Source organism: Sphaeramia orbicularis, chromosome 3, assembly GCF_902148855.1.
Source record: "Sphaeramia orbicularis chromosome 3, fSphaOr1.1, whole genome shotgun sequence".
Taxonomy (NCBI): Eukaryota; Metazoa; Chordata; class Actinopteri; order Kurtiformes; family Apogonidae; genus Sphaeramia; species Sphaeramia orbicularis.
Window position 1 is genome coordinate 32,283,398 of NC_043959.1, and position 72,089 is coordinate 32,355,486.

At 36.4% G+C, this 72,089-nt stretch overlaps 1 long non-coding RNA gene across 1 annotated transcript; it reads left to right on the forward strand.

Annotated features, from left to right (window-relative positions):
* Nucleotides 1-33,204: 33,204 nt before the first annotated feature.
* Nucleotides 33,205-59,082, forward strand: LOC115416255 (uncharacterized). The gene is made up of 2 exons (XR_003934935.1): nt 33,205-33,236; nt 59,007-59,082. It is a non-coding gene; the product is annotated as an uncharacterized LOC115416255 (long non-coding RNA).
* Nucleotides 59,083-72,089: the final 13,007 nt, after the last annotated feature.

Genomic DNA, 72,089 nt, shown 5'->3' on the forward strand with positions numbered 1-72,089 from the left:
TAAATAATAAAAAAAAAATGTAAAAAAAAAAAAAAAAAAAAATGCATCTAAAAATAAAAAAAAGTAATAATAATAAAAATTCTCATGAACCTATTTTTCATGAAGTTGCAAAAATGTCCACTCAGCTGGACATAATGAGTTTAATTTTTGAAGCAAAGAAACATGTATTTATTGATAAATTGCGTGAAAACTATAACTATTACGCTCAGGGGAGATCTACACAATGTTACCAATTCATGTCAAAAAAGATATGTAATGTGTTAAAACTTTAATAAAGATATGTGCAAAACAAACAAAACAACAAAATCCATGAATATACAAGAGAACAGCTGTGGAATAGCTGTCCACTGTAGTGAGCAGTATACATGAAAGGGTTAAACAACTGAAGGAAACACAACAAAGAAGGATTAATTTGCAGGGTTTTTATTCAAACAAAATACCATAACAGCAACACACATACATGTAAGCAGTACATGGGTAATTTTAGACAGTTAGGCAAGAACAGAGGTAGAAAAATGAGTGAAGGGAATAGGACGTTTAAATGGTGTTAAACTAACTTGGACTGGATCTCTATTTAGTTTTGGATTTGTCTTTTTCACAAGAGGTTCTCATCATGAGAGGTGACAGAAGAAGGCCTTCACCAAAGAAGAGGCCAAAAGGTTGAGAATAAACAGGATCTCCACAGTAGAATGAGCAAAGCCACATTAGTCACTTTTCCATCGGGCATCTGCGCAAAAGTTTACTGATGTTAATTAAATGTCGAAAAACAAAGTTGTGTTTTGTCGGTTTTTCCATTAAATCACAAATGCGATAATTTATTTATTATGACAAGATGACACGAGAAGTAATTCCATAAATGTGGCGACGAATATAAATATTATGTTGTTTTATAGATGTATTCATTCTTATTATTATATATTACCCCTCTATCCGGTACTAAATTAAAAAATGATTTAGTTTCCTGGTGTGTCCACACAAACCGCTCCATGTTTCTTTTAAAACTGTTCTTCTTCACTTATTGTAAAGCCCATCAACATCCGTTTTTTTTTTTTTTAGTCACGTCACTCAAGTTGGGGAAAAAGGTCTTTACATTGCAGTTTTGCATGATATACCAATTGTGCTATGGCCAAAAAACACCCCTTGCCAGTGCAAAAACTATCGAAAACGAGATTTATGGTGAAATTGTTGTTTTCCATTAGGTAATTTTTTTTATATTCGCGCAATTTGAGGGTCAATGGAAAAGCGACTATTGACTCATGGTGTTTCAAAATGGCCACTCCCAGAACAGGTGTTCTGGCTGATTCCACCTTCAACCACATTGATGGTAGCGCTTAAGCACACCTGTGGAACCTGATCACTCTGTGAAACTTATAAGGAACCTTGACATGGAATCAGCCGTTCAAACCAGTGTGTTCGTGCACGTTACAGCATCACTGTAGCTAGGGGCGCTGCTGGCTGTTGTGGGCCAATGAAAGGGGAACATTGTGGACCCCCCATAAATTCATAACCAACGAAAGTTACGCTGGTGTGAAATGAAACTGAAACGTAACATGCTTTCAACATCCGACTCCCAACTTCTCTGCCTCTCTTAAGGCGGCCATAAACTCTGCGATTTTAGAGACGATTTATCACTCGTGCGACTCTTTCTGGGATCGGGCCAGATGTGCCTCTAATCGTGTGTCGTGCTTGGTGCAGTGTACATAGGGTAAGGAGAAGCCATTAACACTTCACGACCACCTCACGACCAGCAATTGTCTGTTCGCAAGGAAAACGGAGCTGTTTGAAATCCTGCTCACTCCTCGTGAGGGTATCGCACTGTCAAAGCAGTGACACGAGCCGACGTGCCTCAAATTCTCACACTGTTCATGCGCGAACACAGAAGCGTACAGTAGCGTACAAGCTAACAGTAGCTGGCTATTGGCCTAGTGCAGTTTAGCTTTTGCAGCTTACCTCTAGTTCCCTTTGCTGTAGGACTGACAGCCCATACTGTCCACGTCTGGACAACCAATTCCTGCACCAAACATGTCGTCGTCTTTTCTTCTTTTTTGATTCCCCGCAGATAATGGCACATATTGCCAAAGCAGCTCATTGGTTTTTGTTTAGCACTGCGATTTCGTGACTCATGCCAATACACAATCGTCTATGCACCTTTACGGATTCCTTGGTATTTTAACGTTGTATTTCCGGATACAACACTCGAACGTGTGGTGCGTCCTCTGGTGTATGGTCCTACAGTGTGAGCAGTCAGGTCGCATACGAGTATCGGTCCATACAGAGTGAGAACATAAATCGTGAGCCTGACTTTACGATTGATTCGCACAGTTTGAGATGGAGCTGCGTGCAGCGATCGAAATAATCGTACAATGTATGGCCACATTTATACAGCAGATCTTACATGAAATTATCACAACTTCTAACCCGTATCCGCTCGACCCTCTCCAATGCTCTATGGCCCCCCCACAAATGCTGGGCCCCGTGAATTTCTCATGTTTACCCCCCCGCCCCAGACTGTAGCTTGTGTTTGTTTACTTCTGGGGTTTCTGAGAATCCAAATGCTTCTTTCCGTCTAAAATACCTTCCACGTTGCCTCAGAAAACTTCAGCAGTCCTCTCCTGCTCATCAACAGTCCCTTACTAACTAAGCGCCTCATGTCTTCTTCTTCTGTGGCATTTTTGATGGTTGGCAAACCTCCTTAAAGGTGCTTAAAGAAGTAAATTAACCCCACCAACTGGAACTGGACTGGAGTGTGACTCCAGAGGATGTTCAGTACATGAACATAAAGTTTTAAGTCCAGTTTTCTCAGATGAACTTAGTTTTAAACTTCTTTAGGAGAAAATGAGTAAATACTCAAAGTACATGAGATATATTATCAAGATAGTGAGAAATAAGTAAAGTATGCTAATATGATTTAAGTAACTGACCTTTTAGAGTGTAACCATTGAGACAAACTTGAAAGGAAATCTAATTATGATAAGAATTATAATTTAAAGGAAATGGAAGACGTTTAGTTTTTGAATGAAAGCCTCTTTTTATTGATGTATGATGGTACCTGGACAAGAAAAGAGCTGGTGAATGTCAGGTCTGTTTTATTTAAGAGCATTTTGCAATATAAGAGCAGTAGGGTCATTCTTTGTTTTCTTAGCAGAGTTATGATGGTAAACAAATTCAACAAATGGGAATTGAGCAGAATAATGAGGAGTGAGGAGGAGATGTACATGTTTCATCAATACGTGATATAAATTAACAATGTGATTTGATACCAGTTTCAGAAAATCTATTTTAACACAAATAAAATTAAATTCCATTTTACAGTGTGGATGTTTAGTTTTGTTTTCCAGCTTCTAGCTTTGTTAAGCCTTAAAACTCTAAGGCAAAAGTGGTCTGTATGGGCTTTTTTTTTGTTGTTATTTTGACTATAAAAAGGTTAGAAAATATGCTGTGAATGAGTACTTTTGACCATCTTTCCAGAGCACTTTCAATTTTAAAATCTAGCAGTCATTTACAATTTACTGCATGTTATAATACTTATTTAAAAAATATGTATTTATTGAGATTTTTTTCTTTTAACCAATACAAAGTTACAAACAAATAAGGCACATAGAGTGTATATGTGTAAATAAAAATACAAAATACACACACAAGAAAGAAACTAATAATAATATGATAAATATAATTTAAAAAAACTATCAAATAAATAAAAATATATATAAATTTATGTTGTCCATCCAGCCATCAACAGGTATGTTATTATTTCCAAAAAAAATTTTAGAAAAGGGTCCATATTTCCAAAAACTTGTCAAGTCTATTCTTATTTGCGTAACTTTTCTTTTCCAGAGCAAGATAAAAAATCATTCCCTGCATGTTATAATTCTGCTAAAACAGCTTCTTCTCCAGCTTCTTCTACAGATGTGACCAAAATTATGGTAATGGCCCAATAAATCCTATAAAGTGCAACATCTCAGGTTTCATAAACAGTGGGAATTTTTCCAATTGCACAAACAGTGAAAGAGTGACAGCCATCCAAAATACATATGCCGAGAGTGTATCAGCGATGACACGTCAGGTTTTAAAGAGTTAAAGCCGTAACACATAACACAAGATTAGAAAAATATTCATATAAATATTTTTGTTTTACAATACTATGGTGGGGAAATTTTATAAGTATACTGTCCATATAACATAACCTTATGCAGTCAATATTAGTGCAATCACGATGCGTTCAATGACTCTGATGAGCAGTAGGTATTGAAATCTGATACTGATCACCTGTATTGGACTTTGCAGAAAATGTCAAATATAATCACTACCGTTCAGCCCTTAGTAGTTGTGGCTCTCTAGTAATATTTTTTCTGTTGATAAAAAGCACTGCTTGCCTGATGTCCAACTGTGTGACATGGTATTTTCTTAACATTCAACATGCAAATAACAAAAGTGACCTAGAAAACAAGGTGCAAAGCGTCGGTGTCACTGCTGAGGTACTAAAAGTGTAGGCCAATGAACAATCTAGTACAAGATGTGAGAAAGGTAGCATATAAAACAGTCCTAAAATGGGCTTATATAACTTGTGTGAAAAATAATAGAAATGCATACCAAACAGAGGTGTAATTTTGTCACTCTCTTGAGGTTTAATGAAGATACAGTGTGCCTCAGGTTAGGATGGGGACTGTTACCATGCATGGTCACTCAAGAGTCTGGGGAGAAAGCCCTGTCCTACTAAAGTTTGGGAAAAAAAAGGCCTGAGAGTTGTATCTATTTCACTTTTATGTTTCTTTAACAGTTTCACACTGCCTTCCGGTGCGATGTAAATAGTATTCCCTACGTCTTCTATTAGGTCCTGCCAATGTGTGCAAAAGAAATTACCCACAAGAAATAGCGCCGGAAATCTATAAAGAAGTGACTCTTTGAACTGACACGAACATAACAAGTACAACACATACAGAGTCTACAACAAATAAATATGTGCTGTGATGAGGATCTGAAATACAAGCTGCTATCTTGACAAAAACATTTTTTTTAAAACGCACTTTCTGTTTATTAGCTGCAAATATAAAGTCAGTGGATGTACATCAGTAGGAGTAGGAGGAGAAGATCAGTAAGGTTGCACATCATTACCACATTATGTTAGCATTTCAGATGGTCAGTTGCCAACTTTGGTTTGTCTCCATTTCCACCTCCTGTCACTGTCAGTGGGTGTACAAGTATGACACATTCAAGTATTTGTGATAATTGCACTGTCAGTTGAGGAGAAGCTGCCACAGACCTTTTGAATGTACAGAGAATATAGTCAGAAATAAAACAGCAAAGAAGGAAAGACAACTGATGATATTATTTAACCACGACTTCACGCATTATTAGGACAAAGATAAAGTGGATTTTAACAACTTTAGCCCTCAAAGACCCCAACGTCCACCTTTAATCCTCAAAGACCCCAATGTCCACCTTTAGCCCTCAAAGACCCCAACGTCCACCTTTAACCCTCAGACTCAAACGCCCAGCTTTACCCTTCAAAGACCCAAACGTCCACCTTTAATCCTCAAAGACCCCAACATCCACCTTTAGCCCTCAAAGACCCAAACATCCATCTTTAACCCTTTAACCCTCAGACCCAAACGTCCACCTTTAGCCCTCAAAGACCCCAACGTCCACCTTTATCCCTAAAAGACCCAAACGTCCACCTTTATCCCTGAAAGACCCAAACGTCCACCTTTAGCCCTCAAAGACCCCAACGTTCACCTTTAGCCCTCAAAGACCCAGACGTCCACCTTTATCCCTGAAGGACCCAAATGTCCACCTTTAGCCCTCAAAGACCCAAACATCCACCTTTAGCCCTGTTGAGCCACATTATGTAATAAATTCCCATTATGTAATAAAAGTTCAAAATGTAATAAGAATGTCACGTCATCTTGTAATAAAGCCGCATTATGTAATAAACTGATGCATTTTGCAATAAACTACCTCAATGGATTATGTAGTAAATTTTTTCGCATTATGTAGAAAGTTATTACAATTTGAGACATTTATTACAAAATGCACTTCACACATTTTTATTTAAAAAAAATGTAATGACATGGTTCATTATGTAATAACAATCCAAATTAATATAATTTCAGAGTAATTTTGAAGAAATTAGTCACAGAGTTACAGGTAATGGAATCAGAACTTTAACCACACAGTTTAAAGACTGATGAAGCACATTACATTTTCCTGAAAATGAAAATGTGTCAAGTGCATTTTGTAATAAATTTCTCAAATTGTAATAACGTACTACTAGGGCTGGGCAAGTTAACGCAATATTACAGCATTAACGCATTCATTAAATAATGCCAATAATTTTTTTAAACTCACGTTACTATATACAGGGTGGGGAAGCAAAATTTACAATAAACATTTAGTTGGTGAAAAAGAAAGGGAAAAAAGGGGCTATTGTAAAGTGATTAAATAATTTAATAGTAATTACTGCTACTAAGGTTTAATGCCAATTAGCAGCATTTTACAGGAATAAAAGCGGTTGAGTAATGATCAAAGTACCTTAAGGCAGTGAACATAGCTCTAAAGAGGGCAAATGATCTCTGCCTGTATTCCAGTTAGTATCTGTGAGAGCCCATATTTTCTCCTGCCATGATGGATAATGTTATATGAGGAGGTCCTGACATTTAAGAAGATATTTGTGATCTAGTCAGTGTGGCTTTAAGCGATGAAAACTCAAAAACCACCTACATGCCTCAGTGAAATGAGCATTTATTTTTGACCTCAACTGCATTATTTCATTTCATGCTGTTTACATCTTTGAACAGCTACGCACCTGGGGTGGAAGCAAAATTTACAATGAACATTTAGTTGTATTTTCTCAGCAGGCACTACGTCAATTGTTTTGAAACCAAACATATATTGATGTCATAATCATACCTAACACTATTATCCATACCTTTTCAGAAACTTTTGCCCATATGAGTAATCAGGAAAGCAAACGTCAAAGAGTGTGTGATTTGCTGAATGCACTCGTCACACCAAAGGAGATTTCAAAAATAGTTGGAGTGTCCATAAAGACTGTTTATAATGGAAAGAAGAGAATGACTATGAGCAAAACTATTACGAGAAAGTGTGGAAGTGGAGGAAGCAACAAAAAACGTACCAAAGCTTTTATTAAAGCTCTCAAATCCAAAATCCTAAAGAATCCAACCACATCCATGAGAAAAATGGCAACTGAACTTGAGGTAGACAACAAGACCGTTAGAAATGCAGTAAAATATGATTTGAAGTTAAAATCTTACACAAGAACACCAAAACACTTGTTAACAACGGCAACAAATCCAACTTTAGCAATTTTTGGGAATCATGTTCATGGCCGCCTTCTAGCCCAGATCTAAACCCTCTGGATTATGCTACTTGGGGCGTTTTAGAACATGCTACCAATAGAACATCACACAGCAATGTCAACTTTCTTAAAGATACTATTAAAGAAGAATGGGAGAAGTTGTCACTCAAATATTTGAGGAACACTTGCGCAAGTTTCAGGAAGCGTGTGAAGGCAGTTATTGAGAAAGAAGGAGGACACATAGAATAAAACCATTTTCTATTATGTAATTTTCTTGTGGCAAATAAATTCTCATGACTTTAAATAAACTAATTGGTCATACACTATATATATATATATATATATATATATATATATATGAATGTGATTAATATGATGGATGTGATGACTGTGATGAAAGTGATGAGTTTGATGAATGTGATGAAAGTGATGAGTGTGATGAATATGATGAGTTCAATGAGTGTGATGAATATGATGTGTTTGATGAATGTGATGAGTGCGATGAGTATGATGAATGTGATGAGTATGATGAGTGTGATGAATATGATGAGTGTGATGAGTATGATGAATGTGATGAGTTTGATGAATTTGATGAATGTGATGAATATGATGAGTGTGATGAATGTGATGAATATGATGAATGTGATGAATATGAGTTTGATGAATGTGATGAATATGATGAGTATGATGAGTGTGATGAATGTGATGAATATGATGAATGTGTTGAGTATGATGAATGTGATGAATGTGATGAATATGATGAATGTAATAAGTATGATGAATGTGATGAATATGATGAGTTTGATGAATGTCATGAATACGATGAGTTTGATGAATGTGATCAATATGATGAGTGTGATAAGTATGATGAATGTGATGAGTATGATGAATTTGATGAATGTGATGAGTATGATGAATTTGATGAATGTGATGAGTATGATGAATTTGATGAATGTGATGAGTATGATGAATGTGATGAAAGTGATGAGTTTGATGAATGTGATGAATATGATGAGTTTGATGAGTATGATGAATGTGATGAGTATGATGAGTGTGTTGAATGTGATGAATATGATGAATGTGATGAATATGAGTTTGATGAATTTGATGAATGTGATGAGTATGATGAATTTGATGAGTGTGATGAGTATGATGAATGTGATGAAAGTGATGAGTTTGATTAATGTGATGAATATGATGAGTGTGATGAGTATGATGAATGTGATGAGTATGATGAGTGTGATGAATGTGATGAATATGATGAATATGATGGATTTGATGAACGGGATGAATGCAATGAATATGATGAGTTTGATGAATATGATGAGTATGATGAATGTGATGAATATGATGAATGTGATGAATATGATGAATGTGATGAATTTGATGAATGTGATGAGTATGATGAATGAGATGAATATGAGTGTGATGAATGTGGTGAATATGAAGAATGTGACGTATATGATGAATGTGATGAATGTGATGAGTATGATGAATGTGATGAATATGAGTTTGATGAATGTGATGGATGTCATGAATATGATGAGTTTGATGAATGTGATGAATATGATGAATGTGATGAGTATGATGAGTATGATGAATGTGATGAATATGAGTTTGATGAATGTGATGGATGTCATGAATATGATGAGTATGATGAATGTGATGAGTATGATGAATGCGATGAAAGTGATGAGGTTGATGAATATGATGACTTTGATGAGTATGATGAATGTGATGAATATGATGAGTTTAATGAACGTGATGAATATGATGAATGTGATGAGTATGATGAATATGAGTGTGATGAATGTGATGAATATGATGGATTTGATGAATGTGATGAGTGTGATGAATATAATGAGTATGATGAATGTGGTGAGTATGATGAATATAATGAAAATGATGAATGTCATGAATATGATGAGTTTGATGAATGTGATGAATATGATGAATGTGATGAGTATGATGAATTTGATGAATGTGATGAGTATGATGAATGAGATGAATATGAGTGTGATGAATGTGGTGAATATGAAGAATGTGACGTATATGATGAATGTGATGAGAATGATGAGTATGATGAATGTGAAGAATATGATGAATGTGATGAATGGGATTGTTCAGCTGCATTATGTAATAAATTCCCATTATGTCATGAAAGTTCAAAATGTAATAAGAATGTCACATCATCTTGTAATAAACCCGCATTATGTAATAAACTGACACATTTTGTAATAAACTACCTCAGTGCATTATGTAGTAAATTTTTGGAAGGCACATAGAGACGGGGAAGAGCGTTCACATATGGACTGGAGCTTATCTCTGTGACATAAATGGATAAAACACACAAGAAATATTTGCTGTTTAATCTGAGGGTGTGAAGGAACATTTTTCCAAGATCATAAGATACTGTATCAGACACAACTGACACGGCAATAGAATAACAATGTGCTAAATTAATCTTTCAACTGTGTGGTTAAAGTTCTGATTCCATTACCTGTAGCTCCTGTGACTAATTTCTTCTAAATTGCTCTGAAATTATATTAATTTGGCTTGTTATTACATAATGAACCATGTTATTACAATTTTTTTAAATTAAAATTTGTCAAGTTCATTTTATAATAAATTTCTCAAATTGTAATAACTTACTACATGATGTGAAAAATTTACTATATTATGCATTGACATAGTTTATTACAAAATGCATCAGTTTATTACATACATTTTATTTATTACAAGATGACGTGACGTTATTATTACATTTTGAACTTTTACTACATAATAGGAATTTATTACATAATGTGGCTCAACAAGGCCCTCAAAGACCCAAACATCCACCTTTAACCCTCAAAGACCCAAACGTCCACCTTTAGCCCTCAAAGACCCAAACGTCCACCTTTAACCCTCAAAGACACAAACATCCACCTTTAACCCTCAAAGACACAAACATCCACCTTTAACCCTCAAAGACACAAACATCCACCTTTAACCCTCAAAGACCCACACGTCCACCTTTAACCCTCAAAGACACAAACGTCCACCTTTAGCCCTCAAAGACACAAACGTCCACCTTTAACCCTCAAAGACACAAACGTCCACCTTTAGCCCTCAAAGACACAAACGTCCACCTTTAACCCTCAAAGACACAAACGTCCACCTTTAACCCTCAAAGACACAAACGTCCACCTTTAACCCTCAAAGACACAAACATCCACCTTTAACCCTCAAAGACACAAACATCCACCTTTAACCCTCAAAGACACAAACATCCACCTTTAACCCTCAAATGCTGTGTTTCCACTACGTGGAACCAGCTTGACTCGACTCGGTATTCCTGGAGACTGTTTCCATTACAGGATACTACTGACTTTACAGTACCTGGACGTCATAGCGATGTGGCGCGTTATGTCCGTGTCATCTGTTCAGAGAGCTGCTGAAAACTCGCTGGTTGCGTGTTGTCTCGTCTGAATTTTTACGTCGGCCACCAAAGACTGAATCTCCTCAACTGACCATGGTGTAGTTCTGGGCTGTCATCATGTGGATTAACCTACCGCTATATTTACTGTCAACTTCCGCATCTGTTTTTTGTAAAACGGCGGGTCACAGAGAAAACTGTCTGACTAGTCAGTGGTCTGCAGTGTTATACGTCATGGTTAGGTATCGCTTAGAACCTCGGCGGAGGTGATACCAAAAAACTAGTACAAGGTACCAGATTCCAGGTCCTTTTTCATCATGGAAATGCAAGAAGGCCGAGTCGAGTCGAGTCGAGCCGGTACCACGCAGTGGACGCGCGGCAAAAGACCCAAACGTCCGCCTTTAACCCTCAAAGACCCAAATGTCCACCTTTAACCCATAAAGACCCAAACAGCCACTGTCGACCAACAGCATCCACTGATCTAAACTGTTTAATACCTGTTGATCCACTAATCCTATCAATACATGTAAATAATTGGTGTAAAATACAGTTTATCATCTTTTCATGGTCATCAGATATGACCCATTTGGACATTCAGAGGCTCCGTGGTGAACATGGAAACACTGTCATCTTCTACAACATTGATTCACCAGTAAAGCCCATGACTTTGGATCAATGACAACGACTGGGTTTATGTTCAGTTAATAATAGATGTTGCTGACAAAGTCATTTTTCTTCATTTTCTGTTTTGATCTAATAACCTATGAATTTACTCTGAGTTTTCATGGGGATCTAAATTAAGTATAGGGATTTAAATGTCGGAAAATACATGATTTACAGTGAAAAGTGAAAATATAGGATAATATTATAATAAATGGTGATAAATCACTTAAGAAAGGTTAAATAGAGAGAAACATTTGGGAACGGCCACAAAACTAGAACTGGGGCTTTATATATTAAACAGTGGTCCACATGTTTGCAACGGTGATTTTTTTTACTTTCCTTTTGCTACATTTTCTCAGTAGCAGCACTGGAAAAAATGCGATCCCCATCACTGATGTTAAGAAAAGTGTTTAGCCCACACAGTGCATGTCAGATGGCTATCTCTAAAAAGGGCTGCTGTGTTTGTGGATCACAAACAGTGACCTTATAGCTGTTTGTGAGTTGAACTTAGATATGGCTAGGACTAAAAATGCACTGAAAATAGTACTGTTTTCCAGGCTTAATGGTATTATACATGAAATACACAAAATAGTTTTACCTCCTCTCATGAAATGATTATGGTGATGTAATTTATTCTTGGTAGATAAAGTGGAACTAGGACTCAGTATGTAATCACTGCAAAAGGTCAAAAGTAATTACTGATAGAAATAAGGATAAACAGAGGAATGTGTGTGTGTGTGTGTGTACGACAGTGTATATATGTATTATAGGCTTACAGTTTTTTCCACCAATATGGGGATGGCTAGTCGCTACATCATCATAGTCTAAAACTTTACTTCTGTGTCCAGTCGCGGAACATTCAGAACATTGTAAAATGGTGGAGTGCTGTGTCCTGTGTCGTAACAGAAATGATGTAAAAAAAAAAAAATCTCTTAACACCACTTTCCCCCGATGAAAAGGAGAAGAGTAGGTGGCTGAAGTTGATACAGTTGACTGACTGACTTACTTCATTTATCCCAAACTGGGAAATTGCAGTTGTTAAGTCGGTAAGTTGGATCTCAAATGATGAACAATACAGCTTAGTGTGTGCTAAACATTAGCTTATACGACGTTACCTTGTTGAGACGCATTATGTAATAAATTCCCATTATGTAATAAAAGTTCAAAATGCAATAAGAATGTCACGTCATCTTGTAATAAAGCCGCATTATGTAATAAACTGACGCATTTTGTAATAAATTACCTCAATGCATTATGTAGTAAATTTTTTTGCATTATGTAGTAAGTTATTACAATTTGAGAAATTTATTACAAAATGCACTTGACACATTCGAGGAAGGCGCAGAGAGACGGGGAAGACCGTTCACATATGGACTGGAGCTGATCTCTGTGATATAAATTGATAAAACACAAAATAAATGTTTGCTCTTCAATCTGAGGGTGTCAAGGAACATTTTTCCAAGATCATAAGATACTGTATCAGACACAACTGACACGGCAATAGAATAACAATGTGCTAAATTAATCTTTCAACTGTGTGGTTAAAGTTCTGATTCCATTACCTGTAGCTCCTGTGACTAATTTCTTCTAAATTGCTCTGAAATTATATTAATTTGGTTTGTTATTACATAATGAACCATGTTATTACATTTTTTAAAATAAAAATGTGTCAAGTGCATATTGTAATAAATTTCTCAAATTGTAATAACTTACTGCATAATGTGAAAAAATTTACTATATAATGCGTTGACATAGTTTGTTATAAAATGCGTCAGTTTATTACATAATGCAGCTTTATTACAAGATGATGTGACATTCTTATTACATTTTGAACTTTTATTACATAATGGGAATTTATTACATAATGCAGCTCAACACACCTGTCTAACTTTAAAGTAAAATGACGTGTGTGTTGTCAGTTACATTGTCAATTAACCATATGGTACTTATTCTAACATAGCTAATTAAACGCTAACGTTACCTGGGTACAGTAACGTTAGCTTTATTGCTAAAACCCTTATGTTCGCTCTCACCTCAACCTCGTAGCTCCTCCTTTCTCTGTCAGATTTTCACCTGGCATTAAACTAACTCCTATAAGTCTTTTAACCGACTTTGGGAAATAGGATGTCACTAGTCACTTTTCCATTGGAGATCTGTGCAAAACTTGACAGATATTTACAAAATGTCAAAAAAAAAAAAAAAAAGAAGTGCGTAACGTCAGTTTTTCCATTAAATCCCAAATGCGATGATTTGGTAATTCATTATTGCGAGATGACATGAGAAGTCATGCCATAAACATGGTGATGAACGTAAATATCAAGTTCCTATGTAGATATCTTCATTATTATTATATATTACCCTTCTATCCTGTACTAAATTTAAAAAATTATTCAGTTTCCTGGTGTGTCCACATATACCGTACCATGTTTCTTTTAAAACGCTTCTTCTTCACTTGTTGTAATGTCCGTCAACATTTTTTTTTAAATTCACCTGACTCTAGCTGCAAAAAAGGATTTTCCATTGCAGTTTTGTGTGATATACCATTTCCACTAGGCCTGAAAAACCACCTCTTGCCAGCGCAAAAATTTTAATTGAAAAATCTGAGTTTTGGCGAAATTGTTTTTCCATTAGGTAAATTTTTATGCACAAATTATATTTGCGCAATTTGAGGGTCAATGGGAAGTGATTCATGACATCACACTAGCCATCCCTATAATATGCAATTTTACAGAGATTGTTGCATGATGGGTAGTTTTTAGTACTAATGTTGCTTGCTTTGTCCACTTTAATATGCATGAGTTTGTGTAATGCTCATTCTGAAACAGGGCCATAGTGATGGATTACAGAGAAATACTGGCGATGCATTACAGAAGGTGTGTAAAAGATGTGTAATGCAACAGAAAACTACAGAATATCAATAATAGTTGTTTAACTCATTTGAACATATAATCATATACTTTAAAAGCTGGTACATCACCCATCTCTGAGGTTGCATTTATACTGCAACCCGCATATCTTCTCTTTTCCCTATTGCCTGAGGATTTGTTTTCATATTTAAGCTAAGATATGACATGAAAAATATGATAAGACTGGAGAGATTTGCTGATGCTGTAATATCTGTCTGTCATGATTAAGCTTCATTCAAATGCTTTCTGTGACCAATGGAAATGACCCAGAATGTGTCAGAAAAAATTGTAGATATGCTTTATAAAAGCAGCTATTTTGACCTGATAAACTTGTGACTTGTTGGGATGTGGGGAATTTCCAGAAGAACATGCAGACTGCAAATACAAATTGGGCCCAGCCATAAATTCCCTGTAGTTTTGTTTGCCTTTGATTAAAGTAAGTGTGTATGTGTGGCTGAGGTCAACGTTTCTGGGTTTGTGGCAGCTGTTTTATCTAAATGTGTTAAGCTCACACATTTTGTTTGTCTAAAAATACAGAGTGCAAGCCAAATCATTATATTTTATCCTTCCTTCTCTGCCTCCCATTCCCCCCACCCTCACCCACCCCCACCCCCATCTTCCAAACCTCAGCCAAGGTTATCTCTTCCATCGATTCTTATCATCAGCTTGTCAATTGATCTATTACCCCTGCGCACCACCTACTTAATGCTAGCTTGATTAATTATTGTCCCCCCACTGGGCTGGGAGTGGGAGGCTGCCAGCAAGAATCCCGAAGATTAAGATGAATTTTCATTGTCTTTGTTCCCTGGAGTGTCAGGGCACACCAAGTTGTGTTGGAGCATTCTGAATTTAGAGAAGCTGAAATGGCTCGGGTACCCCTCCGCTGACACCGATGCACTGTATTCTGTGCGGTGTTGGCTTTAGCAATTTCTGCCTTTCTGTAATTCTCTGTAGCATTCTGTATTATTTAGAAGCATCAGATAATTTGCGAAATGGAAATTAAATTCCCAAATCCAATTTACATTTTTATGACAAGCTTCAGTGACATTGTGATATGTTTTATTCCCTGATAGCACAGAGAGAAAACAGGAAGGAAGGTGCAGACAGGCAGAGGAAAACAGTAGAGGGCTTTAACTGCTTTACGCATAATGTAGGTTTTATCCCATTTCGGGCTTTTTTCTGTATTAAAACCCTCTCGTTTATTTTTTGCTTTGAGAATAAATGGCTACGGCTAGTCAGAGGGTTTGTCATTTGAGGTTCTATCAGTCTCGGTATTTGATGCCTATTTGTTCTGGCAGGGAAATGCCTTGTGGATATGAGCTGATCACCATATTAACAGTCCATTAATGCTGCTGAACATCTCTCCAGCTGCCAACAGCTTGCAAAAGACACTGCTTCGCCTTGAGCAACAGTTACTGTATATGTGCAGCGTCAGGTAATTCAAACATTAAATCCGTATCATTTCAGATTACATTACTGCGCTGATTATGGATTCAGATATTCTTTATTTTATGTTTGTCCAGATCCAGTTGTAACAAGTCCATTAAATGTATTCCTACTATAATATTATTCATGCTTTGGGACTTCTGACATAATTGAATGTCTTTGTCTATACTGTACCACAGTGGTGGAAAACAACTAAATACATGAGCCACATGTACATGTCAGTCCAAATACTTATTTATCATGTGTTGTAGTGTCTATACTTCACATTGTAAAGAAATAACTATAACACTGATGTTCTTCTTACACATGACCGCATCGGTAAATAACACAATAATATGTTGTAAACTATTGTAACAATCATAGGACACATAGAAAGTTAATAGAAATTTTTTTTTTTTTTTTCTACTAAAATCTGTCTCCCAGTAATTTTTTAAGATTATTAGTATAGTACAAATATCTATCTATCTATCTATCTATCTATCTATCTATCTATCTATCTATCTATCTATCTATCTATCTATCTATCTATCTGTCTATCTGTCTGTCTGTCTGTCTGTCTGTCTGTCTGTCTGTCTGTCTGTCTGTCTGTCTGTCTGTCATATATGTGGTTGTGGAAAATGTGTTCTTCCTTATAACTGTTTTGTCAATGACACTGATATTGGAATGTTACATCCATAGTCAACTCAAAGCATAATTTTAGCAAAACCTAGCACTAAGTAGTTTTTTGCTTTTTTTGTTTATGTATTTTGATTTGTTTTTTTCGGGCTAAATTATTATTATTATTATTATTATTATTACATGTAGGGATGGGAATCGAGAACCGGTTCTTTTTTGAGAACCGGTTCCCAGTAGCTCGATTCCTTGGAATCGTTTACCTGCCTGCTTAACGATTCTGCTTGTCGATTCTGCCTTCGTTGTGCATGCGCAATGACGTCACATGTACGCTGCATTGTTTTGCTCAGAACGTAGACAACGTGGGGTTGAGGCAGAAACAGTCTAAAAAGACAACACCAGGTCCACTTACTTGGAACACTGTCAAAGTTTGCATGTCTTCAAAAGGGTGGAATCCCTCCAACATCCTCAAACATTTGTCCACAGCATGTGAATCATTTACAGGAATGTCACGTATTTGATACGCTACTTAGCGGCGCTTGTGAATGTAGCGGCAGAGTGAACGCTGGGCCGGTTCCAGTTTTGGAAACAAACGTCGTAACTCCTCAAATACAAGTTTCCGAAGGTAAGAAGGGAAAGGAAATGAGGTGCACAACAACGGGAGACAAGATGAGCCGAGTCGAACCGGTTCCACGTAGTAGAAATGCAGCAATAGAGGAATTAGTAAAGCGTCTTTAGTTTCACTTTCACTGCACCCCCCCACCCCACCCCCGAACTGGCCCGGCGTCATCTGTTATCATTTGTACATACTGTATATGTTATATTTTCTGTGCAGATGGAAATATAGAAGACAGTTAATACAAACACACCCGTTTGTACTCTTTTATTCCCTCATCCAATGAGAATCGATAAAGGAATCGGATCAATAAGCAATATTGATAATGGAATCGGAATCGTTAAATTCTTAATGATTCCCATCCCTAATTATATGTTGGACCATATTTCCTCCAAAACTTTCTCTCTCTCCCCACGTTCTACCGTGTTACATTCTGTTACGTTTTATCCTCTTTTCTTTCATATAATTGCTGAGAAAAACCTGACAGTATTTCTTAGAACTGCACTGAAAGTCTGAATCATCGTTTTGTTGGATCAGGAATGAGTCCAAGTATTTTTTATTTTTATTTTTTTCTGACCAAGGTTGAGCCATTTGATTCCGACTGTGGTCCAGAGTTTTTTCTCGCCTGAAATTTTGGTTCAGAAGGTTTAAAAAAAAGTTAGGTTTGAAAGCATGTGTTATATTTTTGAGTGTGGTATTGTTCCTGTAGTCTAATGTATAATGTAGTCTAATCATACATTATACATTCTGTAAAATTTGTCTTTTATTTTTTATGACTTTGGGTACCTACACATATTATAACATTTGTTTGGCCTTTAAAATAATGCCGTAATAATTCACAGTCTGTCTTATACAACGTGTCTCCTTTATTATCTCAGTAAATAAATAAGCTGTTTTGGCTTCTGATTTAAACCTTGTTCTCTCTTTTTGTGCTGTTTTTCTTAGAAAAGAGAAAGCATCCGTAGTAAACATTAAGTATGACACTGGTGCTACAGATTAACAAAACAAATATTTCATTATATCCATGTATTCGTGACATCAAAGGCTTTCATCTTTTTTCTATCATTAGAGCGGTGTCCTTGTTTGACGAAGAACCTCAGAAAAAACTATTAAAGTCTTTTTTTCTCGGCTTCACTCTGGGCTGTCACTCAGACAGACCTCTCACTTAAAGACATCTTCAAGGCTGACACAGCAAAACCAATGAGAGAGGAGGACGTCATGGAATGACTTCAGTCTCTGTTTATACAACAGGTGGGTTTAGAAGAGCTGGAATCAGACACACTGGCATTGAGAATAATCAGTACTTCACCAACACAGAGAAGCAGTCATCTAGAGTCAGGATACAAGCCTGACAGATGATCTATATGGTTAACCCCTTATTGGGCAAATGACTATTTTTGGCAATTTCAGCATGCATTACAAGACAGGTGAAACCAGCCAGAACACTTGTTCTTGGAGCTGCCATTTTGAAACACCATGAGTCAATAGTCGCTTTTCCATTGACCCTCAAATTGCATGAATATAAGTTGCGCATAAAAATGTACCTAATGGAAAAACAACGATCTCACCAAAACTCTCATTTTTCTATGAAATATGTTTTAGGGCATAGCACAAGTGGAATGGAAAGACCTTTTTCTGCAACTAGAGTCATATGAATTAAAAAAAAAAAAACAAAAACGGATGTTGACAGACGTTACAATAAGCAAAGAAGAGTTTTAAAAGAAACATGATGCAATATATGTGGACAAACCAGGAAATTGAATCATTTTTGAATTTAGTACAGGATTGTTGAGCCGCATTATGTCATAAATTCCCATTATGTAATAAAAGTTCAAAATGTAATAAGAATGTCACGTCATCTTGTAATAAAGCCGCATTATGTAATAAACTGACGCATTTTGTAATAAACTACATCAACGCATTATATACTAAAATTTTTCACATTATGCGGTAAGTTATTACAATTTGAGAAATTTATTACAATATGCACTTGACACATTTTTATTTTAAAAAATGTAATAACATGGTTCATTATGTAATAACAAACCAAATTAATATAATTTCAGAGTAATTTAGAAGAAATTAGTCACAGGAGCTACAGGTAATGGAATCAGAACTTTAACCACACAGTTTAAAGATTATTTAAGGACATTATATTTTCCTGAAAATAAAAATGTGTCAAGTGCATTTTGTAATAAATTTCTCAAATTGTAATAACTTACTACATAATGCGACAAAATTTACTACAAAATGCATTGAGGTAGTTTATTACAAAATGCGTCAGTGTATTACATAATATGGCTTTATTACAAGATGACGTGACATTCTTATTACATTTTGAACGTGTATTACATAATGGGAATTTATTACATAATGCGGCTCAACAAAGATAGAGGGGTAATATATAATAATAATGAATATATCGTCCTGATAAAACCTGCTATGTGACTTTTGGCAAATTTTACAGGAGAAACAAAAAACTGTTTATATGATAGGAAACTAAAATATGCCAAAAAATATCTCTTTCTTTAATGTTGGTACTTATGATGGAATGTAAACAACTTTCACAGGAGACTGAAATTTGAATCTATAATAGGGGAGATAGCAGGTTTTTATTCCCAACCAAAAATGTCACTTAGCAGGTTTTATCAGGAAGCAGACGATATCTGTAAATCAACACGATATTTATGTTCATCACCATGTTTCTAGAATGACTTCTTGTGTCATCTTGCAATAATAAAGAAAAAAATCAACACATTTTGGATTGAAAGGAAAAACCAACATTACGCACTTCTGTTTTTTCAACATTTAGTAAACACTGGTAAAGTTTTGCGCAGATGTCCAATGGAAAAGCGACTAGTGACAGCAACAGTTACAGTAAGGTAACAATCTCAGGTCCAATGTGGTCTCCAGGGTCTGTAAGGTCCACCTCTGCATGAACAGTGAATGTACCTGCTTTGTTAGGTACCATGAAGTAATGGTACTAATGTAAGGGATGATGTTCAAAGGGAGAATGTGGATGTGGACAGGGGTGTGGATCTGCACTGATGTTGGTCTGATGTTCTAAAATACATGTTCCTTTCATCTTAAATGTGTTGTTCTTGTTCGTTCATTCATTCATTTTCTGAACCCGCTTTATCCTCACTAGGGTCACGGGGGTCGCTTGGAGCCTATCCCAGCTACATAGGGGCGAAGGCGGGGTACACCCTGGACAAGTCGCCAGTTCATTGCAGGGCATGTTGTTCTTGTATTTTTTAAATTTAGTTTTTGGATTTTTTTCTTACCCATTTATGGGTAAGGAACTAAATATGGCAACTTCATTGACCTTGATTTTTTTACATAATAAAAAAAAATTAGAAAAATTTCAAAAAATAAAGTGTTGTTATGTCCTCCAAAAATACACTAAGGTTGAAATTTTGAATGTCAGTGTATTTCTCTGAGTGCCCTATAAAGGATTAAGGAAAGGGAAAACTACCCCCAGACCCCCCCCTCCCCTCCCCCCTTAAAGGCCAGTAAAATCATTGTAGCCTTCAGGTCCTCCCCACTTCATGAGATGAGAACACCCTTCACAGATGCACATTCTGTTTCAGGTTGAGTGTGTGTGTGTGTGTGTGTGTGTGTGTGTGTGTGTGTGTGTGCAGGGAACAGCTCTGAAACTGTGCAATATTCATCTTTTCTCTCATATACTCAACACCTACTGAACCGTGTAAAGTCTTCCCAAATGATGATAAACTGCAATAATTAGTGTACTGTTTGGTGTCTATAAGGTGTGCAGATTCGTGTATTTAATTTCAGCCACGCAATCGATTGCTGCAGCAAGAAAATCTAATTTTTTTTTTTTGCAATCATTTTGACTTTCATCTCTGGGTTTTAAAAAGGAAAAAAAACATTACATGTCATTCATCATTTCAGTCTGCAACAATCAAATATTGATGTCTAAAACTCTTCAAGTCAGTGAAGTGAAACTGCAGATTTCTATCTTTGGCACTGTCAGTCAGTACGACATCTGTGAAAGCTCAGCCGTATGGATGCAATAGAAATAATAGCATTTATTATGTAGTATTTCTGTTAGAGCACAGGCGGAGAGAGCCACTGTATGCAACAATGTGCAACTGTACCAAGACATGTTTCATTTAATTTGACACAGATGACAATGAGATACAGACAAGTGTTCTCCACCTGAAAAACGCTGTGAGACAAAGACTACAGCAAATGGTCCCACAGTCCCAGTCAGTCAACACACACTGCAACAAATCAGAACAATTGAAGGCTAAATTCTAATAATAACCCCGTTCGGATTTGTATGTTATAGAACCCAATTGCTGTTCATGTTGCCAACCAGTGGTGTACTGGTCCCTGTGGAAGTGGGTATACTCTCAAATTTTGCCTTTTTTTTTTTGGTAAGTAGTCCAGAAAAAATGTCCTGTTTTAGAAACAGTGACATGTCAGACTACTCTATTTAGTTTACCTTAAATCCATCAGTAGTGTTTGCTCACTATGTAGTATAAAATTATCATGACTTGATTAGGAGCATTTTATAGGTTTTACTGGTCACATAAGCAGCTGCATGAATGTAAATGTATTCAACATAAGGCAAACAGAGGATAACGTTAACCTTTCATAACGTTAGCCTTTCATAACGTTAGCCTACTCACACAGTTGAACTATTGGTGACACCATCTCTTCTCTAAATGTGCAGTCATATGACCAGTAGTTTAAAACAGTGACTCATTCTGAAACCAGCTTAAATCTTACCTCAGAATTATGTGTTCCATCAAAGTAGGTTCTCTCAGTACATGTCACTCACTTGAAACACGTGTATTTTGCCTTTCTAGTTCACATCTCCAATAATCAAGTATCTTTCAACGAGATGTGCAATGACCTGTCAATCAACTGGGGTGGCACTGGCATCTGAGGTAGCCAATCAGGTTCCAGAGGTGGCCAGCGCTAGTTAGCAATATTTTCCTCGGCATGACCCGCCCTACTCTGCCTCTGATTGGCTCATCAGTCCTCATGCCTAAAGTTAACCAATCTAATCAGTGAAGGCAGTGAGTACTAGCCACTTAGGGGCAGAGAACAGTGGGTTATGGCTTCACCATCCTAGGGGCAAAAAAATAGCAATTTAACTCAGATCCTACTGAATGGTGCACATCGGGGGGATTTAGAAGTAGCTATACGTGATGATGACTGAAAAATAAGTAGGTATATGCTGTATACTGCTGTGTACCCTGGACTACACCACTGCCGCCAACAGTCTGCAGCTCAGAAGAAGTGACAAATATGTATTGTGCATCTTCCTGTGAGGCCTGTCTTGACTTCTTTTTTTGATTTTTTTTTTTTTTTTTTTCTCTTGCTGCCCTTCCTTTTTTTTCTCTCTCTCACTGCAGTGTCACTTACTCTCAGGGAGTTAACTATCCAAGGACAGGGCTTAGGTGAGAAAACCAGCACATAAACACAACAAAAAAACGAGACAGACAACCAAACAAACCAACCGACAGGAAAAGTGAGAAAGCAAGTGAAAGTTAGACAATTTATTTCTTTTTATCTCCTTCGTAGACGTGTTTTTTTCCCTCCTGCTTTTTCCTCACCAGCTCTCTGACAAACACCCCTTACCCTCACAAGCATCCACTCTTGCTCCCTTCCTCTGCTTGTCATATGTGGTTTCAGAGCACCAACCTAGCTTTGTGCCTCCAAGGGAGCTTCAGGCAAGTGTCACTTTAAGTTACACGCGGCGCGTAAAAACCAGGCGCCGAGCTAACGGTCATAGATCTGTGCAAAATCAGGTCAAATGTCGGCGTCTCTATCCCACCCTCCTGGTGATTGTTACATTTGGAGAGCAGAAGCTGGTGATTTGAAAGGAAGAAAAGATGGCACAATCAGTGCACTAACCTTTAGCCCGCCACCCCCACTGTCTCTTTGCAATCTGGCACAGAGTGGAAAAATGCAGACATAACACAGGAAGGAGAGTGAGCCAGAGGGAAAGAAAGGCAGTCAAGTTGAAGGAAGTCCAACTTCCATGTAGATGCCGTGTCTATTTTGTCTTATTTTTTTTATTCTGTTCACATTTCATTTACTAAAGACAACAACCGAACAGAAACAACATCTTGTGACATGCAGCTGTCTCAACACAAATAGCCCGTGTCAGGGCGTATGTTTACTTCTGAAGAAATTACGGAGGGCTGCGGAGAGGAGCTGAAACAAAACAAATAAGTAAAAGCACACATGCTATTCAAAGATATTTACCCTTCTTTGGAATATTATTGTAAAGCAGCAGTTGGCTGGTATCAAAGGGAGCACGTCTCCAGAGCTCTGTATCTGGTACCTGAGTACTTCAGCTACATCTAGTGGCAAAGTTCCTGCCCGTGCATTTAGTGAGGACATGTGATCTGTAATTTAGAATGCAATGAGTGTACAACAGGGTTGTTCTGGCTGCAGGAAAAAGAGGCGACAACATGTGTTCTGTTCACAGCTAGAAACAGAGGAAAGGATGGAAGAAAAAAAAGGCATCTAGAAAAATGTAAACAGAACAAACATGAATGCAGATCATCCAAAACCAGAGGTGTGAAGATGTATTACATAAGTCAGCTGGGTCTGCTGTACATCCATAATGTACTTATCCACACTCACTGGAAACACAACTGCCCTTAGGGGACAAAATGCATGTTCCCTCAAAGGAAAATAGTACTTTGTTTAAGAGTTAGCACTTCATGGTTGTTTTATGGTTAAAGGGGTAATTTGTTCAAGTTTAGTACAAAACATTTACATTGAATGTTATAGAAATAACATTTTGTGACTTGCTCCAACGTAAGTGACGATGAAGGACCTCATTAAATATTGCTTACATGATGATGTAAATATGTAAATAATATCTAATTTTTAATTTAAATTGTATAAATATTTATATAAATACAAATTTCTTATTTTTCTCTCTATATTTTTTATTTTCACTCATGTGGTTTTTACCCTTGGCCCTCGCTGCAGGGTATTGTCATCAGTTCGTCGTCCGTCCGTCTGTTCCATCCGTCTGTGCAAAAACTTTGGCATGGACTGAAGGCCGAGGGTTTTCAATAGGGATGCACCGATCCCGATACGAGTATCAGCATCGGCTCCGATACTCAGTGTGTGTACTCGTACTCATACTCGTAAAAGTACGAATACTCTTAAAAAAAACGAAACTTATCGCTCATTTCTCTTTTCTCTACCTGCTGAAGCTAAGCTTTTAAACCTTACCAGTGAAAACGCTGCAATATTAGTATCACATTAGTGTTACCTCTGTCGTCTCCATGTTTGTTATTACTGACTTTCTTCTTCTTCTTCTTCTTCTCAAAAAACTTCCTCTTCTTCGTGGTATTTGTCCAGTATGGTTAATTCAGAGTGGCGCCCCTGGTGGATTAATTGAGAAACGCCCATTCCAACACATTAAATGTCAGTAGCAGCACTTTGTTCCAGTCAGACTAATGATAACAACAATAAAGCACATTTACAAAAGCAACTAAGAACTGGAATGGGATTATGAAGTACTCGTATCGGTACTCGGTATCGGCAAGTACTCAAATGTAATTACTCGTACTCGGTCTGGAAAAAAGTGGTATCAGTGCATCCCTACTTTTCAAGTGTGTTATGTTTCTACCTGTCTTTCTCTCTGCGATGTTGCTGCTGTTAATTGTGAAATTTCCCTACGGTGGGATGAATAAAGTCTTATCTTATCTTATCTTATCTTATCGACATAATTCCACTATGTTGCAGAGATACTATATTTACCTCAGTCTCATTTTAATAACATGTTGGTTAAATATGTTGTCCTGTCCTTAAATTAGACAGCTCCTTAATAATAACCTCACTAATATCAGTCTTCCAGAGGCAGGATGAGTATTTCCTCTCTGACAGCCAAGATGGTTGATGAAAGCCTGTTCTGTTGTTCTTGTCAGGGCTGCGCAGCCATAATATTATCAGTAGCAGAGCTGCTGGTGCTCTGTCCATGACTAACTGTTAGCTTTGCTAGTATCTAGAGTACAGGGGAGTGGAAATTTCTTGATGCACAGATGCATCATGACTGTATTGAATCATGAGGTCAGTGAATATCCACACCTTTACGTGGAATACATTGCAGAAGTTTTGTTTTTGTATTGTTTATATTCTGAGGTGGGTCACAGATACTGATATTGAAACCCTCGACTGTTGATATTTTAGATGGTTGTTTTTTTTTTTTTTTTCTGTTTTTTTTATTTTTTACTTTCTAGATACAAGAGAGTTCAGATATGCCTGACTTTTTGTACCAGCTGATGAAAAATTAGGGCGATGGAACTATGATCAAATTGTCTTACCAGTTAATATTGATAAATACCACTATTACATCTTTGAAGTTTTCATTTTTGTCCATTTCTGTGATTTTACATCATTCTTTATGGTGAGAACAGCAGAACATTTCAGAAATCTAGGAGTAGAAGAAGATAAAACGATAAAGATAAAATTCTTGTTCAACATTAACCCTTTCATGCACGAATTATGAGAACCTTAATCAAGATTTTTTTCCTGACTGTTTTTATTCCTCTTTCGGCATGAACAAAACAATGCAATTGAAAATTTTCTTATGATAAATAAATAAATAAATAATATAAAAAAAACAAAAAATAAAGTTAAAAAAAGACATACTACTACTACTACTAATAATAAAAATGATCTTATGAACCTATTTTACATGAATTTGCAAAAATGTCCATTCAGCTGGACACCTTGCATTTAATTTTTGAAACGAAGAAACATGTATTTACAGATAAATTGTGTGAAAACCGAGGGGGGTGAGAGTATGCTCAGGGGAGATCTACACAATGTTTCCAATTCATGTCAGAAAAGATATGTAGTGTCTTAAAACTTCAATAAAGATATATGCAAAAACAAACAAACAAACAAACAAAAAAATCCATGAATATATAAGAGAACAGCTGTAGAATAGCTGTCCACTGTAGTGACCAGTATACATGAAAGGGTTAATATAGACACAACTAAAAGTACATAAATGTTTAGCTGATAATGTGAATCAAACGGACAAAAGGTTCACCAGCTTAAGTAGATATCTGCCTGAATATGGAGAATGTGATTCACTGACTTTAAATTATCAACAGATGAATAAAACTGAATCACAAGGCCATTGAAGTGTCGAACCATGGAATCATTAACTATGTTTGCATAAAATATCAACTGAATTTGAAGCGAACTCTTGAAACATTGCGATAAAGAAAAGGCGAATCGTGCTTTTCCATAAACCACTATGAAGCGAATAAACTAGGCTGTGTCGTATGATCAGAAGGTGGCGCTGTGGGCTCCATTTCACATGATTCTGATAAGCAGAGCAGAAGAAGTAGAGCACTTCAATGCTGTGTTCAGTCAAAAAAAAAAAAAAGGCTGTGATGCATTTTTCACAGATGAGACTGAAGAATAAATTAACCCATAAAGACCCAAACAGCCACCAGTGACACAAACTATCTACTGATCTAAACAGTTTAATACCTGTTGATCCACTAATCCTATCAATATGTGCAAATAATTGGTGTAAAATACAGTTGTTCATCTTTTCATGGTCATCAGATATGACCCATTTGGAAGTGTAGAGGCTCCGTAGTTACCGTGGAAACACCGTCATCTTCTACAACATTGATTCACCAGTAAAACCCATGGAGTTGAATCAAAGACAGTGGATGGACACATTTGTTTTTACATTCAATTAACAATATCTTTGACTGGAAAAGTCACTTTCTCTTCAGTTTTCTCTTTAACTTGGAATTTAGTTTTAGAGTTTTCATCTATATGATTTGGGAATTGAATATGAGAAAATACATGATTTACACCAAAAAATGCCAAATAAAGAGGATAATATAAAAAAAAATGGTGATAAATCAGTTAAGAATGGTAGAAATTTGGGAACTGCCTCAGAAGTAGCACTGGGTCTTTATGGGTTAATCTCCTTATCAACCACATTTAATTAGAACACTGGACAAAATGCCCCTCTAAAAAAAAGTGAAAAAGAAATTAATACAAGCTATTTTTGCTTGAATTAAGCAAAAAAATCTTGGATTAAACAAAAAAAAAAAAAAACTGCCAATGGAACAAATGAAAATGACCTTGGTAAGATTTCTTGAAGATTTTCAAGATCTATTATCTAAAAAGAAGTTCTTATATCTCACTGAAAAGTTACTCTTTATGTGATTATGTCTTATTTTAAGTGTGAGGAGATATTTTGACCAGAAATGAGAAAAATACACTTGGTAAGATTTGGATTTTTTCCAGTGAATATCTGATCATATATTGCAGTGTTTTGAAGCACTGATGATGACGTGATGAAATGGTTGTTTAGTTGAAACATATATAAATTAGCATTATTTGTTTGTAAACCCTGGAAAAAGTGGCAGATGTGTTTGTTTCAATAGGTCAGTACATTGTCTTGTTTATATCTGTTGTGCCTATTGTCTGGTATTTGGTGTTTGGTTTGTATTTTTGGTGTCTTACAAGTCCATGTAAGGGCGGGGCATATTCTTATGCAGGATACAATAATAACAAGAAAAGTACTCAGAGAGCGCAGACCTCCGCCAAGACAGACATGCCCCCCCCCGATCACCACCAAAATTTTATCATTTCTTCCTTGTGCCAGTATCAACATTTCCTGAAAATTTCATGAAAATCCATCCATAACTTTTTGAGTTATCTTGCAAACAAACAAACATGCATGCAAACACACAGAGCACAGTGATCACAATACCTCCTAGTGGAGGTAAAAAAAGGTTTTTCCTACCCTTTGTTTCTCATATATAACTGTAAATAAATCTTCTCTAAAGTGATAAAAAAGACATGATCATGTGGGTGTGTGTATGCAGCAAAGAAAAAAAAATACTGTCACAAACGAACGGAGGACATTTAATTATACTGGATATAGCAGACACTGGGTTTTTGATGCTTCACGCCTACACTCATTCATTGTATATTCAATAAAGTGTACAAAACACTATTCATACCATATGTACTGCAGAAGACGGCGCACTGATCTAATGATAATCTAATGGAAATGGTGGTAATCTAATGGACTACATTTTGCTCTACAGGGGAGATGAAAGGAACACATGAAAAGCCCCTGTGATTCAGAACTGTTCGTAAAAGGGCACTTTGCTCACATCCCTCATCAAGAGTATAAATCAGTGGCGCCATCAGCCGAGGTGTCAGAAACTGGTCTGACCGACTGAAAGGGGAGGAGGGAAGAGGGAGTGACAGAATGAGTGAATGAAAGGCCTAATGCCAACATGAACTCCTTCTTATCCATCAAAAATAACATAAGATGTGTATTCGCGGCTGAAAATACGTAGCTGTACAGAGTGTTTATCCTGGGGGAGGTCTGCGAGTACAAAGCTGTGTATGATCGCGCTGTGAATTGACGACATAAATTACCATGGCAGCTCTTAAAGCAGTAAAGCATGTTTGAACAGGACGCTCCAGCACCGGGGGTCAATAGTGGCCACGGCTCCTTACCTTCACATAAAAACTAATGACAGGTGAGAAAGTGTTAAAGAAATGTCAATCATAGTGTCACGCTGGACAATGTTGAACCCACATTTCATTTTGAAAGTTTATGACGAGGGTTCCGATCGTTCGTATGCAGACTGTTGGATGCAAACACAACAGATCACCCACTGTATCCATGTACACAGCATCATCATGACATTATAGTGATATTTGGTCTAAAAATATTTTATTTATTTGTTTGCATCTTTATTCAGGCGGGACAGTGCTCATTAACCCTTTCATGCATAGTGGTCACACCAGTGGACAGTTATTCTCCAGCTGTTCTCTTGTATATTCATGGGTTTTGTTGTTTTAGTTCCATATCAGCCAACACAGTGGGCACTTATACATCATCTCATAAACTGCAATTCATGCCATTACAGTAACTTTGCTGTTCTTGATTGGTTCTTGAATGGAAATCAATTGTTAATTGTTATTTTTTGCATATTATCTCCATGAAGTGAGTAATAACTAGTATTAGAATATGTTAAAATGTGAGAAAATATCAGATTAGCAGCATTAAGTATGTTTTTATTTCATTGTTTTCATATCATTTTCTGATATTGGGTTTTAAATACTTGTTTCTTTGCTTCAAGAATATAATGCATGGTGTAGCTGAGTGGACATTTTTGTAAATCCATGAAAAAACAACAACAACTCAATTGTATTGTTTTTTTCATGCCTAAGGAGGAATAAAAACTCTAAAAAAAAAAAAAAAAACTCGACCAAGGTTCTCATAATTCATGCATGAAAGGGTTAATGAACACATTTATTCATTCCATTTCATTATAAACATGTAAATATGCCAGAGTTAACATCAGGGCTAATTTTCCTCCACAGTCCCCACTTAAATAAATAAATAACAGTGACCCGTGCACTACAAAGCAATTAAAAGTTCAGTGGGTGATATTTAGTGACATCTAGTGGTGAAGATGCAGATCATCACCCACTGAAACCCACTGCTCCAGTCCACTACAGTTTTGGCGATTCTTATTTATTTCCACGTGCACTGCTCACGATGTATATAGTTTCTTTGTTATACTTGTTTTTGACTTATTTCCTTCATTTAGTTAATTTTGTTTGCTTATGATTGTATATCATTACTAGACATTGCAAATACTTTCTTTATTTTAAGTTTTTGGGGAGGCCCACGATAAACCGTTTTGGTTTTTGGCTTCCCCGGCATGTCTTTTATTGTTATTATTATTATGTTTTATTGTCTTGTATACATGCGAATAAACAATAAATAATAATACAGTGGCGTCAGAAACTCTCTCATTAGAGTCTGTTTAAACTAATTTTTTAAATGAAAGGAATAATAACTCTGGTCTACAGCCCAACATAAGTGGTGATGAACAGTTTTGTGCAAGTTACTTCCAAATTGTAATCCATTACAGATTACTTGGTACTGTTATTTAAAAGTAATTCCTTACCTTATAATATTACTGTAATGCGTTATATGACTCCTGCATTACTTTTGAGTTATATACAGACTTTTGTCATAAATGGTGCGTGCGCAGTAGAACCCCCCCACACACCCCCAGAAGTCAAATAATACCCCCCCCCCAATATAAGAGATAGGAGAGCCTAAATTTGCACCCCAAAGTACATGTGGACGAATAACTCAGTAAGTAACGCTACAGTCTACAATGTTCGAATCCCAGCAGGAACACTTGCATTTTTTTTTTTTTTTTTTACATTTGATCAATCAGACTGTCTTTCTATAGTGCCAAATCAAAACAAAAGTTATCTCATGACACTTTACATACTGGACCAAACCAGACTCTCGAGCCAATTTACAGAAACCCAACAGAATCCTCCAGGAGCAAACACTTGTAATTTTACATGTTCAAACAGGGGGCACGGCACCGAGGACGCCGGTAGACTAATCTGCAATCGATAAAGAATTAGAACTAGTCATATAAATGCTAGTTTACCTTGTCATTGCTGATCACAGGGATCATGCTAACTAGCTTCTTGAAAGTAGGGTTTGGGTGAGTAATGAGTGTACGTCCACCAACACCAACAGGAAATAGAACTTTCCTGCCGCATTTTTTATTTCTTAAGGTCTCACGGTCTTGCTTTTTTTTTTAATTTGAGCAATTAAATTATGGGTGAAAAGTGTGTTGTAATGCAAGCACTGTTGAACATGTACCAAGTGAAATATTAATGAAAATTAATTAGTAAGGCCTTACAGCACTGCGTTACAGCAAAAAGTAATCGGTTACTGCAATGCATTACTTTTGTAATGCGTTAGCCCCAACACTGACAAAGAAGGACCTCAATGCTGAGTAGCACCCACTAAGAAACAGAAAAAAAGGACAGGTCACCTGATTCCTATGTAGATATAAATGAAGTCATGGAAACTCAGTAGTTCTCATTTTGTTGTGATTATACACTACTGAAAACAAAATAATCAATATAAAGTAAAAAGCAATAAACTTTTACATATTGAACTCTTAATAGCCACATGCAGAGTCATATACTTAACTATCATGTGTAAAATAAACTGTATAATGAAATATGATTCCCATAAGCAAGTGGAGATTATACAGTAGTTACAAGTCTAGACATAAGGTCAGAAGAGTAAATTGACCTTCACATTCACAAAGCGCATGTTGGTGGTAAGAACAACCAACAAAATACCTAAGGTTAAATGGAAAGAATTATTAGAACTGATATTGCTAGAGACTCAGACAAACCTTTATGAAAGACAGAGCTACTCAGGCAGATGTCTCCATTTCTGTCCATCCAGACCACAATGTAACCTAACAGACATCTAACAGACAGACGATTCTATAAGGGCCTCTAAAACTAAAGAATTAAACACAATAGAACACTAATGTGGACAAGGGTAAAGGCTCTGGAACAGTGGACTGACACGTTAATGAAACTGAGTTGAGGACTGCTTGTTATACAAGGAAGTGGAATTAGAAGTGATTGGTCTTGTTCTATGCTTTCTATTCAGCTATTATAGAATAAGTATAATAGGAGTTTATAATAATACTCGTGCAGCTTTATGTAAGAGTTGGTGCTGGTAATTGTCCACTCAGAGGCTATTAAACCACAGCAGGTGGGGGAGGGGCAATGAGAGGATGGCATTAAAAGACCTTCAGTCAAGCTCAAATCTTCAAACATGATTTAGAAACGGTGATGAAACGAATGATTTGTGATAGTTTTATGCACCTGTTTTCACATAGTTGTATTTAATCCATTATTTCTGCTAAATTGTTAATAAACTCGCAAGTGAGTCCGATGGATGGATGGATGGATGGATGGAGAGAAAGATACAGAGATATATATATAGAGAGAGATATAGATATAGATAGATAGATTTAGTTTATTAATCCCCAAGGGGAAATTCAAAGTACAGTCACTGCTCCACAGAAATAGTCATACCACATAAATGACACTCAAATGACACTATAGACCAGTGGTTTTTAACCGGGTTAGTACCACCCCCCAGGGGGCATTATGACACTGTCGGGGGGCACTGAGACCAAACTGGGGGCATTAATCTGCATAAGTATTAATATCAAGCTCCATTCCCCCGGTCCTCTGCAGTAAGGTACATCGTGGTACCCCCCCCCCACCCACCCACCCACACACACACACACACACACTACATATGCAACGTATATAAGCTCAATCAAACCCACTCCCCCACTCCCCCATCATGTTATGGACCGCTAACCACCCTGCTTGACAATTAGTTACAGAGTGCTATAACCCCCCCCCCACACACACACACACACACACATTTTTTTTTTTGGGGGGGGGGCAGGAGGGTCAAAATGTAAAGGGGCATTTGCTTAGTAAAAGCACTATAGAATATTCACTTGGTGCACCAATTGTTTTATTTCTTCTCATTAACCCATAAAGACCCAAACACCCACCACCAACCGAAAGCATTGACTGATCTAAACTGTTTAATACCTGTTGATCCATTAATCCTATCAATACATGTAAATAATTGGTGTAAAATACAGTTTGCCATCTTTCATGGTCATCAGATATGACCCATTTGGATGTTCAGAGGCTCCGTAGTTACCGTGGAATCACCGTCATCTTCTACAACATTGATTCACCGGTAGAACCCATGGAGTTGGATTAATGACAATGGATGGAAATGCTTAGTATATGTTCAGTTATCAGTCCTTCCAGGAATTCGCAATGTTGCGATCGCAACTATTAACGCAATTTCGTCCAATCACTGCGAATTTTCCACAAATTTGACCAATCACCTTAGCCCCCTTTTGCCCACCCCTGTCTATGTGACATGTACGTCATCATGTTCACTTCCTTGTTGACGGTTGAGAAGATGAAGACATGTGCGACGCATAACGCCCATATTTATCGACAAATATCACTGCCAAAGTTTGTGCAAGTCAGTTTCCAGATGTGTTTTACAAAAGCAGAAGTATACTGTTCTGCACTGCATGCAATATTGTAGTGGAACACGAACGAAAGTGGCCGCTCCACAGACAATTTTAAACCGCAAAACACACAGGAGAACGGCTGAAACTGGAAGAGGAAAGACCAGACAAGTGCCAATGACAGAGGCTGTTGGATCCAGAACAACAGCAGGAGCTGAAAGGGTCAAGGTTAGCGCAGATCTACTCTATAAGGCAATAGAAGAGAAGAAGAAAGAACCTGTGGAGGCATGCTTTCCTTTTGTGTATTGTGTGTGTGTGTGTGTGTGTGTGTGTGTGTGTGTGTGTGTGTGCTCACGTGCGTGCCTGCGTAAGGCAGTGCGAGCACAAGTCTGTGCGAGGAGTTAAAAAACGAGCTCACAAGTAAAAATAATCATTAAACTTGGTGTTAATATTAATTTTTACTCTTATGTGTTAGATAGAAAGCAACCCAAGTTTGTCAGTCTGTGTGTATGTGTGTCTCTATGTGCATGTGTGTCTCTATGTGCATGTTATTCTCTGTGTGCATGTAACCCATCTAAACCATGTAATGCATCTAACCCTAACCCTAAATACACTACTATATCAGTAAAGAAGCAAAAGTCATGTGTTGTGTTGTATAAATGTGAGATTGGGATGGGATTTAATAAGTTTTCTTCTTCCCACTCCTTTTTGAGCAGTACATATTGAATTTATTTTGTTATTACTAGTGTACATGGCAGTTGTTATTTTGTCTTGATCATCTTTATTAATGTATTTGCTCTGATATTAATTCCTTGTACACAAAAAAATAGATAAATGAATGAAAAAAAAGCCTGTTTTGTTTAAAATCATGGCTTCCTGGTGCTTTTTAAGACTAAAAATTCAAAAAAGACTGTTCTAGCTATTTTGCAAATGCCCATGTTCCTGTGACTTTAAAAAAAGAAGCCTCAAATCATCGCAACTTTTGCCGCAGTTTTTTGGAAAAGCTGCTGCAAAATCAGGCATTTTAGGCTGCTACAATCATAAAAAATGCCTGCGAAATCCTGGAGGGACTGAGTTATTTATATTTTACTGAAAAAAAGTGATTTTTTTTTTCTGCAGTTTTCTCTGTTTTTAACATAATAACTCTCAACTGTAATCTGAACTTTGATGAACATGTAGTACATTACATTACATTACACTGCATTTAGCAGATGGTTTTATCCAAAGCGACTTACAAAAGAGAGGATCAAATCAAGCTTCAGTGCTAAACTACAATAAGCAAAACATTATCAAGTGCAAGAAAAACTGGGTGAAATGCACTTGTAGCAACAGGAGGACTGGAAAAAAAAGGATTTGTTTACATGATCAATAAATTAAATACAGGAAAATACCTGATTTTTAATAAAATGCGAAGTACAGAAGATAATATTATAATAAATGATGATAAATGAGTTAAAAAAGGTTAGATACAGAGAGAATTTCATTTGGAAACTGACACAAAAGTAGCACTGGATCTTTATGGGTTAAAACCCAATCATCCCCCAACAGGTCCCTACACATCTTAAGGTAGTCAAATAAAAATGCAAATGAAAGACAATCATAAAAAGTTATGCAAGGTAGTTATATCAAATGAAATCGGAGAGTGGTGCAATGTAAGTAAGAGCTTTTCATGCTGTAGTTTTTCCCCAGTCTCTGCAGGCACCGATGCATAATTCTTCCAGTATGTCGGTGTAAAGCTCATTGAGTGGCCCACCTTGCTGTGACAGGAGGTCTCTTATCTCTACAGTAGAGGGCTTTGGATTTCAACAGGCTTCAACAGGAATCTGTCTTTATGATTCTTTGCCAAGAATATTGAGCATACTTTAGTGCAACTATGTGGTAATTTGGCAAAAGATGAGAGCAGCTATCACGCTGGAGTAGCTTCCTCACACCAGGTACATGAGAGGGGCTGCCTCTACTTTACATTTTATACTCGTTTTTTCCCCCCTTTAAACACCTACGTAATGTTGCTGTCAGCTTATGTGACTGTTGCTGTCAATGCGAGACCTCCGCACACGGTGCTGCTTGAGAAATGTGCTCAGATACACGGTAAACTACCCAAAAGAGAAGAATCTGAGACACAATATCAATAAATGTTAAAAAGATCATGTTAAAGTTTGTAGAAAGTCTTAACATCCTGTAGCAAAAATAAAAAATTATTGCAGTTTTGTACAGTTTTTCATCACTTTCATATCTAGTAAAGATGAAAATGGACTGAAGTATTATAGTTATGTGTGTAATTAAAACAAGACAGTGTTTTTTTCACAGTTTCAGATCTGATTGCGACTTAGAATGCATTTAATATATTATAATACAAAGTCTTTCTTAAGGTGCTTCCCGATCACTAATTGGGTTTCATCTCAATACATAAAGCTGTTATGCAAAACCACACTGAAAAGGTCGAACGGGAAGATTAAAGGGAATCTAATTTGTATACATATCTAAAGTTTGGAGATATTATTCCTTCAGTTCTCGGTCAGACTTTGGGTGCTATGCTGGACTCTTTCGTGGTTCTAAAACATTAAATGGGTCATGGGCTGCTCCCCTTCCTGATGGCAGATTGTGTCAGCAGGCACTGGACCAACTGGCCAGGAAGACCCTGTTTAATTTTTCACCATACTGCAATATTGTACAGCATTAAAATGCATAGAAAGAGGAAAGTCATTAATAAAGAATGGCACAGTTAGTCATATCCCTACACATAAATTTCCACCAACATGCACATGATATATACACTCATTCCCCTTGATCCAAATTAATAGCAAATGCATATATTAAAAATGTAATTGATACATCATTAAAATATTGCTGTATTTGTTAAACACTTGGACTACATGTAGAAGATGAGATGGAATCCTGAATCCTTTTTCTCATTTGTGACCTGGTGGAATATGTTTAATACCAGCTGGTCCACTTATCCCAGTGTTTTTCAACCATGGGGTCGCCTGGAATTCAAATGGGGTTGCCTGAAATTTCTAGTAATTGCTAAAAATAAAAATGTACTCATAAAAAATATATGGTGAGTTGACAGAGACAATTACAACACATAAAAGACATGACAAACTCTGAAGCTGAAACTGAAGCACTGTGGTACTGTTTCTGTCAAATGTTTATTGTGGTCAGTTTCAGATGCTGCAGCTCTTTCATAATTCATAGTTTGAGTTCTTGTTTGTTCAGTATTCATCGTCAGCCTTGTAAATCCAAGCTGGACTGACTGTACATATCCTGACCAAGGAAAATAAAATTCTCACTTTGTGCAGTAATCTACACCTGGCTTTTCTGCCTCTGTACATAATAGCATACATTATATAGACTAAATTTTGTGTAAAATTAACATTTGCTTGCAACATAGTATAGCAAACTATTACATCAAAAACAAATAAATTTTAGCCAAAAAAGAAATTCTCCTTTTTGAACATCTGGGGTCGCCAGAAATTGTGATGTTAAAATGGGGTCACGAGCCAAAAAAGGTTGGGAACTACAGACTTATCTTCTCAATACATGTAAATAATTGATGTAAAATGCAGTTTGTCATCTTTTCATGGTCGTCAGATATGACCCATTCGGACGTTCAGAGGCTCTGTAGTTATCATGGAAACACCGTCATCTTCTAAAACATCAATTCACCAGTAAAACCCACGGAGTTGGATCAATAACAGTGGATGGAGACACTGGGTTTATGTTCAGTTAATGAGAGATTTTATTGAAAGTCACTTTTTCTTCAGTTGTCTCTGTTTCTGATATAATGACATTTGAATTTACTCTGAGCTTTTATGAACATCTACAAAAAAATCTCCAAAAAAATCAGCTACAAAATCTGTATTTATCTTTTTTTTTTTTTTTTTTTTTTATCTTTTTTATCTTTATTGATTTATCTTGTCTCTTAGCTGTCTTAACTCTCTCTTTTTAATTAATGTGCTGTAATACATTGTTTTTTTAAGGGTGCCTATTGTCATCAGGTTGGGGATTACAGCAGGATACTAGCCATGTTGGCTAAAGCTGCCCCTTTTTACTGTTATTGATACAGTTTATTAATTGGGATTGTCTACAAAACAATAAACTAATACACAAAAAAAAACTAAACTACATGATCAGTGAATTAAATATAGGAAAATACATGATTTACACCGAAAAAAAAACTCAAACTAAAAAAGATAATGTTACAATAGATGGTGGTAAATGACTTAAGAAAGGTTAAATATAGAGGAAGCTGACACATAAATAGCATTGGCTCTTTATGGGTTAAACATCTGTTCATGTTATTATAAACTAAACTCATGGTTCATTGTGGACACAGTTGCCCTGCTTGGCCTGCTTTGTTTTTCAAGAAGTTCTACATAGTTATTTTGGGGGACTTTAATTTATGCTAAGCCCGTATTTGCCCCTCTGTGGGTGCTGTGACTTAATGCTATAAGTCACACTAGACACTAACAATAGCCACAGGCCACTGGTCAGCTCTGTTTTTAGATGACTGTTGAATCATTTGAAAAAAGATGTCACTTGTTTGCTATTAAGTGCTTTGCCATTTCCAGCCTGGGGCGTCTCCTAGCCAAGATAAATAACCTTCTTGCGATGTTAGCTGAATTCTTTCCTGGCTGAACAACTAAGCATGACAAGGGCTGCTGCACTGTGTTGGTTTAGCAATGCTCCCGATTTTCGGTGTCAAAAGAAATGGTTGACAAAGACATTAATGTTTTATTACGGCCTATAAACACACTGTCAACACAGACCACTGAACTCTGTATGTCAAATTATATGGCTCAGGCAGTGGAGGCATCAGCAGAAATATGCTTTCTATCAATACTCCGTGGTATCCCGTGAGAATTATTTTGCGGTCATTACTCATCTCTGGTTATCCCATGAGAACAGAAGTAAAATGGCTGGAAAAATGGATGACAAACACATGCCTACAGTAAATATACAGGGTGTCCCAAAAAAAAATGTATACACACTTTAAATTGTTGTAAAGTAGGTGTTTATTAAAATTCATTTAATTTGCAAAATGTAAAAAACTTTACAGACATAATTTTATTGTTTTGTCACCACCCTCCACCACCACAACCCTCACACCACTAGGCTTTTTTTTTATGGGGATACCTAAAAGACAAAGTCTACGCTATGAGACCTGCAACAGTCGCTGAATTGAACGCCACTGAATATGAATGCACGCAAATACCAAGGGAATTGTTTCATGATGTGTGTGATTCCATTGCTTGGTGTTGTCAGCAGTGTCTGGACCAGAACGGACGTCAGTTTGAGAACAGGCAGTGACAAAACAATAAAATGATGTTTGTAAAGTCTGTTACATTTTGAAAATTAAATGAATTTTAATAAAATAAACACGTACTTTACAATTATCTAAAGTGTGTATACATTTTTTTGGGACACCCTGTTTATATGTACATATATATTGCACTTTGAACAAATATCCCCCATGTTTAAATACGTCATAGTAGAGTAGTGTTTTTCAACCTTGGGGTCGGGACCCCATGTGGGGACGCCTGGAATTCAAATGGGGTCACCTGAAATTTCTAGTAATTGATTAAAAAAACCCAAAACAAACTAAAAAAAAAAACCTTACGAATAAAAGATATATGGTGAGTTGAGAGAGACAATCCCAGTTCATAAAAGACATGACAAACTGTGAAGCTGAAACTGAAGCACTGTGGTTCTGTTTATCTTTCAAATGTTCATTGTGGTCGGTTTCAGATGCTGCAGCTCTTTCATAATTCATAGTTTGAGTTCTTGTTTGTTCAGTATTAATTGTCAGCCTTGTAAATCCAAGCTGGACTGACTGTACATATCCTGACCAAGGAAATAAAATTCTCACTTTGTGCAGTAATCTACACCTGGCTTTACTGCCTCCGTCCATAATAATATACATTATATAGAGTAAATGTCATCTAAAATTAATATTTATTTGCAATATTGTATAGGAAACTATTACATGATCAAATACAAATTAATTTTAGCAATAAAAATGTCTCCGTTTTGAATGTCTAGGGTCGCCAGAAATTTGTGATGTTAAAATGGGGTCAAAAAATGTTGGAACCACTGACGTAGAGTGTAGCTCATAGAATCCATTTATCAAAATCTGGACTTTCTGGAATCTATCCAAATATTGTTGACCAAAGTGACAAGTGTCAGGGTTCTCCATATAACCTAGCCCATATGTTCTTTTCCTTTCCTCGGTTACTGAAATTTTGGGGTGATTACTTTATGATCATGATTAAGATTCTGGGGGAAAATATAATTACTTGCCCTTTTATAGCAATATTTGGGCTCTCTGTTGACTGATATAATAGCTTTTACATTCGTCCTTGCAAGACGACGTATCTTACTTTCATGGAAATCTCCTAAACCCCAGTCTATTTCAGTTTGGCTTAGGGATGTTATGTTTTTTTCTTAAATTAGAAAAGATTAAACTCTCACTACAAGGTTCCTCAACTAAATTTCTTAATAAATGGCAATCTTTTTTGGATTACTTTCGATCTTTACGAACACTGCCTTCAGACTGATCTCTCACACCTCCACCCTACTCTCGATAGGTGTTGTTTTTTTTTTTTTTGTCTTAATTCATTCTGTCTACCAATTATTTTCATGTTTGATACACCTATGTAATGCCTAATATTTTAAAGTAGGCACGTGTCTACAAGCTACGTCTATTTTATTCCTTTAATTTTAATTTAATTGATTTATTTATTTTTATTCTCTTCTCTATACATTGGCTCAGTTACTATTTTTGATGACATAAAAGACAATGTATAATGAATGCACTGTAATTCCACTCCTTTGTATGTACTGTTACATTGTTAAAAAAAAAAAAAAAGATAAATATAAAAAAAAAGTAGAGTGTAGTTGAATACAGTTTTAAAAACCTGTACTTATTTAATTTCTTCTTTTTCATTCAGCTAACAGCTACATTAAGTATTAAGCATTTTATTGTCTAACAAGATCATGAATTTATAAAACATGATGCACTAATTTGGAATTGACTTACTAATATGCAATGTGCTGCAAAAACAACGACTTAATAACCCTGTTTCATCTTGTTGTTTAAGTGGGTCAATGATGAAGGCTTTAATCTGAAGGCTTCTTATGTCCTGCACCACCTTCATAAGTCACACCTAATGTTTTTTCAACTTGTTTTTGAGCCTGACTTTTTAAGGTCAGCGCACTGACCGGTCACTGAGAAAGCATGACGATAAATCATAGTTTTGAGGGGTCGAAAGTACTTTGGATGTACATTGGAAGCCTGTAGAAAACTAATAATTAAGCCTCTTAACCCGTAAAGACCCAGTGCTACTTTTTTCAGTTCCTAAATGATTTTTCCTCTGTATTGAACCTTTCTTAAATGATTTACCATCATTTATTTATAATATTATCTTCTCTCTTTGCATTTTTTAAACTGTAAATGATGTATTTTCCTATATTTAATGTAAACATTTCAGCAAATATAGCAATAACTGAACATAAACCCCAGTGTGTCCATTCACCATCAATGTTCAAACTCCAAGGGTTTTACTGGTGAATTAATGCTGTAGAAGATGATGGTGTTTCCACGTTCACTACAGAGCCTCTGAACACCCAAATGGATCATATCTGAGGACCATAAAAAGATGACTGTAAAACTGTATTTTACACCAATTATTTACATGGTTTGATAGGATTAGTGGATCAGCAGGTATTAAACAGTTTAGATCAGTAGATGATTTTGGTTGCCAGTGGATGCTTGGGTCTTTATGGGTTAAAGTTAAGGGTTCACCTACACATTCCTATTTTTTTGAGTACACATATCCGGTCCAGATGGACACAAAAGCCAGCTGGAATCATCCCTTAAACCAGATAGGAGGTCCAACCTTTTGCTTTCAATATGACATTTTGGCACATTTTTTGCATTATGCTCTAATTCTCCCCCTAAAAAAATTAACCTAATTGGCTTGAAATTGGGTGAGTGTCAAGAACTTAACAATAAAAAACTCAAATGGTGACTTTTCATTGAACAGTGCCGTGATGACACACCAAGAGGAATTATAAAGACAAATAGAGATAGATTGCCATTTGTGTAGGTATATTTACAGTATGAGTACATTGGAATTTCAGCTGTGTTGCTCTTGAGTTCAAGGGAAAAAAAGGAAATGTCATATTCTGTACTTGTTAAATAGAAACAGTTAAAATACATATGATTAAAAAAAAAAAAAGTCTACACACACAGGAGTTAATAAGGAAATTTGAACTATATTAACCCATAAAGACCCAAACATCCGCTGGCGACCAAAACTATCTCGTCATGTAAAATGTTTAATAACTGTTCATCCACTAATCCTATCAATACATGTAAATAATTGGGTTAAAATGCTGTTTGTTATCTTTTCGTGGTCATCAGATATGACCCATTTGGACTTTCAGAGGCTCCATCCTGAACGTGGAAACACCATCATCTTCTACAACATTGATTCACCAGTAAAACCCATGGAGTTGGATCAATGCCAGTGAATGGACGCACTTGGTTTATGTTCAGTTTATGATAGATTTTACACTGGGGTGCCATAAAACGGGGGTAAACATGACAAACTCACGGGGCCCAGTGTTCCCAGGGGGCCCAGTGGATATAGGTTAGGAATTGTGAAAATTTCGTGTAAGCTCCAGAGTAAAAGAGAGGCGACGAAGCTGGGAGTTGGACGTCCAAAGTTAAGTTTCACTTTCAGTTTCATGCCAGTTACAGCAGTTATGGAACACACCCCCACTTACCTATATCCCACCCCCCCACAGACAACAAATTTCCAGATACTTTTATTTTATGAAGGGCCCACAACATTAACCTTTCATGGGGCCCACAATTGCTAGCAGTGCCCCGGATTTTACAGAGAAAGTCACTTTTTCTTCAGTTTTGCTTGTTTCTGATATAACCATCAATTTTAATCGGAGCTTTAATTAACATTTACATAATCAGTGAAAAGTGTAAAGCCTGAACTACTAAATCATTGACAGAAAATTCCAGTTCTTTGAAAATGGAGCCTTTATTGATCCTTCTGAACAACACAATTTTTTTTAATTTTTATTTTTTTTCAATATCAGAATCCATGTATGAGTTTCAATTTTGTATCATATTTGATACATCAGGTCTCAATGCTCAAATATTATTTTTGAATAAACAAAAACATAAGGTAACACAAACATGTCTAACAAATTGGTAATTCCTTTTCAAAATTGTCAAAGTTCTGCCTCCTTCCTCATTAATGACAATCTTGTACTGTCACTGGAAAGGCCTCAGGTGAATCAATCCCCCCCCCCCCCCCCCCCCAGTGGATTATCTGTGAATTGCATGTATCTAATTGTATACATCAGGTTTTTCAAGAAAAAAATATCACACTGATCATGTGGAGGACTTCAAAACTCATGTATCAGATATGATACGTTTGGCGTTATAGGGTTAAACATTAATTGCACACAGGAAACAGGAAGTTGGTGGATTTGCCCCAAATGCTTGATAACTCTGGAGTACGGCCCACGCACACAAACGTACAAGGGCCTGATAATCATAGTGTGTGACGATGTGATGTTATTATATGTTGTTTCTAATTCCTTTTTCCTTTATTTTCCTTAATTTTGGATAAGATGTGTTTCAATCCTGTATTTCAGTTTTCAGTGTTGCAGGACAAAAACAATACCCAGTGTCCGTTCCTGAACACACAGCATTCAGTTAGTTAACATTCAGACAGAAATTCTCAAGGCCAAAGTGTCTGTCGGCTATTTTGGATGATATTTAAACTTGTTGACCCCAAAATAGCTGAAATTGGACTTTCTCTCAGTGATCGCCTTTGTGTGCGTGTTGACTCAGACACATCATTATTACTACATGCCAAACACTGGAGACAGAGCTCACTGAGGTCTGATGTTTGAAGAGAAAGGTTACAGAGTAATTAGGCCACATGTTGAAAATAAGTTCTGATTAAAAGGAAAAAAAAGTTGAAATGGCTTAGACGTTATATAACTCATTACTTTTCACATACAATTTATGCCTGTGGTTTTATTACTGCTGCTTGGATAAAACTGAGAGCGATGAACAATTTCCCTCTATCAACCTCCCTGAAACATTTTCCCCGTAGGGCAACTTACAGAGTCACTGGGATGCCAGTTTTAAATATAGACAAAATGTATCTTTCCCAGCAATAACAAATCCATTATTTAATGCATACTGTGAGCAGAACAGTCCTGAAAAATGACTGGGTTTGCATTAGAAAGGGCACCTGGACAGATGGTCCTGCACCAGCTGGACCTCTGTCTGTGTACATGTGCCCTATTAAAACTCTGCATTTCACTTCTTTGTTCTCATTTGTATCCGTTTTTGTTTTGTTTTTTTGCATCAAAACGGAGACATGATACTTTGAAGGGAAAAGTGGGGATGATATTTTGTCACAGCAATTACAACTTGATGAGACAGAAGAGGCAGACAGGCAGAGACTATGCCCGTCCGCATTTCGCATTTCATATGCAGTCTCTATTGTGTCCGTGCGGAGCGACCCAATCAGCGATAGCAGAGGCCGTTTGGGGGAGTACAAAGCAAATTGTCACCATGATTGATGAGTTACACCAGAGAGAAGGCTTTTATCTTTTTCCTCATTTGCCCCCTTCCGCTGCATGCCTGAACGCCATTTTACTAAAAACAAACTCACTGGGTGCAAAGGTACTGTGGTGTGACCGGCTAATTTTTGGTGACCGCGTACACATGTACAGTTTGAGCAGTGGTGTAGTGGTCCCTGGAGAAGTGGGTATACTCTCAATTTTTGCCCCTTTTTTTTTTTTTTTCATAAGCAGTCCAGAAAAATGCCGTTTAAAAACAGTGACATATAATGCCACGTTTCAACAACATGGAACCGGTTCGACTCGGCTTGGCTCGACTCGACTCGACTCGGGTACCAGGTCCTATTCCTGGAGACCGTTTCCATTACAGGATAGTACCGACTTTACAGTACCTGGACGTCATAGCGATGCGGCGCGTTACTTTCGTGTCGTCTGCTTAGAGTTGCTGATAAACTCGCTCGTTGTGTGTTGTCTCGTCAAGCTCACGCTGAATTTTTACATCTGAACCTCCTCGACCGACCATGGTGTAGTTTTGTGGGCTGTCATCATGTGGATTAACCTACCGCTATATTTACTGTCAACTTCCACATCTGTTTTTTGTAAAACAGTGGGTCACAGAGACAACTCTCTGACCAGTCAGTGGTCTGCAGTGTTTACATGTCACGTTTTAGTATCTGGTCCCCAGTCTTGGAACCTTGGCGGAGGTGATACTAAAAAACTAGTACCGGGTACCAGATTCCAGGTCCTTTTTTGTAATGGAAACTAGGGATGCACCGATACCACTTTTTTCCAGACCGAGTACGAGTAATTACATTCGAGTACTTGCCGATACCGAGTACCAATACGAGTACTTAATAATCCCATTCCAGTTCTTAGTTCCTTTTGTAAATGTGCTTTATTGTCGTTGTCATTAGTCTGACTGGAACAAAGTGCTGCTACTGACATTTAATGTGTTAGAAGCGTTTTGAGCGTTTCTCAATTAATCCACCAGGGGGCGCCGCTCTTAATTAACCATACTGGACAAATACCACGAAGAAGAGTAAAGTTTTTTGAGAAGAAGAAGAAGAAGAAAGTCAGTAATAACAAACATGGAGACGACAGAGGCAAAACTAATGTGATACTAATATTGCAGCATTTTCACTGGTAAGGTTTAAAAGCTTAGCTTCAGCAGGAAGAGAAAAGAGAAATGATCCATAAGTTTCGTTTTCACTTCTGTTGGCGGCGGTCCGCACTGCTCCGTACACCCGCTGGTATTCTCATTCTGTTTACGCATCCTCCAGCACCTGGTAAACGGTTGGAATGTACGCAGAGGACGGACAGAACACTGCTTTCGTATCTGTCTGTGTCTTTAACGTTACTTGCAGTCAGCGTTACTTTTATCACCGTCATTTATTTTGAAAAATCTCCACACTCTTCACACTCTCCACACATCATTCCACCGCTACGTACCTGCTGCACTGAACTGTGAATGTCAAACGGCTGTAAGTGGTATCGGTGCATTTGTATCGAATATCTTTTGCGAGTACGAGTATCGGAGCCGATGCCGATACTCGTGTCGGTATCGGTGCATCCCTAATGGAAATGCAAAAAGGCCGAGTTGAGGCGAGTCGAGCCGGTACCACTTCATGGAAACGCGGCATAAAACTACTGTATTTAGTTTACCCAAAAATACATCAATTGCATTTGCTCTTTTTTTATAAAATTATCATGACTTGATCAGGAGCAGAGCTAAATTATCAATACTTTCCTCGGCATGACCCGCCCTATTCTGCCTCTGATTGGCTGATCAGTCCTCATGCCTTAAGTTAACCAATCTAATCAGTGAAGGTACCAAGTACTAGCCAATTAGAGGCAGAGTAGTGAGTCATGGCTTCACCATCCTAGCGGAAAACATGAGCAGTTTGGCTCAGATACTACTGCATGGTGCACACTAGGGGGTTTAAAAGTGGGTATACACAATGCTGACTGAAAAATAAGCAGGTATACTCCATAAACTGCTGTATACTTTGGATTACACCACTGAGTTTGAGCACAGCAAAAAACACAGCTGACAATAGAGTAAGAACCAGGAGGAGTCATTTATTGATGGGAAACGCATATTGTTGACAGGTGGACTTTAGTATAAATAAAGGAACACAAGAATATTCAAAGTGTGTTTCTATAACCTTCACAGACTGGAGTAACCTAGACATTTATATGTATGATGCCGCATTTGTCACTGGGGTGCGTTCTTCACACAGGGGAGCACAGATCTGTGTGATCCATTAAGCTTTTATTGTCTTTTCTGGGATCCGAGAGATTAACCCATAAAGACCCAACGCTACTTTTGAGGTACTTCCCAAACAGTTTTTTCTTCTATATTTAGCCATTCTGAAGGGATTTATCACCATTTGTTGTAATATTGTCTAATTCATTTAGCATTTTTCTAGTATAAATCATGTATTTAAGTAAAAAAAAAAAAAAAAGCTTTAAGTTTAAAATTGTTTAGGAATATTGAATTGAGATGGTAGATATGTTTTTGTTGTTGATTTTTTTTTTTTTTAATGGTGTGAATGTCCTGCTGTATACATTTAAGTTGATATAAGCAGTGTCAGGTGAAAAGAATAGGCAAAAAATAATCTTTTGCTTCTAGCCTACTCCTTTTTTTGTTTTTATGTTTGTTGTGAATATTGTACTGAGTGCAATGATTGATGTACAAACCAAAATAAATTCATTCATTCATTCATTCATATTTTCCTATAGTTGATTCAGTGATCATTGTGGATATTTGGATATTTGGGTCTTTATGGGTTAAGCGGGGTACACACATAAAGATAACTGGGCTGTTTTTGCCCCGATTTTTTTTTTTTTCCCTTCCTGACCAAGGACGGCAAACACCAGATTATCTTATGTCTTATAAGATGATGCTGTGGTCTGAGGTGTGTTAAGAGTGAATTTGTCCCAATAATTGGCTCAGAAATGAGTCAAGCCAATGTGAGGACTGACCAATAGAAGTGTTTTATGCCTCCTCCCAAAAAAAGACCAAAAACAGACTTCCGACGTTTCTGCCCGACAGCGACGATTTTCAGTTTTTCATTGTTTCAACATGTTACCATGGAGTTCCATCATTTTTTTCACACATCAGTGGACTATGTTTGGGTGTCTTCAGCATTTCTCAAGTGGAAATTCAGACAACTGGTGATCAGGAGGAACTTGGGACCACAAAACTAAAAGGACATGCAGCTGTGGGGACAAAAAAAAAAAAAGAAAAAAAAAAAGTACACTGCCACAAATGTCACCATTGATATAACTTTTGGCTTGGACAGTTTAACATTGGGCCTCATAGGCATCCATATTGACGTACTGAAAGTTTCCTCCAATGAATAAACATCACTGGAGGCACAAATTGTCCATGTTAAAAATCTTGTCCCTTACAAATTTTAAGAACAGGCGCCCTGCTCATTTTAATCATTTTAACTAAATTTACTCAAGCAAACTCAGTGGATAATGAAGAATCAGTTGTGACGTATTTGGTGCAAAGTTAATATATCAACGTCGGCAACACCTGTTTCAGGTTATAGACCACAGGTGTCAAACATGCGGCCCGGGGGCCAAATCCGGCCCGCCAAAGGGTTCAATCCGGCCCCTAGAATGAATTTGTGAAATGCAAAAATTACACCGAAGATATTAACAATCAATAGTGTAAAAATCGTTTTACTTCTGGTTCCATACATACACATGTAACCAATTAGATCTCAGTTGGGTCAGACCAGAAAAATATTATCATAATAACCTGTAAATAATGACAGCTGCAGATTTTATCTTTGTTTTAGTGTAAAAAAAAAAAAAAAAAAAAAAGTAAAATTACATGAAAATGTTTACATTGACAAACTATCCTTTTACAAAAAATGTGAATAACCTGAAGAAATATGAAGAACGTGAAATGTTTTGAGAAAAGTAAATGCAATTTTTTCAATATTATACCTGTTATTAAATGTTTTGTGTATTTGTAAATGTTATGTAAGTTGTAATACATGTGTAAATGATAAACTGATAGTGATGCAGAATATTGTTAAAACTGCACCTGTTTTTCTTAAGACATTTCAAGTTGTTCACATTATTCAGATTTTTAAGGAAACATTGTAGATATAAATATTATCATAATGTAATTTTACTTTTTTCACTGGTATTATTTTACTGGTCCGGCCCCCTTGAGATCATGATGGGGTGAATGTGGCCCCTGAACCAAAATGAGTTTGACACCCCTGATATAGACTAACCTCATTTGTGGTTAATATGAATTATATCATCAACTAATGATAGTCTGAGGACCACTTAAATAAAAAAATAATAATAATAATTTGAGAACAGTCAACAATATTGTGCAAGTTACTTCCAAACTGTAATCCATTAAAGATTACTTGTTGTTATTTTAAAGTAATTCCTTACCTTACAATACTGTCTCAGAACTGTAATGTGTTACATGACTCCTGTATTACTTTTGAGTTACATACAGACACTCGTCATAAATGGTGTGTGCACAGTAGAGCCCCCCCACCCAAAGTCAAATAATAACCACGCCCCTTCCCCAGTATAAGACATAGGAGAGCCTTGAGTACATGTGGACGGACAGCTCAGTAAGTAACGCTACGGACTACGATGTTTGAATCCCAGCAGGAATGCTTGCATTTTTTCAACATTTTACATGTTCGAACAGGGGGTGCTACGCCAAGGATGCTGCTATTAACCCTTTCATGCATAGTGGTCACTACAGTGGACAGTTATTCTACAGCTGTTCTCTTGTATATTCATGGGTTTTGTTGTTTTAGTCCCATATCAGCCAACACAGTGGACGCTTATGCACCATCCCATACACTGACATTCATACTGTTACTGTTGTTCTTGATAAACCTGATCTGCAGAAACATGTTTTAGTGTGACTCAGTTGCTAATTGTTATTAGCCTGTAATTAACATTTTTTTTAAACAAAAGGATTCTTTTTTGCGAATTATCTCCATGAAGTGAGTAATAACTAGTATTATAGTATGTTAAAACATGAGAAAATATCAGATTTACACCATTAAAAATGTTTTTATTTCATAGTTTTCACACAGTTTATCACTTTCTGATGTTTTAAACACATGTTTTTTTGCTTCAAAAATTAAACACATGGTGTCCAGCTAAGTGGACATTTTTGTAACTCCATGAAAAATAGGTTCATAAAAATATTTCAATTCCATTGTTTTTGTCATGCCTAAAGAGGAATAAAATCCCTTAAGAAAAAAATATTGGCTAAGGTTCTCATAATTCATGCATGAAAGGGTTAAATCGCAGTCAATAAAGAATTCTAACTAGTCATAGAAACGTTAGCTTACCTTGTCATTGCTGATCACAGGGATCATGCTAAATATTCTTGAAAGCAGGGTTAGGGTTAGTAATGAGCATACGTCCATGTCACAAAAACATTTTTGATTCTTTATGGTCTCGCGGTCTTGCTGTTTTGTTTTGGGGGTTTTTTGTCTTTTTTTTTTTTCCTTTGAGCAATTAAATTATGGGCAACAAGTGTGTTGTAACACAAGCACTATTGAACATGCACCAAGTATAATGTTACTGAAAATTGATTAGTAATGCCTTACACTACTGCGTTACAGCAAAAAGTAATCTGTTACTGTAATGTTTTACTTTGGAACACTGACTATCACTCATACAATTTCATCTGTATACAATATTCTGATGCATTTGCTCCTCTCTTCTCTAGAAACCACACATAAACATAACTCCAACAAGTAAAGACTAAGAACTCCACAGCGTTTTTTCATGTATTCTAGTTAAAGTCAGTATTTTTCCCAGCTGATGTTGGAATGCTCTCAGCCTTTTTGGCCCCAAACAGCCACTGTCTCACTCTCTTGCTGCCCTAAACACAAGAAACAGCCTTTAAGCCTGGGTTTGATGAAAAACAAAGCTATACAGGTGTTGTGCTTGTAGCCTACAGCTGTTTGTATGCAGTGCTCTCCTTGGAGTTTATTATATACCTGTAAACATCACAGTAGGACTGAGCTGTAGGATCCAAAAGATCACACTAACAGCAGTGGAACAGGTATTAAGCAGCACTTTAATATGTAAAATTATTCATCTGCTAATAAGACTGACACTATTTTTTTGCTCCCTCTTTATGTCTTTTACAGTAAAGACTTTAATGACACACTGGCAGCTGTTGCTAACATTTTCCAGCTTTTATCAGGTCCCCTAGTGACACTGCTAAATGTACTAGGTTTCCTCCATTGACCTGAGGCTCTGCACTGGGAAATAATGTGTTTTACTCTTGGAAGATATTTTTGAGACTGTAGCTTACCCACATATACTCTGAGGTTAGCGCTACAGTGCATTAATATTAGCAGATGTTTAACCCTATAACGCCAAACGTATCATATTTGATACATGAGTTTTGAAGCCCTCTACATGATCAGTGTGATATTGTTTTTCTTGAAAAACTGATGTATACAATTAGGTACATGCAATACATGGATAATCCACCAGGGGGGAGGAATTCATTCACCAGAGGCCTTTCCAGTGACACTACAAGACTGTCATTAATGAGGAAGGAGGCAGAACTTTGCCACTGTTGAAAAGGAATTACCAATTCGTTAGAAATGTTTGTGTGATATGATGTTTTTGTTTGTTCAAAAATAATAACATTTGAGCATTGAGACCCGATGTATCAAATATGCTACAAAATTGAAACTCAGACATGGAAATTGATATTTGAAATTTTTTTTTGTTGTTGTTCAGAAGGACCAATAAAGGCTCCAATTTCAAAGAACTGGATTTTTCTGTCAAGGATTTAATGGTTCAGGCTTGGGTCAGATTTGAAAAATCAGATTTGTGCCGTTCAAAGTGTCTTTAACAGATTGGATACAGGTCACATATGGGCAAAAAAAATGGATTTGGGCCGTATTTGCCTGCAGTCTGAATGTAGCCCTATTGTCACCTTCCTAAAACTAGAAAAGCACTCGGAGAGCACAGACCTCCGCCAAGGCAGATCAGTGCCCCCCCCCACCAAAATTTAATCATTTGTTCCTTGTGCCAGTATCAACATTTCCTGAAATTTTCACCCAAATCCGTCCATAACTTTTTGAGTTATCTTGCACACAGACAGACAAACCAACGCCGGCAAAAACATAACCTCCATGGCGGAGGTAATAAATGCCCTCAAATTTTTTTGTTTTTGTTTTTTTTTTTTTTTTAATATTTTGAATTTGTTGTGTTTCTTGAACAATCTGAAAAAAATTACTTAGGCAGTTATTTTAGGAAGGTGACAATATGAACAAATACCAGAGGTGTAGGATACAAATATGTTGTGTCCTGTTCATGCTTTTGTCACAGTGTCATTTTCCTTGCAGCTTTTTGTTTTTCCTGGTGTAATCTATATTCTTCAGCTTGGACATATGTGGTGTTTGGCTCTGGATGGAAGTGAATGTGTGTTGAATTAATGTAATGGTAATGTACTGTGAAATACAAACTGATTTGCAACAGGCATATGTCATGATCATGACTCTGCCACATTTGTTGGGAATTAATGCATCCACTGTGTTTGCATTGCTGAGTCAGATAAATGGGATATTGTATCGGTGCTATGCTACCCAAAAACTATGATCCCCAAACAATGGATGCAAATGGCAAGTGTATATGACTATTATTCTTCAAGAACTTTTTTTTACTCTGCATTAAAATGGCAAAATGATAAACACACTAGTGCGCATCCACCTCTATCGACAACTGTTCCTCTCTGTGGCTCCTATGGAAAATCCAATTTTACACACCATGGCCTTTGTAGATTACTTTCTATTTCCTTCACCCAATTTTTATGAAGACATTGTGATTTTATTAACCAGTAAATACAGTTCTGTGTCACATAGTATGCAAAGACATACATAAAGATCCATCAAACGGAGTCCGAGAGATGATATATTAAATCAGAGCAGTTAGTGTAAACCTGTTGTGGTGTATTGAATCGGTTCCACAGCCATAACTCCCCTACGCTACCATCACCATCACAAGACTCCCACAACTCCTCGCTGATAAAATTGTGTCCCATCATTGCACGTGTATGACATTCAGAAACATAAAGTCCATTATTTACGGCATGAGAAGGCAGCACGAATGGTCTCTGGAGAGATTATGTTTCACTTTTCACACTCTGCTGGGTAATGCCTGTGAAGAACTGCTTTCTGCTTTGTAATATTACCTCACCCTGGCTCAAACGGAATAAAAGAAACGCTGTAAGTAGAAGAATAGACGACAGGATAAAGCAACTGCGAGGTTTATAGAGGTAGTATATGTGGACAGGTAGGCGAGCAGTATGGAAACATAACATGATTTGTCTCTAGTGAGAATTAACCCTTTCATGGATAGGGGTCACTACAGTGGACAGCTATTTTACAGCTGTTCTCTTGTATATTCATGGGATTTGTTGTTTTAGTTCCATATCAGCCAACACAACGGATACTTATGCATCATCCCATATGCTCCAATTCACACCATTACTGTAACTTTGCTGTTCTTGATAAACCTGATCTGCAGTAACATGTTTGAGTGTAAATCAATTGCTTGTTATTATTATTAAACAGTGTTTTGTTTTGTTTTGTTTTTTTTACTAAACATAGTTTTTTTTTTTTTTGCATATTATCTCCGTGAAGTGAGTAATGAGTAGTATTGGAGTATGTTAAAATGTGAGTAAACAGATTAGAAGCAGTAATTTTTTTTTTTTTTTAAATGTCATAGTTTTCAAGTGATGTATCAGTAAATACATGTTTTTTTGCTTCAAAAATCAAATGCATGGTGTCAAACTGCACGGACATTTTTGGAACTCCATGAAAAATAGATTCATAACAAAATTTTCAGTCGCATTGTTTTTTTCATGCCTAAAGAGGAATAAAAACACTCAAGAAAATAAATCTTGATTAAGGTTCTCACAATTCATGCATGAAAGGGTTAATGTCATATTTACCTCCGCCAAGGAACAGTGGAGCATATGTTTTCATCAGGGGTTTGTCTGTTTGTTTGTTTGTTAGCAAGGTAACTCAAAAAGTTTTGGATGGATTTGGATGAAATTTTCAGGAAATGTTAATACTGGAACAAGGAACAAATTATCCAATTTTGGTGGTGATTGGGGGTGGGATGGGGGTTTGTTTGTTTGTCTGTCCTTTAGCAAGATAACTCAAAAAGTTATGGATGGATTTGGATGAAATTTTTAGGAAATGTTGATACTGGCACAAGGAACAAATGATTAAATTTTGGTGGTGAGCCGGGGGGAGGATTTTTGGTTGTTTGTTTGTTAGCAAGGTAACTCAAACAGTTATGGATGGATTTGGATGAAATTTTCAGGAAATGTTGATACTGGCACAAGGAAGTAATGATTACATTTTGATGGTGATCTGGGGGGGCGGGGACTGATCTGCCTTAGCAGAGGTCTGTGCTCTTCTAGTTTCTTCATGCCATCAGCGTCTTTTTTTCTATCTCCAGTGTTTTCGACTTCAGTTTCAATGTCAAAAGAAAAATCTAATTAAACTAGAAAAGCACTCGGAGAGCGCAGATCTCTGCTAAGGACCCTCCCCGTCCCTGATCACCACCAAAATTTAATCATTTGTTCCTTGTGCCAGTATCAACATTTCCTGAAAATTTCATGAAAATCCATCAATAACTTTTTGAGTTATCTTACTAACAAACAAACAGACAGACAAACCCCGATGGAAACATAACCTCCACCGTTACACTGGGTGGAGGTAACTATGCTTATATCATCTCACAATGTGATGGAAAATCCACCTTGCCTGTTTTTTGTTTTGTTTTGTTTTTTCCAATAAAATGACCATTTTATGCTCTTTTCTGAATATTTTCAATGCAAAATTTAAATAACTGCTATAATTTGAAGGGAAAATATCAATAAATTAGTGGATGATTGCTATAAATCCAGACCAGCCGCACATTTTTACCTCTGTCAGTTAGTTCAGTCCAGAGAGTTCAGTGAATATGAAAGGGCTGACAGTGTTCTTTCAGGTTATATAATGAACCCTTGTGACCACAGTCGCAGGAATTCAATGAAAAAGACAGCAGTCATATGATAATGGGTCCAACTGAACACCGTTTTGGAGCTACTTAACCTCAATTTACACCCAGTGTAAAGGGTTAATATGGAGTCGGGTTGGATTCTCTTATCACACGATTTAAAATGATGTCAACAGCCGTGAAGAATCCATTTATCAAACACCATTTCCCACAGTTTCTTGTAAACAATACCATAATGCCAAACCAGTAGCTTGAGTTTTCTGACCTAGCAGAGCAAGAAGTGAGATAATACATTTAAAAAATCATTCATCAAAATTCTAACTGAGCCTTTGAGAAAGAAAACAAAGGAGAAATGAAAAGAAAAAAATGTACATGTGACATTGAGTGATTAATTCTTAGATATAATTAACAGCAGTTCTTTGTTATGTAGCAGATGCGTGGAGGTTCCACCTCCAGACTAGTATTAACAAAAAAAGTACTTTCTTTACTTAATGAGTTTTTTTTTCATCAGTGTGAAAAAACAAACAAACAAAAAGAAAACATGCAATTTGTTATTTATTAGCCTAAAATGGCAGATTGGAGAAACAAAATATCACATGTCCTGTTATAATCTTTTACTTCTGTGCATTGATTGTGCCATTTTGGGGTAAAATAAAATAAAATAATTACAAGAACAACAATAATAACAATATAGAATAGAACAGAATAAAAAGTTGGGGAGCCAGTCAGTAAATCCGACACTGATATAATGATATAAATCAGCCACTGGGACAATGTTCAGAGTGCAGAATATGGACCACAGCACTGAATACACTGAACTGACACAGAACTGAGAAGTCACACTGCACACTACAGCATCTAACATGTAGCTCCACCCATCTACTCCAGCCTGCAGAGCAAAGAACACCATAAAACAACATATGGAGTATTTACAACAATAATTCCTATTCAATACTATATACTATCACTAATTTGTCATTTCTTCCATCATTTGCCACAGTACTGTGGTAGCAAAATGCATAAAAGAATGAACTGAAGTATACGCCATATATCACCACAGTACTGTGGCAACAAGAGCATAATGAGTTCATGGAATAGTATCCATGATTGGCTCTAGTATAAATGCTAACATTTGATTGGTCTATGGCAATAGACAAACTGATATTTTGTGCCACAGTACTGTGGCAGTAGCCATTGCCATAAAATCAAATCAAATCAAATCAAATGAAAAAGAATAGAATGGAATGGAACAAAATAAAATAAAATAGACACAACTGTATTGTCATTGTTATACTGCAATTAAAAGAAATTTGGCAGCATTTTCCTTAGCATTTGTAGTAAAAAAAAAAAAAATGTTAATAACAAACTGTGAAGGTCTGAGAGTTGGTTGGTTTGTGGTTCTATCTACTTCCTAGCCACTTACCATACCATACCATACCATACCATACCATACCATACCATACCATACCATACCATACCATACCAACTTTATTTATAAAGCACTTTAAAAACTTTTTACAGTTGGCCAAAGTGCTGTACACAAATTATTAAACAAGGGGGAAAATAAATAAAATAAAACAGTGATAGGACAAGATGCAAAATGGGCTAAGTACAACAAAATACACCCATCATAAAAATAAAGACAAATTCAAATCAGAATTTGTCCTCCACTACTACCCTTTCTTACGTACAATGGCTAACGGTTATTTTCAACATAGTAAACCTGGAAAATAACATAAACAACAAATACTATGAACTACTGCCTCTGCCCCTCATCAAGGAGTCAGAAAGTGAAAGGCATCACCTTCCAGTAAACCTGCTGCGAATATGCATCATGCTAACATACTGCTGACATTTCCATCTATCCATTTGCGTGTCTATGCATCTATCCTTTGCTCCAGCCTTTTCCCTCTGCCTTCATCCCAGTGTTGAGTGTATGTCAAGTGATGAACACTTCCATTAGCCTGGCTCACCTTCCTCCACCGCCTGGCTCGCTGAGCGGTGATTAAGCGTACTTTCCACTGTGTAACGTACTAATTCAGAGAAGGGCCCAAAGCAGAACAGCTCCCTTCAGTGATCATATTTTTCTCTGTAATTAGTGTGGCATTTTTGTCTCCTGAGAGAGTCATCCATTTTAGGTATCATAAAAGGGCTTCTTTGTTTAAATGTGCTCATCGGCTTCCCGGCCATATTGTAGGATTTTCAAAGGCGATGATTTATCAGAGTTTTCTGCAGTGGACATTAGCATCGGTCTGCGTCTCTGCCGCTGGTCAAGTTGACTGACCTGAGCAATTTACAGCTCTTTTAGAGTTGGAGTTGGAAATCATTAACTTTAAAAGAGAGGGAAAAAAAACACCCTAACAAGCACCATGAGAAAAAAAAATCTCCATCCACATGAAGAACTGATAAAAAGTAACCCGAAAAATCAAAGTAACCCGAACCTGAGAACCACTGTGGTGAATCAGGAAGCTGAAAAGAGCTTGTATCGGCTCTGGTTGTGTATTGTGATGCTTCTGGTCCTCAGTATAGTGGAAGATCAGGTCTGGGTGACCTGGTTTCCACAGAACTTGACAACATCACAATCTTTTGACTCACAACCTACAATATGAATCAATAGTTCTCACCTCTGATGAAACAGAAGTGAGTTAAAACTAAGATTTCCTCTGGTTTGTGCAGGGATTAGACTGTTTATTATGGGCTTTTGTGTTTCCTGGACTAAAATCTGGTATTTATGCATCCTTTTAGATCCGTATTAGTTAGTTTTGTTATTTATCCACACCCCCCTCACTATATGAGCTAACAATGAAAACCTCATGCAACTTCATGTTTAATATTGTATTTTATGTGGGTTTTTCTTTTGGACTGTGATTTTAATGCACCAGTGTGTTAATTAACGTCTGCATGTTCAGTCAAAACAGATTCTTCACAACATGCATGCATTACAATGTCTTTAACCCATAAAGACCCAGCGAGTTCCCAAATGAAATTTTCTCAATATCTAACCTTTCTCAAGTGATTTGTCACCATTTATTATAACATTATCTGCTTTATTTTGTGTGTTTTTTGTTTTGTTTTTTTCAGTGAAAATCCGGTGTTTTCCGGTATTTAATTTGCTAATCATATAGATGTTCATAAAAGTTCAGATTAACCCTTTAAAGCCTGAACCATAAAATCATTGACATAAAAATCCAGTTCTTTCAAACTGGAGCCTTTATTGGTCCTTCTGAACAACCAAAAAAAGGGTTTTTCAAATATCAATTTCCAAGTATGAGTTACAATTTTGTATCATATTTGATACATCGGGTCTCAATGCTCAAATATTATTTTTGAACAAACAAACATAACACAAACATTTCTAACAAATTGGTAATTCCTTTTCAAAATAAGCAAAGTTCTGCCTCCTTCCTCATTAATGACAATCCTGTAGTGTCACTGGAAAGGCCTCTGGTGAACAAATTCCTTCCCCCTGGTGGATTATCCTTGTATTTCATGTATCTAATTGTATACATGAGGTTTTTCAAGGAAAAAATATCACACTGATCATATAGAGGGCTTCAAAAGTCATGTGTCAAATATGATACGTTCAGTGTTATAGGGTTAAAGTTGATGGTTATTATATCAAAACAGAGAAAACTTAAGAACAAGTGACTCTTTCAGCAAAATACTGTATCTCATTAACTGAACATAAACCCAGAGTCTCCATTCACTGTTGTTGATCCAACTCCATGGGTTTTACTGGTGAATCAATGTTGTAGAAGATGACAGTGTTTCCACATTCTCTATGGAGACTCTGAAAATATGACAAACTGCATTTTACAACAATTATTAACATGCATTGTTAGGATTAGTGGATCAACAGGTATTAAACAGTTAAACCAGTGGATGGTTTTGGTTAAAGGTGGATGTTTGGGTCTTTAAGGGCTGAAATCATAGAAACTAGCCAACCATCCAGAATGATAGAGGATGGTATTTAAGCAGTCCTGTCATGTCCACTGATGCATCTAAATATTTTCATGCTGTTCTGCAGGTGTTAAAATCAGGAGTTAACGTTTTTAGTGCAAACGGTGGCACCTATAGCATCTCCCAAATTGCATTTGATATTTCACGAGCTTTCTGCTGGCTCGATAGTTGGAGCAGCAGAGACTAATCACGTTCTGACTTTCCCCACCAGAATGGAGGGGCTTACATCAGCTTACCGAGTGCCAAGTTGAGCAGCCAAAGCAAGATTAGACTGCATCACTCTAATGGAAACAAATCCATATAAGTCACCATTTTCCAAACACTGATGTACAGTATTGGGTGTCTCATCATGTGTGTCTGTGCAGCTAAATATATCATAATCTGTTCAAAGTTCTGTTTAGTATCTGGTGATTTCCACCTGCTTTATTGCATTTTATTTCCTCAAACGACAAAGTGAAACTGTTTCCATGCCATTTATTTCGTATCATCGTGCCTGCTTAGTTTTGAATTAGAGCTACTCAGATCAAGCTGCTACATAATGCAATCAGAAAATCAATACATTTCCAAACTCACCGGGTGGTTTGACCTGCTTCAAATGCTGCAATTGCATAACAGGAAACTGAACACAGTGGGTGTGCTCGAAGGGAAGGCATTATGCACCTCAGACTTCCTCTATATTCCACATGTCATGCCTTGAAAAGGGATGAGCAGAGGCAGAATATTTTAATCACCAAAATGAAGTACTTTAAATTGGTAGAAGTAATATTTTAACCCATAAAAACCCAAAACTCTGCCAGTGACCAGAAGCATCCACTAATCTAAACTGTTTAAAACCCGCTGACCCACTAATCCTACACTGTTACAAGGACACTGTGAAATGTACAGTAACTTGCTGGCAGCAGTTAGCAAGTAAGTTGCTGTATTACATTCTACAGCATACTTACTGTATATTAAATTACAGTACCTGTAAAATGCTGTAATTGTCATTACAGTACCAATCACAGTACTGTAATTGCTATTACAGTACTGTAATACGGTGATGTATTTTTTTATCACACAAATAGTGGACTACTGTGAAATGGGAATTTGGGGTATTTTATTGCATACTCCAAAACAAAAACAAGCACTCAACTTTTTGTATGTGACATGCGCATAAATTTTAGACTTACATTTCTCATGGAACTAATAAAAGCCGTTCTTGCTTTTCTATCTTTTGCATGGTGAGTAAAAATAAAGAACTGCTGTTTAAGGTGATAGTTTAAAGTTTTTGAAGTAATACAGGTGAGAAAATGTTATGGCAAAGGAATGGGCTGTCTGATGGCGATGTAAAAAAAAATGGGAATATCCTTTATTTAGCGCACTCTTGAACCAATGTTAATTTATTTAGGTAAGCTTTGTTTTAGGTGGTTAAAATTCTATTTGAGCTGAAAAGAAAGGTTGAAAATACAGCTGAAAAAGTTGAAAGTGTGGCTTGTTGAAGATTTCTACAATTTTACAATTTCATTTAGCAGACGCTTTTGTCCAAAGCGACGTACAACATAAGCAAGAATTTAGACTTGAGGGAAAAACCCTTAGTAAGTGCAAAAAGTGCTTCAAGTTTGATTGGCTGCAGGCGCTGCCATCAAGTACTAGAAGAAGTGCTGATTTCTTCATAAGAAACCATTAAAAATTTTTGGCATAAAAAGCTGAATATTTAAAAAAAAAATTGAGAAATATAAATACAAGCACTAATGTCCTGAAGAAGCTGAACATTTTAAAGTTTGAACGGTGAAAATCCGTGAAAATTGGATCCATTTTGAGTAGTATTTTACTTGTGGAGTAGATGGTCACATAACAAATACTTGCTCCCATCCCTAATGAAGAATATTAAGAACAAATACGTGCTCACCTCTGGATAAATTCCAGTGATGTGGCTGCCTCCTCTGGATATTCAATGTTGAACACATAGTATGACCCAAAGAGGGCAGCTAAAAAAAAAAAAAAAAAAAAGAATCCCGCTCAAAATTACTGTATTTTGATTTACAGTAAAATATATTTTACTATAGAATTCACCCGCCAATTAATTTTGCCCATGATGCTTTGCAGTTCTACAGCAACATACTGTATACAAGTTCTACAGTAAGAATGTGCTCATTATACAGTAATAATGCTGTGAAAACTACAGAAACTTGTTACACTGTATCAATGCAGGCTTTTTATGGTCCACCATGATGCTTTGTTTTATTTGCTTAGTCTTTTATTCTTGAGATAGCATTTTATTTTTTATTGGACTGTCTTTTCTCTGTAGCACTTTGAGATTCAGCTGAATGAAAAGAGCTTTATAAATGCAATTTATTATTATTATTATTATTATTATTATTATTATTATTATTATTATTATTATTATATGTAAATAATTGATGTAAAATGCAATTTCACATATTTTCCTGGTCATCAGATATGATTCATTTGGATTTTCAGAGGCTCTGTTGTTACCGTGGAAACACTGTCATCTTCTGCAACATTGATTCACCAGTAAAACCCATATAGTGTGATAAATGACTGGATGGAGACACTTGGTTTATGTTCAGTTAATGATATCTTTGCTGCAAAACTAAAATTTTCTGCAGTTTTTTTCTGTTTTGACATAATAACCTTTGAATTGATGGAGTTTAATGAATATCTGAATCAAATATAGGAAATTAAATACAGGTAAATGCATGATTTACAGTGAAAAATGCAAAATATAGGCTAGAGGTTAATATTATCATAAACGGTGGTAAATCACTTAAGAAAGGTTAAATAGAGAGAAAAATTAATTTGGGAACTGCCACACAAGTAGTACTGGGTCTTTATGGGTTAATATCTGACAAACATCCTCATTTTTAGGAGATAACAATAATGAAACAAAAAATGTCCTTTTCTGATTAAGTTAAATGGCAAAATTTGTTTGTACAATTCTGCACCGAGATGTTTTAAAAGTCTCTGGGCCACCAAACTAAATTGTGCTGATTTGATTAAATTACTTCCATTTAGACCAGTGTTTCTCATGGGAAAGCTGAGAAGGGGGCGCTGAGACCGAAGTGGGGGTGTTAGTCTGCATAAGTATCAACATCTAGCTGTATTCTGTCCTTGTTGCTTCCCCGCTGCAGCTAGACAAATAGAGAACTCCTCAAATGATGACACCTGTTGATAATTCTTTCAAATGTATTCATTGTGGCGACAACTCAAAAGAGGTGTAAAACTGAAGTAACAAACACAGAAAAAGTTTACATGTTTGCCAAATATAAATAAAACTACTATGTCCCTCTAAGACAGGGGTCTCAAACATGCGGCCCACCAAAGATTCTAATCTGGCCCGTGGGATGTTTTTGGAAAGTCATAAATTCCACAGTCTTGAATTGAATTAAGCAAAAAAAAAAAAAAAAAAAATAGCTTGAATTAAGGAAAAAATGTTGAATTAAGCAAAAAAAATCTTCAATTAAGTAAAAAAAAAATCTCAAATTAAGCCAAAAAGAATCTCGAATTAAGTAAAAAAAATCTTAAATTTAGCAAAAAAAATCTTGAATTAACAACTTAAAATTTTTACTTTGTTTTAGTGCAAAAAAAAAACCAAACCCATTAAATTATGAAAATATTTACATTTACAAACTATCCTGTAACTATAAAATGTGAATAACCTGGACAAATATGAACAACCTGATATGTCTAAAGAAAATGAAGCACAGTTTTAACTATTTTCTGCCTGTTACTCAGTGTTTAGTGTCTTTGTAGATCCGATCCATAATACACATGTAGAAATGATAAGTTGAGGCATAATATTGTTAAAATTGCACTTATTTTTCTTAAGAAATTTCAGGTTTTTCAGGTTATTAATTTGTTTGGATAGTTTATAAAAGTAAGTATTTTCATAATTTAATAGTTTTTTTCTTTACACTAAAACAAAGACAAAGATTTGGAGTTGTCATTATTTATAGGTTATTAGCTATTATTTTACTGGTTTGGCCCACTTCAGATCAAATCGGGCTGAATGTGGCCCCTGAAAAAAAATGAGTTTGAGACCCCTGCTCTAAGATGACATGTAACTAATAGTAGTTAGAGCTAGCATGCTAACGTTCGCGGGCTAACGCGCTAATCGCTAGCTTTAATGCTAATCAGAAATAAACATATTATTAGGGTCTTTCATGACACAAATTCACAAACACAAACCCCGCTAACTTCAATAAGTCTACACATATCACACAGGACATTTATACACACGTACAGACTGTGTTTGGCCCAGGACATAGAGCTGCAGTCATTTTGTGTTGTTACTTGGACAAGACATTAAACAGGAAGTGCCACGCGCAACATCCGGTTTGCTTTTCACAACAAAAATGTAAAACTTACGCTGCGTTCCAGGCCGTTTTTTGAGCCCGTATGTCACAACTTTAACCCATGACTCACGACTTTGTAGTGTTCCAGGCAAGTCACGCCAAACCACCTGAGCGCAAGGAATACAGGGAATGCACATATGTCACTTCCCCCCTGGGCCACGCCCCTCTAAGTCAGACTGAGTGGCAAAAACAAACCGGCTCAACATGGCGGAGCATAGTAGTAACTACAGCCAGACCAGGAAAAATGTGGAATATAACATGAAATTAAAGACAATTGGACTGGACATGGAACCATACAAGCTACCAAACAACAAGTGGTCTACGAACATTGATATGTGGCCGGAAATCACGTATCCTGACATTTATATGAACCTGATTTCAATGCCGGGAAAATCCACAATTCAAAGCCTGAAAGCATACAAAAGACAAAGAGTTGTTGACATCCTCGTCATCGTTAATTAGAGGATTACAGCTGGTGAGTGCTTTCAATTCAACATACTGTTGTTTTGGAGGTTTTCTGTCAGTGCAGATGTATTTTCTTGGTGGTGATTTCCAAGGTAAAGGCCCAGCAGTAGTGCTCACAGTTCACTACTGATTTACTGGAGTTGAACCCTTAGTATTGACCCAAGTGAGTGGATGATCTACTGGTACTGTGGAGATTTAAGTAGAGTTAACATCAGATACTTGATACAACACAGCTACAACAGCTTTGTGCTAGAGTACCCCCTTATTTGGAAAACTAGGTTAGCCTCAGTTTAAGCTAGTTCACAAATTATGTAGAGCACAAGGTTCAGAATCACACAACTGAAGACAAAAACGTGTCAGTTATGAAATATAGAACTAAATGACAGATGCTAACATTAAGAGCTTTACTAAGAAGTAATGTTAGCCAAAACGATATGTAATTTAAGGTATGATTTTACACAAGAATACAGCATAAATTAACATTACCTGACATGAATCCAGGTTTCATTGCCTTGATTCCAGTTATTTCTACGAACTGCAACGATCCATCTGCTTCTTCTGTCTTTGGCTTTAGGTCGCCGCTAAACCGATAGCTCCGAGTGCGTTTTAAACCTATGTGTGCAATCAATGACACAACAGCTCTTCCCCATTTTTTAGATTGTTCTAAAGTTTTTGCAGTATTCAAACCAAAGCCGCTACTCATCTCCCTCTCTCTGCCACTCAGTAGACGTAACCGCAGTGACTTCCGCTAGCGGTGACGTCACGTGCATACCCTCTATTATGGTGGCTAGATGTAAACAAACCAGCATGGTGGACCATGCGTTGTGCTCATTTACAATCATTTCTATCGCCAAAGGTGCTTGTTCTTGGCTTATGTGAGGGAAACAGAGGAGGAAAAACGGAGCATAAGGCAAGAGAAGCTATTCTACCTGTTAAATTATTTGTATATTTGGATACGTATTTGGTATTAATTTATTCTTGCACTTAATAGACTGAAAACAAGCTAACACTAGAGCAGCTGCTGATTATGCAGAACATTTGCAGATAAATAACGTCAGAGTAATACAGGAGGTCCTCGGGTTACGAACGAGTTCCGTTCCTATGCTGGCGATGGAACCTGAATTTCCGCGTCAGTCGGAATTAACCCTTTAATACCCCCTAAATACCCCCTAAATCTCTAAATAAATATCCAAATACACATATTACAGGCTTTGTCCTTAATAATGGTCGCCACGGTCAACCAACTGAACCCTAAGGCTTTACCGATGTTCGTCGGTGTCTCGCCTTTCTCCGACCTTTTGATGATATCCAGCTTCGTTTCCATTGTAATGGCTTTCCTCTTGGCTGGACCAGCATCACTAGAAGATCCTGCTTTTATTTTCTGGGGCCATGATGTGAAAAAAGAGGGTGAAAAAGGCAAGGATACCGAGAAAATTACAGAGCACAAACACAGGCACTCTACACTATGGGGGTGGAGACAAACTGGCGGACGAGACTCAGGCGTCGTAAAGTCGAAACAGCGTAGGTCGAGTACCACGTAACCCGAGGACCTCCTGTACCTTGTTTTAATAAACAATTTGCATAAATACTGCATCCATGGGGGCCGCCATTGCTACGTGAAGTCAGAACTCAGAACTGGGACTACATCGATCTAGTACGAGTTCATAGGTACGAAGTCACAGGTTTGACTGCCATTCCAGTGCCTTTTCACCGGTAGAAGGTTGGAAAAACACGAGTAACAGGTTGCCTGGAACACAGCATTAAAACTCTTTCAAGTAAAACAGCTCTGAAAATACATAGGAACACAAAAATAAATCCTGAAAGGCTCTTAAGGAGCCAGAACAAGCAGCATGTTGCAAAATATAGAGGTTAATATTATAATAAATGGTGGTAATTCACTTAAGAAAGGTTAAATAGAGAGAAAAATTAATCTGGGAGCTGCCATACAAGTAGCACTGGGTCTTTATGGGTTCAAATATACTTTAATATCTGGGCGCTAACATTTACTATGAACCCCTGACAGCAGCAGTGGTACCATACGATGAAGGTGGAGATGAATATTTTCAATATTTTTTATTTTTTTTATTTTCATCACCTCATGATCCAAATGTGTATTTCGCTGCAGCGGATTATGAGTGTGATTCATAAAGCTTAAACTCAGTGTGTGTTAGGTATACTTAAGAGGCTGAACGTTATTGTTGAGGGATGTTCCCAATCTCGGCCTCATTATTTCACGTCTTGTTTTCATATTTCATGTCGAGTCAGGGTCTGTTAGAATCAGAGCGCAGACACCAGTAGCGTTACTGGTGTGATGGCAGACGGAGCATCCCCTATAGATTACCTTCATCCAGGTACAACTGCTCCTCCTCTTTACAAATCCCGACAGGGCTCATGAATCGACACCACACTGTGAGGCATTCAGGAGCTAATCCGCCTCGCAGTGTCGCTGACTGTCGATTAAGGAGACAGCTCTGCCTCCTGAGACGTTGCATTTCTATACTTCTGAACCTACACATATGTTGCATTTCTTATTCATGGAGTTCCGGTGGAAGTGACACACAACAATAATCTACGTAGATACTTAAACCCCCTAAAGACCCAGTGCTACTTTTATGTCAGTTCCCAAATGAATTTTTCTCTATACTTAACCTTTCTTAAGTGATCTATCTGCATTTATTATAATATTAACCTCTGTAATTTGCATTTTTTTTCAGTGAAAATCATGTATTTTCCTGTTTTTAGATTACTGATCATGTAGATGTTAATTAATGATGGATGTCTGGGTCTTTATGGGTTAAATCAGAGCTGGGTGATACAGTAAAACATTTATAATCACATTTATTGTCTACCTGTATTCAGAACACAATATGTTTTTAGTAATATTTTTCTTTTTCAAAACTATTCACAATAAGAAATAACATCAAACTGTAATAAAAACAATATTATTATTATTATTATTATTATTATTATTATTATTATTATATGTAAATAATTGGTGTAAAATGCCATTTCTCATCTTTTCAAGGTCATCAGATATGACCCATTTGGATATTCAGATTCTCCGTAGTTACCGTGGAAACATCATCTTCTACAACATTGATTCACTAGTAAAACCCATAGAGTTTGATAAATGACAGTGGATGGACACAATGGGTTTTATGCCTGGTTAATGAAATATTTTGCTTAAAAGTGACTTTTTCCGCAGTTTTCACTGATTCTGATGTTATAAACTGAGTTTTAATGAACATCTACACAATCAGGAAATGAAATTAAGGAAAATACCAGATTTTCACTGAAAAAATGGCAAAAAAAAAATTGAGGATAATAATATAATAAATGGCGATAAATCACTTAAAACAAGTTAAATAGAGAGAAAAATTAATTTGGGAACTAAAGTGAACATCACTGCCAAACATTAATATTATTCTTGAACTATTCACAGTTTTAAATGATCTTTTATGGAACAAAATTTTGCTCTGAAGATTCTATTTTATTTTCTATGTAATTTTCATCAAGTGAATTCTTCATATTCCTTTTTAAAATAAATATCCTGATTACTTCCCTTTAATTAATGATTATTAAATATCACAGATTTTAGTTTGCAGACACGTATGTTTGATTTATTGATACTTCATATAAATAGTTACTGTTTTGTTTGAATACATTCCCTCAGCTCCAGTGTACGGAGGCAGCATACATATTAAAATCTCACTCTAATGATTGCCATATGTAAAGACTGATGAAGTAGAAAGAAGTAAGCTGATTAGAGGTGTGTCTACGTCCACTGACAGCCAACTGTGTGATCAGAGGAAGTTGTGCATAAATCAAGTGCCTGCATGAAGTCTTAAGGAATATGCATATAACCCGCTTTGTAAACACAGCGTAAGTAATCTGGTGTTCTAGTGTTGAAAATTCTGATTTCTGTACGTGATCCCCGCCGTTTTTGAAATGTAAATAGATTCGGTTTAGTTTAACGTGATATCAATCTGCACAGAAAAGTTCAACCAACATTTATTCATATTGAAAATCATTGCCCCAACGATATAAAACATGAAATTAATTCAATACAATCCTGCACAAAACACATTGTCTAGAAGCACACAGTGTGTCGCGGAACAACAACACAACAACAACAAAAAAAAAAAACGTGAGCAAGTCAGTGAAACAATCCGGCTGTGAGATAATGAGACAGATCGCTGACTAGATACGGAAGAAAAGATGAATAGATAACAAAATTACCTGAAATATTTATAACCTCTGTCTCTTTCATCACTGCTTTCCTCATAAGCCACTAAAAGGCCCTTTTGGGACCTCTTAATTGAGTTCCCTTTCAGAACAGAATATGAAAGGCTTCTTTTTATTCCCCCCCTCCCTTTTCATCTGAAGAACGGGCTGATTAAAACACGGAGAATGGAAGTTCTGGAGGGGACGTTCACTGCAGCCACGGGTACAACTCCACTGACTGACTGACTGACTCCGTTTTGTGGACGACGTTAAGTGGACGCAGTTATTGAGCGTGGACAGTCTGACAGCTGCAGTGTTTAATAGTCGTGTAGGGGGGGGGGTGTTACAGGAGTTTGGGGCTCGTAGGACCTGGAGAGTTTTCTTGTTGTGAAAAGCATGTAGAAAAGCCTGTTTGATCTTTTAGACTGAATAGATATTTGATCAAATTTGCTGCTGTAGAAAATAATGATTCAATGACATTTATTTCAGAAAAGTATAATACCAAAATGCTACAAAATAATAATAAAACAAATAAAAATAATACCAAATACCAATCAGTCCCATCTACGTAAGAGGATTAGGGCCATTGAAAAAAAAAAAAAAAAAAAAAAAGGACCAGTAAATTTTTAAATAATTATTATTCCAAGACTGAAGTCCAAATTCTGCCTTTTTTTCCTCAGAATTCTTCTTTTTTTATTATTATTAATTTTTTTAAATTATACATTTACATAAACATGTACTTGGACGTAACGAACCACACAGACACAATAAAAAAAAAAACAAATTACACAACAAACCTACAAGCCCATTAAACAAAATAAAACAAGGCAAAATCATAAAAATAGAAAAACAACAACAAAAAACTACAACAAAATAAATAATGTTATCAACTTATCTTTACAGTTTACTTTTAATTTTTTTATTTTTCCCCCTGACATTCAGGTAAAGTGTCACTTTTGCTTTATGGCGCGCAGAAGGAGTACAGCAGGCTGACGTAATGTCGGATTTAGGTGAGTTTTTACACATCCGAGGGGTTCTGGAGGAAGCATTTCACTATTAGATGAGCAAAAGGAAGGGAAACAGATATCAGTAGCTTTTTCTTCAAATTTATGTACACAAGTTTCAAAACATAACATTCACTCACCTTTTGCTCATCTGAAAAAGAAGTAAAAATTCTGACTTTTTTTCTCAGAATTCTGACTTTAATCATGGAATATGTGTGTGTGTGTGTATATATATATATATATATATATATATATATATATATATATACATTGGACCTTATTTTATTTTTTCCCCCAGTGGCCCTAATCCTCTTCCGTACCATCCCATGATTCACTCTTTATAATTTTTCCCTTCTACGGTTCATAAACAATATATCATATTTTTCTCCACATCGCAGTTATTTAAGGCATTATCAAAGAGGAAAAACAATCAGTTTGTTTCCCCTTCCTTCTAAAGGATCGGTTAACTGTTTAAACAGTTAACTGATATTGTTAAAATGAAGCAGAAATGTCACACTCTCAGCTCTGTTTACTAGTACTTCTCTCATTATTTTGTGTTGAGCTGCACAATTAATCTAATTGCAATCGCAATGTCAGCCTGTAAAATGACTGCATATAATCGCAAAAATGCTGATAATTATAGGTGCAGGGTGTGTGTGGTTACAGAGACAAGAACTACATGAAAAAAATACTACTATGCTAATAATAGTAATAATAACAATAAAAATAATGATAATAAGTCCCCCTTTTTTTTTATTGCGTGTAAAAATATTTAAAAATGTTCCGTTCTGTGTTTTTCCTTTGTAACTAGGTGATGTTTCCCAGTATAATCACAACATACATTTTTCACATTTTGTTTGGAAAATACAAGGTTTCTACTCAGTTTTCACTGTTTGATCATTTTTAATGTTAACAACTTAAAAAAAAAAGGTGTTTGCGCTATTTGTACCTAGTTGTTAATTTTTAGTAAATAATCATCCAGTTTTAGAAAAAATAATGACTTTATGAAAAGAGAGGCTTCAAACCAAGGATACTGTATTCATCATACCAAAATATCAACAAAACCCAATACTCGGGTCTCAGTGCTAAATGATATGAAATCTAATATTAAAATTAAATAGAACTGTTATTAAATTAAGAATAAATAACAAGAAACAAAGAAACAGAATAAATTAAAAACTGATTTAAATAAAACACACTTAGATTCCACAGACGTCTGTAATTATAAGTTAAAATAACCGATTCTAACTGGATTTTCATTTTCATTCTTTCCACATGACTCATTAAACTATACCTGATGAAGATGCAACACATCCACTTGCCTTTAAAATATACAAAAAAAAAACAAAAAACAGCAGAAATGAAGACATGGAGCACTGGAAGCAATAGTTTGATTAATCACTGCTCAGTCGCCATCTACAAATGCCGAGCAGATGTTCTGGCATCGCTAAAATTAAACTGCGAACAAATATGCAGGTAGCATCGCGGCTGTGACCTCAGTAGCAGCTGTTGTGTTGTTGTCGGGTTCCTCTATTGTTCCGGTGCCTCTGAGTGAAAAGCCACGGCCACTGTTTTGTAGTGAAGAGCAAAAGCAGCGTGACAAGTGTGCACCTGCATGTGTAGGAGAGCACAGGGAGGTGGTGGATACCTTCAGGTGAGAGATCCGGCAGTATTTTAAATATTTCTACAAGGGGAGATTTGAAAAAAAAAAAAAAAATGGCCGGGGACGTGATTTATTACAAAAGGATAAGTAGAGGGAAAACAAAATAATTCATAATCCTGGAGGACAGTGGAGGTTTTATTGAAGAGACATGCATTTCTCTTGTCTGTTCGAGTTGCTACGACAAAACAGCTGTCATCGCACAGTATTCTGGTGTGTTTATATGTAAAACATGAAAAAAAAAAAAAAAAAAAGGCACTGAATGATGCTCTGTTGCCCGGAACATCAGCAAATGCATCCATCCATCTGAGTGGATGTATCTAAGGACAATTCCACAGTGGATTTGTTGTGCAGGAGAGTGTATATGGGTGATACAACAAAATGAGAGGCCCAACTCTCCATAGATCTCATTAGACCGGTCATAACATTGCAACAATAGTGGAAGGCATATTCATCTGCGTCCTGTTTTTCCCCAGCTCTCCCAAAGCTTTAACATCAGCTCTTTTGCACCATCACTCGCTTTTGGTTAAAGCTACACACACCACATGGTCGACTGTGGTTGTCTAATGATGGTAGAATGTTGGAGAATAGAAATCATAAAACACATCAGCAGTTATAGTTTTTATTTACTTTGTTTATTTATTTATTTTTTTTTTTACACATCACTATGTCAGGTTCCGATTCCTGTTTGACACTTTTCCAGTATTTACACACAGACACTCAAGTTTATTCTTACTTTATTTACGTGATTTATTCATATTTGGCAGACAGAAAAAAAAATCACAAATTAGATCAGGGGTGTCAAACTCATTTTAGTTCAGGGGCTACATTCAGCCTAATATGATCTCAAGTGGGCCAAACTAGTAAAATTATAACAGTGAAGAAAGTAAAATTACATTATAAAAATGTTTACATCTTCAAAATTTCCTTAAAAATCTGAATAAGATTTAGAACCTGGTCACAGTTTATAATTCATATCAAGAACCTGCCTCTTTCCTGATTCCTTGTTTTTATTTAATGCATTTTTCTTTCTTCCTCACTCTTCTACTGCCATCCTAGTCTTCTCAGTAACCACAGTCTGACTGCTTGGACTTTTTTTTTTTTTTTGCTTTATGCAAGAGGTCCAGAATGTTGGTGATATGACCAAAATGATCAACATAAATTGGTTTGAGTTTTTTTTTTTTTTTTTTTGGTGTTCTGTTTGTCTGTGCGTTTATATGGATGTATTTGTGGGGATGCCACCTGGATGGGGGGGGGGGGGCAAGTTTAAGAATTGCATAAGATATGCCTTAAAGATGTAATTGTAATGGAAAAATGTTAAATGAAGTTCTAAATAAATACATGTAAGTGCCTGAAGGTAAAAAAAAAAAAAAAAAAAAAAAAAAAACTCTGAATAAGATGAACAACCTGAAATGTCTCAAGAAAAATAACAATTTTAACAATTTTCAGCCTCAGTTTATCATATACACATGCACATTACAACTCACAGATCCCAGTGGATCTACAAATACACAAAACATTTAGTAACAGGCAAAATATTGTTATAATTGCACTTTTTTCTCTTAGGACATTTCAGGTTGGTCATATATGTTCAGGTTATTCACTTATTTTGTAACAGGTTTGTAAATGTAAACATGTTCCTGTAATTTAACACTTTTTAACCTAAAACAAAGAGAAAAATTTGCGGTTATCATTATTTATAGGTTATTATCATAGTGTTTTACTGGTCATATTTGTCTGTATGTGACCCCTGAAATAAAATGATTTAACCCAGATCAGGAGTGTCAAGCTCATTTTAGTTCAGGGGCCACATTTTGATCTCAAGTGGGCCGGACCAGTACAATAATAGCATAAAAAAAAGTGAAGACAGCATCAAATTATTCCTCTTTGTTTCAGTTCAAAATAGTAAAATTAAATATGACGATAATTTGACTTACAAACTAATGTAATTAATGTGGGCAAACCAGTGTGGCCTGAACTGGACTCTTTAGTGGGCCGGTTTTGGCCCACTAAAGAGTAAGAGAAAGGGTGTATGTTTGACCCATATGAGTTAGATCATTATTGTTGAAGAGAATATAAGATAAGAGCATATAAGATTCATACCAAAAATGCATGTGTGCTAAAAGCCAAAAGTGCCCAGAAAATTCACATTTGTAAAAAAAAAACAAAAACAAAAAAACCCTAAAAAAAAAAAAAAAAAAAAAATTGCACACAAAAAAAAAATCTGATCTGTTAACCCTTTAACCCCTGACGTGACCTGTGGTGAGCGTTCTGAATGTATGATGTATTTTAAATGTCCATAAAAATTCAACTATTTTCTCAATAGGAAAAAAATCAAAACACACTGATAGAATAGACCTTGTTCTTTCCGTAGACATCTGAGCATGCTCAGTGCACCCCCTGCCACCTATGGAATGGGGGTCAAAACACAGAGTAGTAACTCAGACCGACGCACTCTAAAAAATAGACTTTTTTTTTTTTTTAACTGTTGTTTGCAGTGTTGTCATGATTTTCATTCATTTATTCATTTGTTCATTTATTTATTTATTTATTTATTTATTACTGTGTTTTTACTGAGTTTTGACTGTGTAGCTCAGTGGTTCCCAATCTTTTTTGGCTCGTGACCCCATTTTAACATCACAAATTTTTGGCGACCCCAGACCTTTTTTTTTTTTGCTAAAATTTCTTTGTTTTTGATCATGTAATAGTTTGCTATACTATGTTGCAAATAAACATTAATGTTAGATGACATTTAGTCTATATAATGTATATTATTATGGACGGAGGCAGAAAAGCCAGGTGGAGATTACAGCACAAAGTGAGAATTTTATTTTCCTCGGTCAGGATATGTACAG